At 46.0% G+C, this 72089-nt stretch overlaps 4 protein-coding genes across 5 annotated transcripts; 2 read left to right on the top strand and 2 right to left on the bottom strand.

Annotated features, from left to right (window-relative positions):
- Positions 1-10598: 10598 nt before the first annotated feature.
- LOC123133180 (non-specific lipid-transfer protein 4) lies at positions 10599-11363 on the top strand. The gene is made up of 2 exons (XM_044552715.1): positions 10599-11004; positions 11097-11363. The coding sequence occupies exons 1-2, from the start codon at positions 10668-10670 to the stop codon at positions 11111-11113; spliced, it is 354 nt and encodes a 117-aa protein (XP_044408650.1). The 5' UTR covers positions 10599-10667; the 3' UTR covers positions 11114-11363.
- A 21309-nt stretch (positions 11364-32672) lies between these two features.
- On the top strand, positions 32673-43597 carry LOC123133179 (phosphatidylinositol-3-phosphatase myotubularin-2-like). Of its 2 annotated transcripts, none has more exons than XM_044552714.1 (19): positions 32673-33053; positions 34751-34891; positions 35122-35169; positions 35342-35416; positions 35496-35555; positions 37538-37568; positions 37639-38593; positions 38685-38758; positions 38878-38935; positions 39024-39089; positions 39331-39421; positions 39527-39658; positions 40047-40207; positions 41138-41222; positions 41564-41710; positions 42104-42163; positions 42246-42310; positions 42784-43042; positions 43206-43597. In XM_044552714.1, the coding sequence occupies exons 7-19, from the start codon at positions 38421-38423 to the stop codon at positions 43266-43268; spliced, it is 1434 nt and encodes a 477-aa protein (XP_044408649.1). In that variant the 5' UTR covers positions 32673-33053; positions 34751-34891; positions 35122-35169; positions 35342-35416; positions 35496-35555; positions 37538-37568; positions 37639-38420; the 3' UTR covers positions 43269-43597. The 2 variants fall into 2 exon arrangements, with proteins under 2 accessions (XP_044408649.1, XP_044408648.1); XM_044552713.1 differs by having other exon boundaries at positions 39021-39089.
- Positions 43598-45032: 1435 nt separating this feature from the next.
- LOC123135319 (uncharacterized) lies at positions 45033-45335 on the bottom strand (the record flags this gene model as incomplete). The annotated part of the gene is made up of 1 exon (XM_044554359.1): positions 45033-45335. A coding segment is annotated over one exon (303 nt), but the record flags the coding sequence as incomplete, so codon positions are not given.
- A 5459-nt stretch (positions 45336-50794) lies between these two features.
- On the bottom strand, positions 50795-51439 carry LOC123133463 (agamous-like MADS-box protein AGL80). Its single transcript, XM_044552951.1, has one exon. The coding sequence runs from the start codon at positions 51437-51439 to the stop codon at positions 50804-50806; it is 636 nt and encodes a 211-aa protein (XP_044408886.1). The 3' UTR covers positions 50795-50803.
- Between the last annotated feature and the right edge of the window lie 20650 nt (positions 51440-72089).

Below are 72089 nucleotides of genomic sequence, written 5' to 3'. Positions count from 1 at the left end.
GGACTTTTCAACATATACCGGGCTGAATACAACCCCTGGCAATGGACCCTGGTATCAAGGCACGTGTGGCAATCTGACATGGGGAGAGAACGCAGGTGGTGAGAGAATAAAACTCCAAATATAATGTGAACCAAGTTGCTCCTATAATATCCCTTTCTAGTACGGCAAGCCGTGTACTTACAGATAATGCCGATAGCTTCCTTGGACATGGTACATGCGAGAAAAGTATAAAACAAAAAGAGATAAAAGGTTTACACAGGGTCTTAATCTAAAAAGAAACCTTAGCGCGGGGCCCTGCTGCACGTCTGCGCTGTTTTCTCCTTTGTGATGTGTCCTTGAAGGGGGGGGAGGGTGATGGCCAGCTATAAAAAGAAAAAACCTGTAAAAAGGAATCCCGTGTGGCCGTAAACAGAGCTAGTTCGTTTAATGAACCTTGAAAGATAATTTCTAGAGTCCGAATAGGGTCGAGCCAAACTATGGACTATTTGTATGCAGTGTGCCCCCAGCACCGCCCAAGGAATTTTAAGGGTATACTTGTGTACACGAGGCACACATGCTATCACCTTATAGGGCAGTCGATGGGGGCGTAACTGCTAATCGAGCTCGGGTTTATCTAAATTGCCGCACTGAGGTGTGCGCCGGACACGTTTAGCTGTGTCCGCAGTCTTAACGACCGATGAGCTATTCCACTTGAATAGGACGTTTTGGACTTCGGCTGCTAGGGCCGCAGTGTCCTCCTCCATGCGAAGACAACGCTCCATATTTCCATTGACCGTGATGACGCCACGCGGTCCAGGCATTTTGAGCTTTAAATAAGCATCATGCGGGACTGCATTGAAGCGGGCGAAGGCTGTTCTTCCGAGTAGTGCATGATAGCCACTTCGGAACGGAGCTATGTCAAAGATTAGCTCTTCGCTTTGAAAGTTATCGGGAGAGCCGTATACAACCGTTAAAGAGCCCGTGCAGCGGGCTTCTACGTCCGGTATAACTCCTTTAAAGGTCCTGCTTCTTGGCTTGATTCTTGATGGGTCTATCCCCATCTTGCGGACAGTGTCCTGATATATCAAATTGAGATTGTTGTCACCGTCCATAAGGACTCGAGCGAGGTGGTATCCGTCGATTATTGGATCGAGCACTAGGGCAGCCGAACCCTCGTGATGAATACTAGTCGGATGATCCCTGCGATCAAAGGTGATCGGATTGGCCGACCATGGGTTGAATTTGGGGGCAACGGGCTCAACGGCATAGACATCTCGGAGTGCGCGTTTGCGCTCCCTCCTTGGGATATGAGTGACAGATCATGTTCACTGATTTGATCTCCAGTGGAAATTTCTTTTGTCCCCCCGTGTTCGGCTGGCAAGATTCATCCTCGTGTTTGCTCTCAGGTCCCTTCCCCTTGTGTTCGGCGGTGAGTTTGCCAGCCTGCTTGAAGACCCAACAACTGCGGTTGGTATGGTTTGGGGGTTTAGCAGGGGTGCCATGGATCTCACAGGGCCTATCTCAAATTTTGCCCAGGCTGGATGGACCATCCTTATTGCCTTTAAATGGCTTCTTCCATTGACCGGGTCTGGGGCCACTGAATCCGGCGTTTACGGTTGTATCATTTGGGCTTCCTTCATTGTTTCGACATTTGTTTTTGTTGCGTCGTGGCTTTCCATTGCCATCCCTGACTCCAGATGTGCCAGGATCGCTAGTGCTGCTACGGGCTAACCAGTTGTCCTCTCTCGCGCAAAAACGGGTCATGAGTGTACTTAGGGCTACCATTGTCCTTGGCTTTTCCTGGCCGAGGTGTCTATGCTAGCCATTCGTCCCGCACACTGTGCTTGAAGGCTGCTAAGGCATCGGTGTCCGGACAATCTACGATTTGGTTCTTGTTAGTGAGAAACCGATTCCACAACTTACGGGCTGATTTCCCGGGGTTGTTGGATTATGTGACTTAGATCGTCAGCATCCGGGGCCGGACATAGGTTCCTTGAAAATAGGCCAGAAAAACGTCCTCAAGTTCTTCCCAACTTCCAATGGAGTTTTCTGGGAGGCTTTTCAGCCAGTGCCCCGGATATCCAAAGGGCACCTTACAAACGGGTGGAAATTATCCTCCACTTCAGCTGCACATAGCGGGCACCCGCCATCAACTTCCAGGCCCCGTTTACTTTTGTTTTGCCATGTAGGAAGGGAGTCAACAGCCACTCTCCACACGAAATTCCGGGTCATGGGGGGTACATCACAATCCCTTATGAACTTCCACCTTCTTCGACCATCAGGAGCCGAGCTTGAGCCTGTAGCAGTGTTACGGTAAGCTTGTTCAAAAGCAAAATCGTAGGCGCTTTTAACTGAGAATCGGCCATACTTTCCCGGACCCCACGCAATGACATCCTCCTCCTCCCTAGGAGATGCTCTAATTTTGTTTATTTCCATAACATCAGCCGGCAAAAAGTAGTTCTGTAGCACTTCCTGATTCCACGAGCCATTGATGTTCAGGAAGTCGGCCACAAAACGTATGCGGCAAGTCCCTTGAGTGGTAATAGGTTTGAAAGAGTGTGGTCTTGGGATCCAATTATCTCGCCAAACACGGATACTTCTTCCATTGCCCACTCTCCACAAAATGCCTTGTTTCAAGCGATCAAGACCGTGACTAATGGCCTGCCAAGATGATGATGCATTTCCACTAAAAACTGTATCAATGAGATTGCCTTCCAGGTAGTATCTAGCTTTCAGAATCTGAGCGCATAGGCTGTGCGGCCTGATGATAAGTCGCCAAGCCTATCGAGCAAGCAGCGCTTGGTTGAACAGCCGAAAGTCCCTAAAGCCAACACCCCCTTTACTCTTTGGTTGCATTAAGCTTTCCCAAGAGCGCCAGTGTACTTTCCTTTTTCCTTTAGTTGATCCCCAATAGAAACACCTAACCATCCTCGTGAGCTCATCACAAACCTAGTACGTTAGCTTAAACACCCCCATAATATAAGTAGGGAGTGCTTGTGCAACCGACTTTATTAGAACTTCTCTGCCTGGTTGTGCGAGGTGACCGTCACCCCACTGTATTAACCGCTTTGTTAAGCTCATTTGAAGATTTTGGAAGCGCCCTTTATACATCTGACCGTCGGGCGTTGGGAGCCCCAAATATTTCTTTTCAAAAACAGCACTGGAGACATTGAGCACACTCCGAACTTCCGCTTGCACATTTGCAGGACACGCCTTACCAAATAGGATGGAGCATTTATCATAATTCAAACTCTGTCTCGTGGCACTACCATATTGTTCTATAGCTTCTTTCACCTTCTCAGCTTGAACCTTGGAAGCCTCAAAAAATAGCATGGTGTCATCTACAAATAATAAGTGTGAGATGCCCGGGGCACGCCTGCACACTTTGACAGGAGTTATATCACCTGATGCTACCTTGTGTTTGAGGATAGCAGATAAACCGTCAGCCACAAAAAGAAACAAGAATGGTGACAGAGGGTCGCCTTGCCGAAGACCTCGCAACGGTGCAAATGAATCCAAGAGGGTCCCATTTAATCTGACAGAGTACCTCATAGATGTGACACACGACATTATCCATTCCACCCATCTATGAGCAAAACCCATCTTTTGCATCACCTACTTCAAGAACGACCAATCCACACGATCATAAGCCTTGGAAAGATCAAGTTTATAAGCACAAAAACTCTTTGTTGGATCCTTCTCCTGTTTTATATGATGAATGCACTCAAAAGCAACAAGGGCATTATCTGTAATCAATCTTATATGATGAATGCACTCAAAAGCAACAAGGGCATTATCTGTAATCAATCTACCAGGTATGAATGCGCTTTGCTCTAATGAGATGATATCATCCAGTAACGGTCTCATACGATTAACAAGACATTTAGAGATGACCTTGTAAATAACATTGCAGAGACTAATAGACCGATAATGGTTGAGACAGGTTGGGTTAGGAATCTTTGGTATAAGAACAATAGAGGTGGAGTTTACCCCTTCCGGTAAGATCCCGGTGCTTAAGAAATCCCTCACTGCCGCAACCACACCTTCCTTTAACGTACTCCAATTACGCTGATAGAATCGAGCTGGAAATCCGTCCGGTCCCGGGGTCTTCATCGGCCCTATTTGAAACAATGCATCTGAAATTTCCTTCTCCGTAGAAGGTGCACATAATCTCTCATTGTCCTCTGCTGTAACCTTTGCTTCAAATAAATCCAGCACACTCGCAGCATCCAAATCGTGTTCTGAAGTGAAAATGGCAGCAAAATACTCATTCGCCATGTTTGCCATCTCACTAAATTTTGTGTGGACATTACCAATGCTATCCGTGAGGCTGCGGATTTTATTCTTTCTCGCGCTCCAAACCGCTTTACTTTGGAAGAATTTTGTATTTCGGTCCCCTTCCTTAAGCCAAGAAATCCGTGATCTTTGCAACCAAAGCATCTCCTCCTGGTAAATAAGTTCATTCATTTTGTCCGTTATGTCACGTATTTCCTCCCGGTCAGCATTCATGCTCATGAGTTCCTCAAGCTATGACCGAGATTTAGCCAATTCTCTTGATACATTACCAAACTTCTTCCTATTCCAAGAACTCAAGGTCGTCATTGTTTTCTGGAGAGCATCCTGCAACTTCTCCAAATTATCAACGGAACCCACCGACTCCCAAGCTTCCTTGATCACATCCGGGAGGGCAGCGTCGCGTTCCCAGAAAACCTCATACCTACTGGTTTTTGGCCTTGAAACACCTACTTCCGTCTCCCCCTTCACGACCAAGGCTATGTGGTCCGAACACGGGGTCACCACATGAGTCACCAATGAAAACGGGTACAGATTCCGCCATGAATTAGTGGATGTTTCCCTGTCCAACCAGACTTGGACATTGTTAGAACCACTACGCTTATTATCATATGTAAATGGACTCACAGAGAATCCCAAGTCTACCCGTCCACATATTTCCAAAGTGTCCCTGAAGGCAACCATTTGACAAGTGTTCAAAACTCCACAAGGCCTCGTTGAAATCCCCTACAACCAACCACGGTTTGTTGCAGACACTTTTCAGATGTTTTAACTTTGTCCACATTGCATGTCTGTGTTCCACTCGAGGTTCCCCATAAACACATGTTAGCCTCCATTGTTCTGAACCTGCATTTAACCGAACTAGAGCGTCAATGTACCGCTCGTTCTTGTCCAAAATGTCGACTACACATGCCTGATGCCAATACAGAGCGAGCCCTCCACTTAGACCGCTACTGACCACTCCCTCAAAACCCTTCAGCCCAAGTCTGCTTCGAATCCTCCTCATCTTCTCGGCTTTCTGTCTAGTCTCACAAAGAAACACAAAAGTGGGGGAGTGCGACTGAGAGATCGTCGCGATTTCACAAACTATCTGGGTATTCCCCCGTCCCCGGCAGTTCCAACTTATGATATTCATTGGGACCGGCGGTCCTCCCTCTCGTAGGCCGCCTCAAGTGTCATCACCGTGTCCTGCGTATCCCTTTCTTCCCCTTGCTTCCTTCTCTTCACAATTGGGTCCTCCCCCGGAGTAGAAGAGGATGGTGCAGGTGGTCCACTGCCTGACGCCCCCCCCCCATTTTCCAGCATTAGCACTGAGTTTGAGACTTTGCCCTTTAGGTTCGGGAAAGCTTGCCCTCTGACATTAATAGAGCCATATGGGCTGATTAGCCTCTTCCTAAGATTTATCCCTTCTTCCCCGGTCTCAGTATACTGAGATGTGTGCATTCTTCCAGCCACCCCGGCCCCTCTGCCTCGACCTCCTCCTGCTTCGCTAGTACTACCACCCATCTCAATTATGCCTCCTCTATCTTCCTTCCTACCAACTCCATCTGAACCCCCAGTAGCCCTTCTCTTCCTGCTGCGGACGACCTTCCTCCTCCCCTGCCTCCTCTAGCACCACTCCCAACAAGTTCATTACTCCAGTGAAGCCAGTCCCCCCATTCACAAGTCTCCGTGCTATGTATGCCATCCCCACACTCCTCCACTACGTGTCCCATACAACCACAAAAGAAGCAAAAATCGGGCAGTTTCTCATAGCTAACTGGATACTTCTTCATCTCCTTTAGAGTGATCCGTACAAAACGAACCAGGGGATTGTTCACGTTAACATACACCCTCACCCTCAGATAATTCGAGGGGTTAATCTTCCCCTCATTAACCATAACCGTAAACGGTGGATCACCCACCTTCTTTGCTACCTTTTCAGCAAGTTCTTTCTTCCTGGTGAGGCCATCCGGCAATCCTTTTACTCTAGCCCAAAGTGGATACATGTTCAACGCATAATCAGCAACATTGGTGAATCCATCATACTCAACTAATACCACCGGGTCCCGGCAAAACTGCCATGGTCCTCCCTCCATCACACGCTTCCAATCACCCAAACAGTGACATTGGGCCAAGAAAAGGTTTGGCCCTTTGATGTTGAAAGTAACTCCTTGAGCACAAGACCACGCATTCCTCATAGAGTTCAGCAGCGCAACATGACTAAACTGCCGCATAGTATGAACCCTAAACAAGGCCAGCCATCTCACTTCATTGATCAACTCGTCCACTTCTCCTGATAAGTCTAGATCTTCTTCTTCCTCCCCGTGCAAGTTCATCCCGTCGAACAAGTCCTCGAGATCGGGATCTGGACCAAAGTGATCCCATCTACCTTCTTCCTCCTCCTCCCTGCCTGCAACATCCTCTTGTTCCACCGGGTTATACCCGAGGGCTTCCCCGATCGGCTGCGCCGACTGGCTATTCTGTCCTTCCTTCATCATATCCTCCCCTTCTCTGCGATCGCCCTCCCGCGCTTCCTTCACAAACCCCTCTTCCTCCTCCAGAGTGTTAGAAGGGAGAGAGAGGGATTGGTGGAATAGTTCATTTTATTGCTTGAGCCTCGTGGGCATATATATATAGGAGTACATGATCATCTTGAAGTACAAGGCAAGGTAGAATAATATCCTATGCTATCCTAGCTTTCCTGTACAATCACGTTACTCAACATCCCCCCGCAGTCACAACGGTAGCGATGCAGACGGTGAGACTGGAGAAGAATCCGAAGGGAAGCCGACGGACACCCCCCCCCCCCACAGTCGTAACGGTCGATGCATCGCGGAGTCGTGGCTGGAGTGGCAACCGACGAGGTTGCTCAAGCAGGCGGTAGCCCTTTGTGTCGTTTGTCGATGTAGCCGAGAGCGTGGGTGGTGGAGCCGTGGTCGAGGTAGCCGTGCGAAGAATGCCGTGGCCGATGTCGAGTCAGGGTGCCCGGTGTCGAGGAAGTTGCCGTGGAGCCGCGGGCGCAAGGGGGCGCCGAGTTAGCATGGGCGCAGTGGTGTCGAAGTAGTGGTGTGCCAGGACGGAGATGATGTTGACGACGCGTCGCGGCGGGTTTGCCAAGCCCGGGGACACATCGTAGACGAAGGCATGCACCGGTGTTGCCAGCACCGGGCATGCGTAGACGGACGAAGACAAAGTTGACGAAGCGCCGCACCAGGCTTGCCAGGCCCGGGGACACATCGTGGACGAAGGCCCGCGGCGGTGTTGCCAGCACCGGGCATGCGTAGACTAGGGACCTGCATGAGCTGTACGCCATGTCGAAGAAGTCAGAGGGCCAGCAGAGAAGAACTCGACGATGGTTGTGGCGTCCATCGGCGCGGGGCCAATGTCACCAACGGTGGTCGGAGTAGACGAAGTGGTCGGGGTAGATGACGGCGACGCTGGCGACGGGCTGGATGCTGGACGAAGACGAACGGGTGGACGGGCGGCGGCGGCAGCTACGGAGGTAGCCGCGGCGGCGGCCAATGAAGAGCGGCGGCGGCGGCCTGACGGCGGCGGCGGCGGCTAGGTTAGGAGTGCGGCAGCGGTGCTGAAGTAGGCGAAGAACCCTGACAGCATGACGAAGACCGGCGCGGACGGTGGTGTTCCCGCGCCAAGGAAGACGGCACGGCGCATACCACGGGAAGTCGACGCGCGGTGACGACGAAGTGGACCGCGGGCCGCGGCACTACGGCCCGAAGGGGCGACGCAGCGGCGGCGGGCAGGTTGGGGCGACGGCGGGAAAGACCTCGGGGCGGCGGCGGAGACCGCGGGCCGCGTCGCGACAACCCGAAGGGGCGGCGCGGCGGAGGAGCGCGGGTCGGTGCAACCGCGGGACGGCCTCGGGACGGCGGCGTGGACCGCGTGCCACGCTCGCTACGGCGGCACTGCGGCCCGACGGGGCGACGCAGCGGCAGCCCGATGCTCGATCGGTGGAGAGGCGCGCAGTACTCAGGACGATCTTCACAGGACCTGCAGAGGCGCGCGTCACCAACGGGCCAGGTTGGTCGCTCGGCGTAGATGAGGCGGATCGCGGCGGCAAGCGGGTGATCAAGCCGATCGCGCGCGAGGACGGGGACGCCGCTCGATGAAGGCGTGGTGGCGGCGGAGTCCTGGATGAGGCCGGCGACGGCAGGCGACAGGGCGGCTATGATTGGCCGCCGCATGGCGCGAGGCCGCCGGGTCGGGTGATGCAGGAGTCCCGGTCGGAGCAAGGCGGTGACGGCCGACGCAAGGCGACGGGCGGGCCGGCGCGCGGACGACGGCCTTGAGGGCTAACTGTCACGCGAGGCCGCCGGGTCGGTGAAGTAGCCGGCCGGTCGCGCCGATGTCGGAGTAGAGGCGTCAGGTGTCGACGGTGGCGGTGGGCGACGCAAACCGATCCAGTGAATCGGAAAACCAAAAAGTAAACGCCGATCAAAGCGACCGGCGAGAGTGAGAAAAACCCGGATCAAAGGATCGGGAAAAAGACTCTCTAGGGCAGCCGGCCAACACGGCCGGCGGACGAACCCTAGGTACGGACGGCGCGGCCCCCGGTGGCGGTCATGGAGGCCGACCGCCCCGGGGGCGGCGCGCAAGTGCGGAAGCGGCGGCGGCTAGGGTTTAGGATCGACTTGCGATAGATACCATGTTAGAAGGGAGAGAGAGGGATTGGTGGAATAGTTCATTGTATTGCTTGAGCCTCATGGGCATATATATAGGAGTACATGATCATCTTGAAGTACAAGGCAAGGTAGAATAATATCCTACGCTATCCTAGCTTTCCTATACAATCACGTTACTCAACACAGAGGGCGCGTCGACCCCATGCAGACCTAGCGAGACGCCAGGGCGAACCAAGGACACTAATCGCCGGCGAAATCCGGTCGGACCGTGGTTGGATCACGTGGAATTCGGCGGCGGCGCCGAAGGACAGGTTGGACCCTAGGCGAAACCCTATTTGCCCATATGCTTGCATGCTATTCATTTATAGGCATTTCAAACTTTGAAAGCATTCAAGGTCCAACATGATGGCAAGTCCCTTAACCTCTTCCGTTGTTGGATGGTCATCAAGGGGGGGGGGAGTTCAAGGCGCAATATGCGTGGGGGAAGGCAACTGTGGAGGAGGTAGGCGAGGGCGAAAAGCCACGGCCGTGGGGGAAGACCAACTCGAATAAGGAGAACAAGCGGGATGCCGCGTCGATCGCCTTGCTTGCAACCGTGGAGGGCATGATAGAAGGAGTCAAGGGAGGAGAAGCGCCGGCAAGACAAGGAAGGGCAAATGAACACCTTTGTGGATATCCAAAGGAGGAGGCTTGAGATGGAGGTGGAGAAGCAAGGCAGGATGATTGAGATGGAGGCGTAGAAGCAAGCCAAGATACCTGAGATCAAGGCCACCAATGCCAAGTCCAAGGCGAAAGAAGTGGCGCCCGCTAGCAATGATGACGGGGGTGAAGATCATGAAGGTGGACCTGAACACCGTGTTACCGAGGAAGAGGCCATGTTCGAGAAGATGTAGGACGATATGCTCAAGTTCGACGATTTGAGTGTTCTATGGCGGAGAGCGCCTTTCCTTTGTTTTATGTTGGCAAGTGTGCTGGCATGGCCACGGCCGAGATGGCGTGGTCAAATTCCCGCCCCTTTTGTGTGCTGGCGCATGTGCCGGCCGCTGACAAGTGCACCAGCATGAACTGCGTGGTGGTTATATTGTAGGCTGACATTGTATGCCGGCCGCTGGCATGGCGCGGGCATGAACTTTCGGCGACGGCATGAAGTAGGTCGTCGACCCAAAAGGAAACAGGGCAGACGCCGTGCGGACGGTCGGTCCAAACGGATAAAAAGCGAACAAAATCGCCGTCCGTTTGGGTCGGCGTGTTGGAGTTACTCTAAGAGTTTATTTTTTCTATTTTTTAATGAGGCCAACTAATACTAGCTTGCTTTGGAGAGAAAAAATCAATATAAACGCCCCGAACTACTTTTTGCGCGTATCCGTAAGATGCTCGGTGCTTTGGCTGCTTCACGCATGCCCCCAAAGCAAACGTGCCAGCTGACACCGTGCCATATGCCCGGCCCGCCAAGGCCTTTAACTAACGATTAAGCTGCCGGCGGCCATGTGGAAGCACGTATGCAAAACTTGGCGTAGGGTACAACAACCCACTACGCCATTGGGCGGGGCGCCGCGCGCCGACACAGCCCGCGTCGGTGTGCGTCGGTGCTCGCCCCACTGATGCCCACGTCCACCATGAGCTCGGGTCGGTCGCCACGGCCACACTCGGCGCTACCACTATATAAGCATCAGCTCCGAGGCCATGAAGCAAGCAACAGCTAGCTAGCCTACGAGTAGCACGACACGTACTCTAACGAACACTGTCATCTTACTTAGCGATCGAGGCGAGTCGATGAGGAGTCTGCTGGTGCTTTCTCTGGTGGTCGTGGCCGCGGCGTGCCTCGCGGCTCCGCGGGGCGCGCACGGGGCCGGCGAGTGCGGGAGGACGCCGGCGGACGAGATGGCGCTGAAGCTGGCGCCGTGCGCGTCGGCGGGGCAGGACCCCAACTCGGCGCCGTCAAGCGGGTGCTGCACAGCGGTGCGCACCATCGGCAAGCAGAGCCCCAAGTGCCTCTGCGCCGTCATGCTCTCCGACACCGCCAAGAGCGCCGGCATCAAGCCGGAGGCCGCCATATCCATCCCCAAGCGCTGCAACCTCGTCGACCGCCCTGTCGGCTACAAGTGCGGAGGTACGCAGGCAGAACGGGTCACCTGACAATGCCATGGCATGGCGTAATTATGTGTTGTTTCTCCCTGTCTGAAATTCTTACTCTTTTTGCAGCTTACACTCTGCCGTAAGCCCTGAGGCCACTTGACGCGCGGGTCATGAATGGATGCCGCTGAGTGTTGTTTATCAATCACAAGTAATGCTGTGGAACCTTCTGCTGTTTCAGAGGTGTACTGCCTCTGTGTTATGTTCTTGAGTATCGGTCCCTGTGTTTCTCGAGGGTGTTGCAGCTATCCCAGCTATGCCCCAGAATAATAAAAGAGTTATGTTCGTCAACAAATTGAATGAATATAATCAATACCAAGGTTGGTTATTACGAAATTTGAAAGAGGATAAAAAGGAGCGGGCAAAAGGATACACCTACAGACCAACCCCATATATGGCCAGTTTCTTTGGTGGGTTTTTTTTTTTGGCTTCTAGAATAAACTGCCCCTACCTAGTTTATTCTAGAAGGCTTCTAAAAAATAGTTTTGGTCGGGCTAATGGAATAATTTGGATAAGGAACACCTTATTCCAACTTATTCTAGAAGTCAGTAAAAGAAACCGACTCATAATGTACCATCCACTCTAAACATGAGATTCATGCAAGTACAAAAAAAAAACGTGAAGAGCTTTATGTGAGTGTTTCTGTAAATAATTACCGGTACTCATCTGATTAAGATCTTCACGTTCTCAGATTTTTACGCACGGCAAATCTGACATTTTTCATGGCAATTAATATTGGGGTGATGATTACAAATTTAGTTTCCAAGCATGGCAATTTTCTGACCAAAGAATGAACTGAGAGGGATTTGCCATGCTCCGCTACTAAACATTGTCATCTTCGGCGAACATAATTTGCCATGAAAAATATTCGATTGACCATGCCTATAATTTTGACGTTAGCTGGATATTCGAAGCCATTATTTATAGGTCAACATAGCTATAGTCACTCCATGGAAAAAAAATATGTAATGAGAACAAATGTTGTCATCCGCCAGCAAAAAAAGACACAATGTTGTCATCCTCCATCGCCGGTAGATCACCGGCATCCTCCTCCTCTCTGACTTCGTATGTGGGGTATGACGGGAGGACCCGATCTATTTGTGGGAGTCGTAATTTTTTACACTTGGGGCATTGCGTAGGTCTCTGTTCGACGGTGATGAGACGATGGTGTCGCTGTCGGTGTTCTATAAGGTCTCCTCGTCAGTCCCTCGTTCTGGTGATGGTTGCTCGTATCATTGAGGGCCATGTGTGAGATGGTATGTTCTCAGATCTGGTTCTTTGAGCCTAGCATTTTTTTCAGGTTTCTCTCGGTCATGATGTCATGTGGACAACGTGGCTGTATGCCTTGGTCCTTCGGCTCGAGTTCCGATTTATGAAGTTCGACAATCTTGGCGTTGTCAGAGAGCGTGTGAGGTTTGTGTTCCCCGACTCTATCTAGCCAGGACTAGAGCATTTTATAGGTCCTCTCTATCATTTCCTTCTCTATGGCGGCGAATTGTTATGTATATCGAGCACGCCAATTAAATTACCAGGTACTTTTGTTTCTTGATAACCATTCTAATATTCATGTGAATATGATGCTGCCTAAATTGAATACATTTGTGTTGATTACTAATGAAGGGCTTAGCATGGACAAGAGAGATGAACATTGGAGCAGGATCAAGCATGGAGATGAAGGCGCACGCGAAGGGAACCGGAATGACGTTTCTAGTGCATATTTCAGCACTTTGAAGCCTCCGTGATGACATACAAGGACATGGACGAAATATACAAGATGTCCCTTCATAAATTTCATACATAGCTTATTTTAGGTGCCGCGTCACCTTATTTTTGGGTCAGGCCCATGTAATTTCAAAATACTTGAGTATAGGCTATTTTTAGAGTCCGTATGTGTGGGGAAACAAGAGTTAAGGTTGGTTTCGGGCCCCTCCACCAAGGGTCACAAAATTTCCCCCTCTTCCTACATATATACAGCCCTTAGGGCGTCGTTTAGACTTTGGATTTTGTTTAGATTAAAGGTTCGCCATAGGTGCAATTTCGCGTACTTCGTTTGTGTTCAACGACCAGACCAAGACGTCACAGAACCCCACCTTCATTAATAAAGTTTTCTTCTTATATTCACAATATCCAGATTGCAATTTTAGTTTCTTGCAAGTTCTTCGTTTGCGTGCAGAAAACAGCCCTCTGGTCAGGTTGATCGTGCTCCGGTGTGGTCAATAACCTCTCGGAGTTGGTTTAGTGATCGCTAAAGGCGCAACATCTTCACACGTTCGTAGTCGGATCATCAAAGTCTACTCCACTGAAAATGATAGCCACCATCTCATCGAAAGTCGGGACACCTTTGTCTCTATCAAGTGGTATCAGATTTCCAGGTTGCTCGGTGAGATTTTCTAGTTTTTCATTGTTTAGATAGAGTCTGTTTTTCATACCTACAATCCACCAAAAACCATGAAAAATTAGGGTTAGTTCCTCATATCCGAACCAATCTGAGCTTTTGCATAATCTTTTTAGGGTTTTGATTTGTTGAATTTGCGGCTGCATCGTCGTGTTGAGTTGCTGGTCTTAGCGTCTAGTCCTTTCGAGTTTCGAGTTCTGTCATAGTTTGTCACGCCGCTTTCGTGTTGGAAATATGCCCTAGAGGCAATAATAAAATGGTTATTATTATATTTCTTTGTTCATGATAATTGTCTGTTATTCATGCTATAGCTGTGTTACCCGGAAATCGTAATACACGTGTGAATACATAGACCACAACATGTCCCTAGTGAGCCTCTAGTTGACTAGCTCGTTGATCAACAGATAGTCATGGGTTTCCTGACTATGGGCATTGGATGTCATTGATAACGGGATCACATCATTAGGAGAATGATGTGATGGACAAGACCCAATCCTAACCATAGCTCAAAGATCGTGTAGTTCATTTAGCTAGAGCTTTTCCAAATGTCAAGTATCATTTCCTTAGACCATGAGATTGTGCAACTCCCGGATACCGTAGGAGTGCTTTGGGTGTGCCAAACATCACAACGTAACTGGGTGACTATAAAGGTGCACTACGGGTATCTCCGAAAGTGTCTGTTGGTTTGGCACGAATCGAGACTGGGATTTGTCACTCCGTATGATAGAGAGGTATCTCTGGGCCCACTCGGTAATGCATCATCATAATGAGCTCAATGTGACCAAGTGTCTGGTCACGGGATCATGCATTACGGTACGAGTAAAGTGACTTGCTGGTAACGAGATTAAACGAGGTATTGCGATACCGACGATCGAATCTCGGGCATGTAATGTACCGATTGACAAAGGGAATTGTATACGGGGTTGCTTGAATCCTCGACATCATGGTTCATCCGATGAGATCATCGAGGAGCATGTGGGAGCCCACATGGGTATCCAGATCCCGCTGTTGGTTATTGACTGGAGAGGCGTCTCGGTCATGTCTTCATGTCTCTCGGACCCGTAGGGTCTACACACTTAAGGTTCGGTGACGCTAGGGTTGTAAAGATATGAGTATGCAGTAACCCGAAAGTTGTTCGGAGTCCCGGATGAGATCCCGGACATCACGAGGAGTTCCGGAATGGTCTGGAGGTAAAGAATTATATATAGGAAGTCAAGTTTCGGCCATCGGGAAAGTTTCGGGGGTTACCGGTATTGTACCGGGACCACCGGAAGGGTCCCGGGGGTCCACCGGGTGGGGCCACCTATCCCAGAGGGCCCCATGGGCTGAAGTGGGAGGGGAACCAGCCCCTGGTGGGCTGGTGCGCCCCTCCTTGGCCCCCCCTGGGCCTAGGGTTGGAAACCCTAGGGGTGGGGGGAGCCTCCACTTGCCTTGGGTGGCAAGCCACCCCCTTGGCCGCCGCCCCCCTTGGAGATCCCATCTCCTAGGGCCGGCGCCCCCCCTTAGGAGGCCTATATAAAGAGGAGGGGAGGGAGGGCAGCCGACCCCATGCTCTTGGCACCTCCCTCTCCCCTTGCTACACCTCTCCCTCTCGCAGTAGCTTGGTGAAGCCCTGCCGAGATCGCTGCTGCATCCACCATCACGCCGTCGTGCTGCTGGATCTTCATCAACCTCTCATTCCCCCCTTGCTGGATCAAGAAGGAGGAGACGTCTTCCTCAACCGTACGTGTGTTGAACGCGGAGGTGCCGTCCGTTCGGCGCTAGGATCTCCAGTGATTTCGATCACGACAAGTATGACTCCCTCAACCCCGTTCTCTTGAACGCTTCCGCTCGCGATCTACAAGGGTATGTAGATGCACTCCTCTCTCTCGTTGCTAGATGAACTCATAGATTGATCTTGGTGAAAACGTAGAATTTTTTTAATTTTCTGCAACGTTCCCCAATAGTGGTATCAGAGCCAGGTTTATGCGTAGTTCTCTTTGCACGAGTAGAACACAAATTTGTTGTGGGCGTAGATGTTGTCAACTTTCTTGCCACTATTAGTCTTATTTTGCTTTAGAGGTATTATGGATGAAGTGGCCCGGACCGACCTTACACATACGCTTACGTGAGACAGGTTCCACCGACTGACATGCACTAGTTGCATAAGGTGGCTAGCGGGTGTCTGTCTCTCCCACTTTAGTTGGAGCGGATTCGATGAAAAGGGTCCTTATGAAGGGTAAATAGAAGTTGGCAAATCACGTTGTGGCTTTTACGTAGGTAACAAAACGTTCTTGCTAGAACCCTATTGCAGCCACGTAAAACATGCAACAACAATTAGAGGACGTCTAACTTGTTTTTGCAGCATGTGATTGTGATGTGTATGGCCAAAAGTTGTGATGAATGATGAATGATATATATGTGATGTATGGGATCATGTTCCTGTAATAGGAATCATGACTTGCATGTCGATGAGTATGACAACTGACAGGAGCCATAGGAGTTGTCTTAATTATTGTATGACCTGCGTGCCATTGATTAGACGCCATGTAATTACTTTACTTTATTGCTAAACCGTTAGCCATAGTAGTAGAAGTAATAGTTGGCGAGAAACTTCATGGAGACACGATGATGGAGATCATGATGATGGAGATCATGGTGTCTTGCCCGTGACGAAGATGATCATGGATCCCCGAAGATGGAGATCAAAGGAGCAATATGATATTGGCCATATCATGTCACTATTTGATTGCATGTGATGTTTATCATGTTTTTGCATCTTGTTTACTTAGAACGACGGTAGTAAATAAGATGATCCCGCATAATAATTTCAAGAACGTGTTCCCCCTAACTGTGCGCCGTTGAGAAAGTTCGTTGTTTCGAAGCACCACGTGATGATCGGGTGTGATAGATTCTAACATTCACATACAATGGGTGTAAGACAGATTTACACATGCATAAACACTTAGGTTAACTTGACGAGCCTAGCATGTACAGACATGGCCTCGAAACACAAGAGACCAAAAGGACGAACATGAGTCGTATGGAAGATACGATCAACATGGAGATGTTCACCGATGATGACTAGTCCGTCTCACGTGATGATCGGACACAGCCTAGTCGACTCGGATCATGTATCACTTAGATGACTAGAGGGATGTCTAATCTGAGTGGGAGTTCATTGAATAATTTGATTAGATGAACTTAATTATCATGAACTTAGTCTAAAATCTTTACAATATGTCTTGTAGATCAAATAGCCCATGTTACCGTCAACTTCAACGCGTTCCTAGAGAAAACCAAGCTGAAAGATGATGGCAGCAACTATACGGACTGGGTCCGGAGCCTGAGGATCATCCTCATAGCTGCCAAGAAAGATTATGTCCTAGAAGCACCGCTAGGTGAAGCACCCATCCCAGAGAACCAAGACGTTATGAACGCTTGGCAGTCTCGTGCTGATGATTACTCCCTCGTTCAGTGTGGCATGCTTTACAGCTTAGAACCGGGGCTCCAAAAGCGTTTTGAGCAACATGGAGCATATGAGATGTTCGAAGAGCTGAAAATGGTTTTCCAAGCTCATGCCCGGGTCGAGAGATATGAAGTCTCTGACAAGTTCTTCAGTTGTAAGATGGAGGAAAATAGTTCTGTCAGTGAGCACATACTCAAAATGTCTGGGTTGCACAACTGCTTGACTCAGCTGGGAGTTAATCTCCCGGATGACGCGGTTATTGACAGAATCCTCCAGTCACTTCCACCGAGCTACAAGAGCTTTGTGATGAACTTCAATATGCAGGGGATGAAAAAGACCATTCCTGAGGTATATTCAATGCTGAAATCTGCGGAGGTGGAGATCAAGAAAGAACATCAAGTGTTGATGGTGAATAAAACCACTAAGTTCAAGAAAGGCAAGGGTAAGAAGAACTTAAGGACGGCAAGGGACTTGCCGCTCCCGGTAAGCCAGTTGCCGGGAAGAAGTCAAAGAATGGACTCAAGCCTGAGACTGAGTGCTTTTATTACAAGGGAAGTGGTCACTGGAAGCGAAAATGCCGCAAGTACTTAGCGGACAAGAAGGCCGGCAACACTAAAGGTATATGTGATATACATGTAATTGATGTGTACCTTACCAGTACTCATAGTAGCTCCTGGGTATTTGATACCGGTGCGTTGCTCATATTTGTAACTCAAAGCAGGAACTGCGCAATAAACAGAGACTAGCGAAGGACGAGGTGATGATGCGCGTCTGGAATGGTTCCAAGGTCGATGTGATCGCCGTCGGCACGCTACCTCTACATTTACCTACGGGATTAGTTTTAAACCTCAATAATTGTTATTTAGTGCCAAGTTTGATCATGAACATTGTATCTGGATCTCGTTTAATACGAGATGGCTACTCATTTAAATTTGAGAATAATGGTTGTTCTATTTATATGAGAGATGTGTTTTATGGTCATGCCCCGATGATCAATCGTTTATTCTTAATGAATCTCGAACGTGATGTTACACATATTCATAGTGTGAATACCAAAAGATGTAAAGTTGATAATGATAGTCCCACATACTTGTGGCACTACCACCTTGGTCACATTGGTGTCAAGCGCATGAAGAAGCTCCATGCTGATGGACTTTTAGAGTCTCTCGATTACGAATCATTTGACACATGCGAACCATGCCTCATGGGAAAAATGACCAAGACTCCGTTCTCCGGAACAATGGAGCGAGCAACAAACTTATTGGAAATTATACATACTGATGTGTGCGGTCCAATGAGCATTGAGGCTCGCGGAGGATATCGTTATATTCTCACTCTCACTAACGACTTGAGTAGATATGGGTATGTCTACTTAATGAAACACAAGTCTGAGACCTTTGAAAAGTTCAAGGAATTTCAGAATGAGGTAGAGAATCAACGTGACCGAAAGATAAAGTTCCTACGATCAGATCGTGGAGGAGAATATTAAAGTCACGAATTTGGTATGCACTTAAGGAAATGTGGAATTGTTTCACAACTCACGCCGCCTGGAACACCTCAGCGTAATGGTGTGTCCGAACGTCGTAATCGCACTTTATTGGATATGGTGCGATCTATGATGTCTCTTACTGATTTACTGCTATCTTTTGGGGATACGATCTAGAGACAACTACATTCACTTTAAATAGGGCACCGTCTAAATCCGTTGAGACGACACCGTATGAATTATGGTTTGGGAAGAAACCTAAGCTGTCGTTTCTAAAAGTTCGGGGATGTGATGCTTATGTCAAGAGACTTCAACCTGAAAAGCTCGAATCTAAGTCGGAAAAATGCGTCTTCATAGGATACCCTAAGGAAACCATTGGGTATACCTTCTACCTCAGATCCGAAGGCAAGATATTTGTTGCCGAGAACGGCTCCTTTCTGGAGAAAGACTTTCTCTCGAGAGAAGTAAGTGGGAGGAAAGTGGAACTTGATGAAGTACTACCTCTTGAACCGGTGAGTAGCGCAGCTCAGGAAGATGTTCTTGTGATGCCAGCACCAACTTAAGAGGAAGTTAATGATGATGATCAAGGTACTTCGGATCGAGTTACTACTGAACTTCATAGGTCCACAAGGACACGTTCCACACCAGAGTGGTATGGCAATCCTGTCCTGGAAATCATGTTGTTAGACAATGGTGAACCTTCGAACTATGAAGAAGCGATGGCGGGCCCAGATTCCAACAAATAGCTTGAAGCCATGCAATCCGAGATAGGATCCATGTATGAAAATGAAGTATGGACTTTGACAGACTTGCCCGATGATCGGCGAGCGATGGAAAACAAATGGATCTTTAAGAAGAAGACGGACGCGGATGGAAATGTTACCATCTATAAAGCTCGACTTGTCGCTAAGGGTTATCGACAAGTTCAAGGGGTTGACTACGATGAGACATTCTCTCCCGTAGCGAAGCTAAAGTCCGTCCGAATCATGTTAGCAATTGCCGCATACTATGATTATGAGATATGGCAAATGGACGTCAAAACGGCATTCCTTAACGGTCATCTTAAGGAAGAACTGTATATGATGCAGCCGGAAGGTTTTGTCGACCCTGAGAATGCTAACAAGGTATGCAAGCTCCAGCGATCCATTTATGGGCTGGTTCAAGCATCTCGGAGTTGGAACATTCGCTTTGATGTGATGATCAAAGCGTTTGGGTTTATGCAGACTTATGGAGAAGCCTGCGTTTACAAGAAAGTGAGTGGGAGCTCTGTAGCATTTCTCATATTATATGTAGATGACATATTTTTGATGGGAAATGATATAGAACTTTTGGACAACATTAAGGCCTACTTGAATAAGTGTTTTTCAATGAAGGACCTTGGAGAAGCTGCTTACATACTAGGCATCAAGATCTATAGGGATAGATCGAGACGCCTCATAGGTCTTTCACAAAGCACATACCTTGATAAGATATTGAAGAAGTTCAATATGGATCAGTCTAAGAAGGGGTTCTTGCCTGTGTTGCAAGGTGTGAAATTGAGCTCAGCTCAATGCCCGACCACGAAAGAAGATATAGAAGAGATGAGTGTCATCCCTTATGCCTCATCCATAGGGTCTATTATGTATGCCATGCTGTGTACCAGACCTGATGTAAGCCTTGCCGTAAGTTTTGTAGGAAAGTACCAAAGTAATCCCAACAAGGAACACTGGACATCGGTCAAGAATATCCTGAAGTACCTGAAGAGGACTAAGGATATGTTTCTCATTTTTGGAGGTGACGAAGAGCTCGTCGTAAAGGGTTACGTCGACACTAGCTTCGACACAGATATGGATGACTCTATGTCACAAACCGGATACATGTATATTTTGAATGGTGGGGCAGTAAGCTGGTGCAGTTGCAAGCAAAGCGTCGTGGCGGGATCTACATGTGAAGCAGAATACATGGCAGCCTCGGAGGTAGCGCATGAAGCTATCTGGGTGAAGGAGTTCATCACCGACCTAGCAGTCATACCCAGCGTCGGGGCCGATCAAACTCTTCTGTGACAACACTGGAGCTATTGGACTTGCCAAGGATCCCAGGTTTCATAAGAAGACCAGGCACATCAAGCTTCGCTTCAACTCCATTCATGAAAATGTTCAAGATGGAGACATAGATATTTGTAAAGTACATACAGACCTGAATGTAGCAGATCCGTTGACTAAACCTCACCCTAGAGCAAAACATGATCAACACCAGAATTCCATGGGTGTTCGATTCATCACAATGTAACTAGATTATTGAACTCTAGTGCAAGTGGGAGGCACTTGGAAATATGCCCTAGAGGAAATAATAAAATCGTTATTATTATATCTATTTGTTCATGATAATTGTCTGTTATTCATGCTATAATTGTGTTATCCGGAAATCGTAATACACGTGTGAATACATAGACCACAACATGTCCCTAGTGAGCCTCTTGTTGACTAGCTCGTTGATCAACAAATAGTCATGGGTTTCCTGACTATGGGCATTGGATGTCATTGATAACGGGATCACATCATTAGGAGAATGATGTGATGGACAAGACCCAATCCTAAGCATAGCTCAAAGATCGTGTAGTTCGTTTAGCTAGAGCTTTTCCAAATGTCAAGTATAATTTCCTTAGACCATGAGATTGTGCAACTCCCGGATACCGTAGGAGTTCCTTGGGTGTGCCAAACGTCACAACGTAATTGGGTGACTATAAAGGTGCACTACGGGTATCTCCGAAAGTGTCTGTTGGGTTGGCACGAATCGAGACTGGGATTTGTCACTCCGTATGACGGAGAGGTATCTCTGGGCCCACTCGGTAATGCATCATCATAATGAGCTCAATGTGACCAAGTGTCTGGTCACGGGATCATGCATTACGGTACGAGGAAAGTGACTTGCCGGTAACGAGATTAAACGAGGTATTGGGATACCGACGATCGAATCTCGGGCATGTAACATACCGATTGACAAAGGGAATTGTATACGGGGTTGCTTGAATCCTCGACATCGTGGTTCATCCGATGAGATCATCGAGGAGCATGTGGGAGCGAACATGAGTATCCAGATCCCGCTGTTGGTTATTGACCAGAGAGGCGTCTCAGTCATGTCTGCATGTCTCCCGAACCCATAGGGTCTACACACTTAAGGTTCGGTGACACTAGGGTTGTAAAGATATGAGTATGCAGTAACCCGAAAGTTGTTCGGAGTCCCGGATGAGATCCCGGACGTCACGAGGAGTTCCGGAATGGTCTGGAGGTAAAGAATTATATATAGGAAGTCAAGTTTCGGTCATCGAGAAAGTTTTGTGGGTTACCGGTATTGTACCGTGACCACCGGAAGGGTCCCGGGGGTCCACTGGGTGGGGCCACCTATCCCGGAGGGCCCCATGGGCTGAAGTGGGAGGGGAACCAGCCCCTGGTGGCTGGTGCGCCCCCCCTTGGGCCCCTCCTGCACCTAGGGTTGGAAACCCTAGGGGTGGGGGGCGCCTCCACTTGCCTTGGGGGGCAAGCCACCCACTACTAGGGAAAACACTATACACAGAGGTATAGCAGTAGCATTGGTCAAAACTCGGCGCTAGCGCTACTTAGTAGTAGCGCTTGTTGCAAAACCACGCTACAACCATTATTTTAGCAGTAGCGCGTCTTCCCAGAAGCACGCTACTGCTAAAAACATTGTAGCAGCGCGTTTCTTCTGTAGAGCGCTACTGCTATGCAAAAGAAAATAAATATCAAAATAAGTAGAAAAGTAAATGAAAATGAAAGAAATAGAAAAAGGAGAAATGAAAAAAAGAAAATGTAAAGAAAACAAAAGAAAAAGAAAAAAACAGAAAGGGTTAGCTGCAGTGCGTTTCTTTGAAACACGCTATAGCTATCTTAGCTATAGCGCGTTTCAGCAAAACACGCTACTGCTAGTTTGACTCAAATCCCGGCGGCCCTGGCTCAAAATTTTGCTAAGTCCTTTCCCCCCCTCTGTCCTCCCTCCTGTCCCCCAACTGCTCCATCGTTGCCGTTGCCCTGCTGCGCGCCTTCGACCACACCGCCACCGCCCGAAGCCGCCTTCGACCACACCGCCGCCGCCCGAGGACGTCGTCGACCTCACTGTCGCCTCCCTCGAGCTCGCCGCCACCGCCCTCGACCTCACCGCCGTTGCCCGAGCGAGAGCATGCCCTCGCCGCCGACCGTAAGGCTATGCCTCTCCTGTCCCTACCCTCCTATTTCTTCTGCTAGGGCAATTATATATATGTGTTGATACTGTGTTGATGTTCATATGAACCCTAGGTGTTCATATGAACCCTAGATTTTTTTAGGGCAGTAGGCATTTTATAGCATTTAGGAAAAATGATTTGCAATTTTTTTAGGAAATTAGCTAGGGCAATTTTTATGAAAATTCCTAAACAGTAATTCCATTTAGCTTTAAACTAATAGAGGGTATATAAATAATAGTAGCATTTAGATTTAAATTAACAGAGGGTATAAACAAAAAACACTTAGCTATAAAAAATATTTTGACTATGGACCTGAATTTGTTCCAAATTTCATTCAAACGAAATTTGAATTATTTGGACTATGGACCTGAATATTTTTGAAGAAATTGGGTGTAGGTACTAAGGTCTTGCTGTGGAAATTCTGGTGAGGTCAAAAGGGTTAGAGAAAATGTAGTTCCTAGACTTTTAGCTTTAGTCAAAAAACAAAAGTATTTAGCTATAAATAAAAAACAGTAGCTATGTCATTTAGCTATAAACAAAAAACAGAATTGTTTTTCTTTTCAAAAACTTGGTCAAACAACACAGTAGCTATATGTCATTGATGTTCATTTGCATATTCCATTATTGTTGATTATATCTTTTCATTGAAGTGGCCATGTTATATGCAAATTCGTCAATAGTGTTTGCTCATGTTATATCTTTTCATTGAAGTTGTTCGATTGTGCCCAAGTGGCTTTGTTGTTTCCAGGGAATGATGCTGAGTGGCCTATGTTTTGCCGGAATGTTGATTCATTTCTGTTCCGGCAAATTTCAGGTTCTCGATTTGTCCACTTTTTAGCAAAGGTCATGCCGAAATTTTTAATGAATTTTGGCATGACTTGTGCTACAAACTAGGACATATCGAGTGCCCGGGATTTGCCGCACAGGGAAGGAGTCAACATTCCTGCAAAACAATAGTCCTTTTTATGTCATTATTCATTTTATTAGGTCTAGAATTAATTGACTAGATTTAATCATAGGAAACATGGCTAGCAATGATGAAGGACAGGGTTTTGGTGATTGCGACGACGTCTACTGGGCGGCAGACAAATATTTTAGCCTTACCGATGATCAACCGATGTTGTTGCTGGGCCCACCGGTGGCATCGGGGACTGAGACCGACACGTAGACCGGTGCTGAGACTGAGACCGGCGCTGAGATTCAGACCGGCATCGAGACCGGCGCTGAGATCGGTGCTGCCTCGGGGAGCGGAGCCGGTGTAGAACCGAAAGCAAAGAGGCAACGGGTTCCTAACAAACTCAGGATTACTAGACTGGTGGTCACGGAGGTGGACGACGGCAATTTTGAGCCAAAGGCGCCCAAGGAAGTGCGCGCGTGCTACGGCAATCAAATAGGCTGCATCGTACGGACAACCGCCACCATCAATGATGAGAAACTACAGAAGATAGAAAATATGAGGAGCTCCCTCTTGAAGAAGTTTCACCAGATATTCTTGTTCCCGGGCCGGAATGAGAAGGATCATGAAGATCCAGACGAGGACTTGACAATGAAGAAGATAAACAAACACGCCATGACCAAGTTTAGCGATGCGTTGGCCGCCTGGAAAAATTGAGTGAAAGCAAAGATCAACGACGGGGAACCCTACTCCGAGATTGTAAAGGATAATCCGACAATCACAGAAGAGCAGTTTCAAATATTCAAGGAGGCTCGCGAGGCCGAAGCTGCCAAAAAAAAGTCTAAGTACATGAAGGGGCTTCAAAAGAGGAACATTGGGAGCCACCACCTCGGAAGCCGTGGTTACGGCGGAAAGAGGTCCAAATGGGCCAAGGAGGACGCGGAAGCCGCGAGTCTGGGCATCCCAGACCCCTTGGTGGATTTCACCGTCCCGCAGGAGCGTGATATCCTGAGGGCCCGGCACCATTGGGACCCAGTGAAGAATGTTTACGAGACAACACCGGTCATTACGGAGTTCATGAGACTACTGGTAATTTTAGTTTCTGATCAATTCGACTGCACATGTTAGTCATATTTGTAAACGATCCTTGTGCCTTTTGCAGAGAGAGCAGCACCGGATTGCAGCCGAAAGCGACTCGCCGTCTGAGGCATTGGCGAGGCCCAAGTGGGACACTCCATTCAACCGGGCGTTGAACATATTGAAACGACAACCGGTGGATACTCGACCGTCGTATGGACGCGTGCATGGTGTCGGAGACGGCGCCACGTGGAAGAAGTACTACCATGAGACCACGGAGGAGAGAAAGGAAAGACGGAGGTTAACTGAAGAAAACATCGACAAGAAGGTTGAGATTGCGGTTGAGAAGAAATCATCTCAGACAGTCGCAATAGCAGTAGCTACCGCAAAACAGGTGGTTGCAGATTTGTCTACTTCCTTGGTGACGGGCGTTATCACTTGGACAAGGAAAAATCCAGAAAAAATGCAGAGGACTTTCCCCTTGCTGACTTCTTGGAAGCACCTGCTCCCGCACCGGCTCCACGCACCGGCTCCCGCACCGGACGTGCTCGGCGGTGCTTCGTCTTTGGCTGAGCTCGACACCCTCACGGTATCTGTCACACCGGCCCCCTTCAATATAAATGTATAATCTCCCGTTTTCAGTGCCTTTTGGATGTCTCACGTCGCAGACTTTACTTTGCAGGCCGACGAAACCCCGTGCACCATATTGTACACCATCGGCGACCAGAAGGTGGACGTGGGGAAGGCGACGATAATGAAGCCGAAGGAACCATTGTTCCACAGCCGGCCGATCCCCCCGAACGTCTTCAAGGTTTCCATGGCCAGTGTCAAACCAGGCCATGAGAATTTGCCTCCTCCAACACTACTGGTGGATGACGAGGAGACACCACGGCGGCTTGGTGATTGTTGCAATGGGTGGGTCCTGTTGTGGCCAAAGAGTCTGCTTCATCTGGAGGCGGCCGGGAGCACACCCACGAGCACGCAGCCTCAGCAAGGTATGAACATCAACACCCCACCTACCCAATTAGCGTCGGGTGTCGGGTTGGGTGATAGCAGACGGGGTAAGGAGGAGGCTCCATTAGTCGCTGATGACATCGCCATGGATGAGGATGAGGATGATGATGGCGCTGAACAGTATGTCTATACTGGCGCCTCCTCAGGGTTTGAGCATCATGAGTCGGTGCCTGAATTACCGTCTCAACGTATTATTGACGACCTTCCGGTAGTAAAGAAGTCTAGGAAGAGAGCGAGGAAAGGCAAAAAAGCTGAATCTATGATCCAGCCGCCTCAGTAGCCTTGGCTTCAGGACCGTATAGATATCCCCTATGCGGATAAATGGCATATCCCCGGTAAATCAATCCTACCTGCAACAGCGCTACGGGCCAGATTCACCAATCTAAGGAGAATTCATGACGATGTGCTGCGGGTAGAGAAAGGCCTCATCGCCTCGAAAGATCCAGGATACCCACTCTATGTGGTTAACGTTCCGCGGCAAATGTCGTACGTCGACAGCTTCCCTGCGGATAAGTTCTTCCTCCGATTCGATTTCATATTCGACATGTTTCACATGAAGAAGCTGGATTTTACGTTTGTCCGCCTTTATGCCTTGCACATGAACTACATCATTGGGGTTGAGCAGATATGTCATATCTGTGTCGCTGACCCGTACTACATGCACGAGAGCTTCTTGGGAGTCTGTGCAGAGCAGCGTGAATACGCGAGGGATTACATCGTCAGTTTCATGCTCGTCAATAAGGACAAGGAGGCGATTCTCGTGCCTTATCATCCCGTGTAAGTCATCCGCGCTGCTATCCTTCCTTTGATTTCAATAATTCATTTGCACGGTGGAGGCTAATTAATTTGAGGTGTACTTATTTTGCGTAGCGGCGGGCGCGCCGTCCTCATCATCCTCTACCCCGATTCTCCCACGCTCTTTACTTGGACTCGTCGAAGAACATTCACAAAAAGGATTACACCCACATCAAAGATGTTCTCGACAGTGCTATGATTTACTACCAAGCAAGGGGTGGAGAGGTTAGGGACAAGAAGAGAAGGGGCGGCAGGGCCGCCTTCAGCCATAAGACCGACTTCTGCTGCATCCAGCAACCGAACGATTCTCTTAATGATGGATTCTATGTCCTACACCACATGCTGGAGTACAGACGGGATCACCAGAACCTTCACATGTCACCTAGATCTGGCAATGCCCATATTCTGCAATGGGCAAAGGACATAGGAGATATCGAGGATCATCGACTTCGAGCTGAGTTCTATAACATCCAACGCGAACTTGCCCAAATCATCATGAAAGAGGTCGTCGGAAAAACAGGGATGTTCTACGGAGAAGGACAAATGTCGCGGGAAGACGTCCGAACATGGATAGCCTCTCAGCGTCTCGACATGAAGCATTTCACTAAGCTCGGGGACTATCTCCCTGACCCCGATGGATGGCACGACATGTTGGAGTGATTGTCGATATATGACAATGTGTCTATTTAGTCCATACTTTTTGTATGACAAAACTTTGAGTTATGCGCAGTGAAACTTTATTTGTGATGTAATTAAACCGTCCTCCTCCTCGACTAGCGAAGATCACTCTAGTTAGGGCATTTTGGGTACGATGAACTTTGTTATTTATGCTTATGATATGTTGTTTCTATTTTTGTGAAGTCTATCTCTTTCTGTTGCTCAACTATACATGTTGCATATCATCGACTCATGTGACGATCCAGGTGCATAGATCATCAATGGCGAAGAAGTGCTACGCCAGGAGTATATATACGATGAGTGGCCGGAGTGTCAGGCCCAGGTGTTGCCGGTTTCCGGTTTCCGAGCGACAGGCAGTAGTTAGTTTAGGTTCACGCTAATGCGAGAGAGGGATACGAACTCATGTACTCAAAGTGATAGCTCTTCTCGTGTATACCATTATTTAGATGGATGACGATGTATTTGCAAGTAATCAAGGACTTGTATCGCTATTTTCGAGATGACGACGAGAGACCACTTTGTGTTAGATGATGATTATGATGAGACTATTTGTAAGAATATGATATGATTACATTCGTGGTCTCGCAGGCATTTGTATGTTTATCATGATGACATTTCTATGTGCTAAAGATTCTTCTATAAAGCCTATTCAAATACAAAACAAATATGCCCAAAAAACAAAAAACCTGTTAAATTAGCAGTAGCGAGTGTATAGAAGTTAGCAGCAGCGCCGCTATAGCAGTAGCGCGTTGCTGCAAAGGGCGCTAGAGCTACTAGCAGTAGCGTGCTCCCAGTAACCGCGCTGCTGCTACACTTGTGTAGCACTAGCGCCGGTGACCACACGCTACTGCTATATGTTAGCTATAGCGCCTTATTAGTAGCTCCCCACCCCGCGCTACTGATACACCTAAAACCCGCGCTGCTGCTAGCCTTTTCCCTAGTAGTGACCCCCTTGGCCGCCGCCCCCCCTTGGAGATCCCATCTCCTAGGGCCGGCGCCCCCCCTTTAGGAGGCCTATATAAAGAGGGGGGAGGGAGGGCAGCCGACCCCATGCTCTTGGTGCCTCCCTCTCCCCTTGCTACACCTCTCCCTCTCGCAGAAGCTTGGCGAAGCCCTGCCGAGATCGCTGCTGCATCCACCACCACGCCGTCGTGCTGCTAGATCTTCATCAACCTCTCCTTCCCCCTTGCTGGATCCAGAAGGAGGAGACGTCTTCCTCAACCGTACATGTGTTGAACGCGGAGGTGCCGTCCGTTCGGCGCTAGGATCTCCGGTGATTTAGATCACGACGAGTACGACTCCCTCAACCCCGTTCTCTTGAACGCTTCCGCTCGCGATCTACAAGGGTATGTAGATGCACTCCTCTCTCTCGTTGCTAGATGAACTCATAGATTGATCTTGGTGAAAACGTAGAATTTTTTTACTTTCTGCAACATTCCCCAACACGTCGCACCATCTTCATCACTGTTGCCATATACCACCACCGCTGCCATATCCTACCACCATTGCCATATATCACCACCGCTGCCATATCCTATCACCACTGCCGTATACCACCACCACTGTCATATCCTACCACCGCATATCCACCACCAATCTGAGTCTATATATACCAGGGCACCAATCCGAGTCCACATATACCACCGCCTGTCCATCACCAATCCGAGTTCTTTTCATATTAGGTTTGTTTTCGAGATCCATCTATTTTTAGATCCCTGTTTCCTTGCCTGAGTAGGTTTCGGAAAGAAAAAAATGTTTGGAGACCCCCGGGCTGTTTTTAGGCATCATGTACCATACCCACTCTTTATATATGTAGTCCTTTAGGGCATCTCTAAGGTGGACCCGTAAACCTCCCGCAACTGTCTGGACCGTGAAGTCCGGACCGTGGAAGCCAACCAACGCCGACCTGTATCGATCCGCAGAGCGGTCCAGACGCGATTTTCCCCACAGCGCGGAGACAAATGTGGGGGAGGTTTGCGAGAGTCCGGACCGCTCCCAAGCCTGCTTCTGACTACCTTGACCAATCAAAAAGCCATCTCCCGCCCCTCCCGCGCTTTGCTTCCGATGCACGCGGTGCTTACCGCGCCGCATTCATGCCGGCTCCGAGCACGCGAAGGCCGGCATTTATGCCGCGGTGTGACCGAAGGGAGGGAGGCGATGACCGACGCGACCTATCGGCAGCCGCTGCTTCAATGCGGACGCAAGTTCCGGAGGAACCAATTCTCGCCGCTATGCCGCATTGAAGAAGTTGATCGGCCCTTCGGATGGCCTAGCCACGGCTATTTAAGCCGCGCTCCAGCGCCGTCCACATCGCATCCTCCTCATCCTCCTCGCCGCAACCCCTCCATATCTCCGGCAATGGGCTAGTCCCGAGCGTCGACACCGGCAGGCGGTTCTGTGGCGAGATCTAGCGGCTCATGAAGACGCCACCCTCGCTCTCCGGGGTCGTCGTCCTCATCGATTGGCAGCTATTCTATGCAGGAGGAGATCGTCATCTCCATCTGCGACGAGGAGGACCAGCAGACGCCACCACAGTCCGCGCCACTGGTGCTGGGCCAGGTCTATGCCGGAACCCACATGGAGTTCGAGGAGCAGATGGAGCAGATCCTTCGTCGCTCTGTTGTCCACACTAACGACCCGACTCCACTATCAGGGGCGCTCCTCCCCGTGAAGCCGAAGCCGGCATCCCATCCACGCTCTTCGACGCCACGCAGTAGCGCGTCCAAATCAGATGTCGCATCAAGGAAGAGCGGCTCACACCGCCGCCCTGGTGCGTTGTGAAGGTGTAGCACCGCTCACCGCCGCCTCACTGTGTCGTCAAGGAGGAGCGCCGCTTGCCACCCCCGCCCCTGCACAAGGCGCACGGGGGCATTCTGCACTACCTCAACGGCGGCTCCTCTCCATTGTCGTCTCGGAGCACCATGATAGCGCAAGAGTATACTGAGCGGGAAGAGCGCCGGTGGGACAGGCACAATGTTGTGCGTCGATCCCAATTTGCGGATTTCGACGTCCTACTGCTGCACATCGTGGCATACTCAAACCCGGCGTAAGCCTAGGTCTTGGACCGCTTCATGATGACGTCGGAGACGGCCACGCCGTCTCCACCGCCTTGATAGGGAGATGGCTAGGTAGAACGAGGAATGGTTCCTCGTCGAGATCGCTGCCGGCGCTAATGATGATGCCTCCAACGACCGCCGCCCTCTCCCCCAGGCCACGTCCTCGGTGCCCCCGGCCACACTGCGCATGGCACATGAGGAGGCGGAGAGGATCATCCGCGAGCGTTAGGCGGCCGCCGAAAAGCCCTGCCGCAGCGCCACCACCTTCCACAGCCCCAAGCCCAACGACTCCGACTCCGATTCCGATGGCTGGTTGGGCCACAATGACGAAGGAGAAGCAGCCGGCCAGCCGACATTGGCTACGAGGTCAATGTGAAGTATAAGATAGTTCAGGGTTTTAGTTTTAGGTTTTTTATTTCACCAGACGAAATATCGTCCGGTTTTATGTACAAATTACCCTACTTCGATGAAACCCGTCATTTTTATTTCAAAATTCGTTGTGTTTGCATAAATTTTGTCCGGTTGATTTGAGTTGCTGTGAAAATGTATGCGTCTAGAGTTGGATGGCTGCCTTCCTCATTGATGACCGACAAGTATATGAGGTCAACTGTAGCCTTTTCGATAAGTAAGAGTGTCGAACCCAACAAGGAGCAGAAGGAAATGACAAGTGGTTTTCATCAAGGTAATGTATGCAAGTGCTAAAATTGTAAGTAGCGGAGTAGTTTGATAGCAAGATAATTTGTAGGGAGCAAGTAACGAAAGTAGTAACAAAAGTGCATCAAGGTAGCCCAATCCTTTTGAGGTAAAGGACATGCGAAAACGGTCTTTTATGATAAGCAAAGTATTCTTGAGGGTACACGGGAATTTCATCTAGTCACTTTCATCATGTTGGCTGATACATCCATTTCGCATCATGCTTTTACATCAATATTTTTTTATTATGGCTGTTACTACACATTATATCACAATACTTATGTCTTTTTCTTTCTTATTTTATAAGGTTTACATGAAGAGGAGAATGCAGGCAGCTGGAATTTTGGACTGGAAAATGAGCAAATATTAGAGACCTTCTGGACAACTCCAAATGTCCTAAAATTTCATGGAGATCATTTCTGGAATAGATTGAAAATATTGGGCGAAGAAAGCACCAGAGGGGGGCCACCAGTCATTCACGAGGGTGGAGGGCGCGCCCTACCCCCATGGGCGCGCCCCTGCCTCGTGGGCCACCTGGCAGCCCCCGACATCCATCTTCTGTTATATGGTGTCTTTTGCCCTGAAAAAAATCATAGAGAAGCTTTCGGGACGAAGCGCCGCCGTCTCGAGGCGGAACCTGGGTAGGACCAATCTAGAGCTCCGGCGGAGCTGTTCTGCCGGGGAAACATCCCTCCGAGAGGGGAAAATCACCGCCATCGTCATCACCATCGATCCTCTCATCAAGAGAGGGTTAATCTCCATCAACATCTTCACCAGCACCTTCTCTTCTCAAACCCTAGTTCATCTCTTGTATCCGATCTTTATCTCAAAATCTCAAATTGGTACCTGTGGGTTGCTAGTAGTGTTGATTACTCCTTGTAGTTGATGCTAGTTGGTTTATTCGATGGAAGATCATATGTTCAGATCCTTAATGTTATTCAATACCCCTCCGATTATGAACATGAATATTCTTTGTGAGTAGTTACGTTTGTTCCTGAGGACATGGGAGAAGTCTTGTTATAAGTAATCATGTGAATTTGGTATTCGTTCGATATTTTGATGAGATGTATGTTGTCTCTCCTCTAGTGGTGTTATGTGAATGTCGACTACATGACACTTCACCAAGATTTGGGCCTATGGGAAGGCATTGGGGAGTAATAAGTAGATGATGGATTGCTAAAGTGACAGAAGCTTAAACCCTAATTTATGCGTTGCTTCGCAAGGGGCTAATTTGGATCCATATGTTTCATGTTATGGTTAGGTTTACCTTAATTCTTCTTTCGTAGTTGCGGATGCTTGCGAGAAAGATTAGTCATAAGTGGGAGGCTTGTCCACGCAAGGATAACACCCAAGCGCCGGTCCACCCACATATCAAATTATTAAAGTAATGAATGTGAATTATATGGGCATGATGAAAACTAGCTTGACAATAATTTCGATGTGTCCTCGGAAGCACCTTGGTTTATATAAGAGTTTGTCCAGGCTTGTCCTTTCCTACAAAAAAATTAGGCCACCTTGCTGCACCTTAGTTACTTTTGTTACTTGTTACCCGTTAAGAATTACCTTAGTTCATGTGCGCCTCCCGCCGCCGCCTGACACGGCGCGCGAGCGAGTGCTAGGCCGCCTGCCCACCATGGCCGCCACTCCCCTCAAGCCACCTAAAAAAGGATCGCGGATTGAATACTTCAAAACGCATGGTCCTTTTTATAAGAAAACAGTAACACAAATTAACCACTTAAAAAATACCGCGGGTTGACTAAAAAGATAAGGAATTTTCTGCAAAATTAGCAACAGACGGGCCCAAACACTAATTATTTTATTTGCAGGGATATATAGGTATAGCTATAGATATACGAGATCATCTTAGTATAGGTCTACATGATTTGATCAACACGAAAGGTGCACGAGCCGCCAAACGAGCTCGATAGGAGGGTTCCTTGAGGTCCAAAAAAGAAAAAAAGAAAAAACCTCGATAGGGTTCCTTCTCGCGCGCACCTCGCCGCCGCCGCCTCCCGGAATCGTCGCTCGTCCTGTCATCCAGCCGCATACAAGGGCAGCGCATCCAAGGGCAGCGCCTCCGGCCACCGCTCGAAGCTCTGCCTCCGGCCTCCAAGATCCGACGGAAGCCTCCGCTCCAAGCTCCCCGACGCCGGCCCTGCTCCAACTCCAACCTCCGCCTACCCTCCGCTTCTCTGCTCCGTCACCGATCGCTGCTGCTCGGCCGCTTTTCGCCGGACATCCCCGGCTGCTGTCGACAGTCACGCGAGGCCGACGTAAGCACTCCTCCGCTCCATTGTTCCCTCTGTTCTCTACAGTCGTACACTAGTGGCTGGATAAGAAATTTCGGTGATACTTAATTGGTGTTGCTGAAACACCTGTATTTTGTTTGGTTAAAAACCTTCAGGGTCATAGTATATATTTTGTTTACCATTGGAAAGATATTTTTTTTTTCGGGAACACGCAAGAGCTTTGCGTGTTGATTCATTAAGGTTGGAAGAAATACACCAAAGGCTCAGGTTACATATAGGTAGTTACAGTACAGCCGGCCCTCAGAACCTCTGTATTGAGCATGATTGTTTGCTTGTTCGGATTGATCAATAGTCTTTACATGATGCTGGAAATAAAAGTTTCTAATCTGATTGGCAGTTTGTGTGTCCCATGAAGCACCACATTTCAACCTCGAACTAACCACTCGGTTTGATTTACAACCCTTATCTATGAAACCAGGCATATTGCACCCTCAACTTACCACAAAGTTCAAACGACAATCTGGTCTCGGTTTTGACCGAACTTAAGGCTGACTAGGCATGCCAACTCACGCAGGCAGCATCTAAACCTACCCTTCTCTTGATTCAGTCCACGAGAAGCCCGACCTAGTACACGCTGCCGCCGCCTTTGATGCCTCACCACCAAGGTCTGCCGCTGGCGACCGGAGGGCATGCTAGCGCTGCTGCTGGAGGGCCTCTCCCGCGCGCGCTCGCGCAGGTGCTGGCGACGACTTCGGCGGCATGAGGTTCTTCCCATGCTCCGCCAGCGGCAAGGTCCTGGCGGGTTGTCGGCGCTGTAGTGCAAGGTTGTGGAGGAAGAGGCGTGGCAGTCTGATGCGGCCAGTGCAACAAGAACACCTCTTGCTCTTCCCCATATGCTTCTTATGTGTTCGATCTCGCCTCCCTCCATCGCTCAATAGTTTCAATTCGACCTCCCCTCTTCACATCGATGCTACTACTTGTAAGTTGTAACTGAGACTTTGGTGGATCAATTCAGTAGTAGTCCTTAGATTTCATGTCTGAATTTCAATTGCTCGACATGCTTTCAGAAAACAGAGCTTGTATTGATGGCAACTGGCATGAGAGGGAACAGTAATTGTGCATCTGAATGGTGCAGACGGGCAGCTTACGTTTTTGGAGAGGCAGGTCTCGGTCCTCTCCACGCGCGGCCCCATTTCGATGGGGACGAGCTCGTAGCCTGCAATGCCGGCCTCCACCAGGCACAACAACACTGCCCACCTATTTCTCTCCCATTAGAGCTCATGCCCAGTCAGCGCTCAGTCAGCTTTGACTTTGGTCAAAACCGGTTGACCAGCCCAAAACCAAGAGTAGGGTTGTCTTTTGACCTTTGTACTAAGTTGAGGGTGCAATACGACCGGTTTCAAAGATGAGCGTTTGTAAATCAAACTGAGTGGTTAGTTTTGGGTTGAAATGTGGACTTTTCTCAAGTGTGACTTGATTGATCTTATGTGCATGGTAGTTGATTGAGCTATTGTGTATCCGTATATGGTACTCATGTGTAGAAGTTGCAGCACTAACACTTCCATTGCTTATTTCATGTTAATGACTTTCAGAAACTTGTATATGCTCCTTTGTTCTGTTGTCTATGTTATTCTGTATCAATCGGTTGTCTAGCTGGTTGGCGAGTTTCTTATGTGCTTATATCTTGATGAATAAGATATTGATATTCTCTGTCTTAACAGAAAACAGAGACCAAGCAGCTAATTGAGGTAATCGCAAGCACCAAGCAGCAAGATCACGAGGAGAAAGCAAGTTTTGGTTGATTTCAACCTCTTTGACCAAGTTTTTCGGTTTGTCAAGTCTTCATAGAGATGGATATTGCGGTACGTTATCTCGCACTCGTAGCGTGTCACTACCTTGTCCTTTGATGCCTGTGCCATGTGCGTGAGAGGCGGTGTTAGGGTCTGGCTTTTGGTACAATGCTTCGCTGCCACTCCTTACCACTGATAATTGTGCGCATGACCATGGCTGTGTAGGTTTTTGGGCGATAGGGTTAGGGTGTGGTCATGGTCATTGTCTCTGATCTTGTTTGTTGTTTCCTTTTGTCTCCAAGGATCAATGGTCGCATTTTTTGTTAGAGGGCGAGAAGATTATTACCAAGGTTAGCCTCCACCTCGACTTACAAAAAAAGCTTATGCAAAAGGAGAATTTTTTTGGGGTGTTTCAAGAACAAATTGACTTTGTTATTTGCTTACACAATGATCTGCATAATCAACTATATTTTAAATTTGAATTTTTTTCTTCTCATATTTAATTTCCCCACCTCTTCGTAGTTTGATGGTATTCGTTTACGAAACACAAATGATGATGGCATTCTCCTAGTGACGAATTTCCAGTTTCTTTTCGTGGTAAGTCTATATTATGTGGGTCTCTTCACACATCATCATACTACTATTGCTCTAATGAGTATGGTGTTTTCTTTTGCAGAGTAAAGAAACAAAAAGCAAGTTGGGTACCATCCCTCTTACTACAGTTGAGCAAATAAAGGTAAGTTGTCTTAGGTTACCTTTATCGCAATTTGATATCTAATTGTTGCGATTTGCGACCCGTGATTAAGAAAAATAAAATCAATGTGTTGCTGGGGTGGGGGGTGTTGTATGGCTGTGCTTAGTGGGGGAAAGGAGAGACACGGAAATTAGGGCAACTTCAGATTGGATTTAGTGTGGGGACCACCTGCCATGTAGAAGGGGAGAGCGATGGGGGAGCAACAGGAGGTGGCCCATCATATGTCTTGAGGCCAACTTGGAAGACATCATGAATGTGTATGGAGGCTGGTAGCTCAAGGTGATAGGCCGGGTTGTTGATCTTGGTAGCGATGCGATAAAACCCATAGTAGGGAGGCCCCCGCTTGCCCTTTGCTCTCCAGGAGAGAGCTGGCTGCACTGTGATGAAGGGCAACCAAATTTAGTCACCGACATTGAAGTGAAGCTTGTGGTGGTGACCATCGTAGTGCACCTTGGTGTACTCCTGAGCTTGCAGTAGACGAGTCCAAACATCAGCCAGGAAGAGGTCGCAATCTTGAAGCTTAGGATCAATGACTAAAGTGTGGGCTTCACTTGGTCTGTAGTGGCGAACAGCGGTAGGATCCTGACCATATACTACTCGTAAAGATGATTTCTTGAGCGTGGAATGGAAGGATAAATCATAGCAAAATTCACCCCAGAGGAGCCAGAACAACCATTGGCGTCGACGATCTGCGGTCATGCAGCAGAGGTGCATGGCAGTTGTCTTGTTGATTGCCTCAGTCTGGGGTGAAATAAAATGCTCATCCGAAGAGAGCTACTACACGTGGCAAAGAGATCAATCTAGAAGTTAGAGGTGAAAACGGGATTGCAGTCAAAGACATTTGATACCGGAATGGTGTGGAGACTGGAGACAGCGCCATGCATGGTGCTATGTATGGGTGCGCTAGTGTAATGAAGTAAGCTTGCCTGCAGAAGCAGTCCGCTACTGTCAAGATGACAGATTTGCCATCGAGCCTGATCATGCTTGCACACTTTGTGGCAATGCAATAGGTTAGCCAAGCTTGTGAGGTTCTAGGATGCCAACCACATTTTTTTTATTCACCAATTTGCACTGACTTGCAAATAAATTCTCGCATTGATTAAGCCACGACAGTAGGTCACCCTTGCCATGGTTGGTAGGGAACTCCAGCTTGTGAAAGTGTGGAGGCCTTCTACAATGTGGTCATAAGTGGGTGGGCAACGTTGGCTGTAGCGGCATGATCTCTTGTTTGTCCAACCAGGTCATCAGCAGTGCGGTGGACGTCGCTGGAGGAGGTGTCCACCGAGGGATCTTGGTGGTGTCCATGGCGACAGACACAGGCGCGAGCCTGTGTTGAGAACCCCTTATTCATAGGATCGTAACAAGATAGTTTCTATATTATTTACAAAAAAGCAAATCCAAAATAGGAAGAGAAAAATCTAGAAGCCCCTTATATGACCAACATAAGGGAGAGGAAGAAAGACAGATGAGCCAGCTCGAGCAGCCACCCTTTAAGAAGTGCGTAATAGCTTACTGATCGAGCGCACTAGCACTGAAGATGAACAGGGCTAAGTAATCCAACGAAGCTGGCATGTCCCAATGCATTTGTAGGGGAGCGTTTCGCCTTAGAGGGAAATAGCTGCGAAAGGAGGGTTTTGACTACCGGCAGTAGTGTCAGCACCAAGAGGGGCAATGGCAAGATGTTGCTGCTTTGGTTCGTGAAGATAAAGGATGGCCATCATACTGCCCTGCATGAAGGATACCCCATCTGGTGCAGCTGAAGTGGGCGCACCTTGGGGTGGTCCCTCTTGTACGACTGTCCTCACATGATATTAGTGTTTCCTACGACTTTTGATGATATAGATTAATGTGGTGGACTAAAGAGAAATGTAAATTAGTACATGTAAAAATTGGTCCATGACCATCTTAAATAACTCATTGCACTGATTTTGTCAAATGATTTAAAGCCATGCTCTTTTCTACAGGAACAGGATGTAAGGTCTTTTGAAATAATTGGTACGTATTTAATGTTTGGAGTTCTCTTTGAATACAAATATATGTCTATTTTAATGGTTTTTCGGTTCAGGTCACGATATGAGAGTGCTGGTGTTTGATTTGAAATCTGAACAAAAGCAAGAGGTACTTATATGCAAGGCAACATTGCATTTTGTTTTCTCATGCATCCGCACTTCCTTATATCATATAGCTAGTTATTTGATCCCAATTCAACTTTATTTGACTTGCTAGGTCAGCTTTGATATATGGCATCTAAAATATGCTAACATTGTATCAAAAAATACCTTCTAGAGTACATAATACTTTGGTAGAAATATTTATATTAACTTTCTAACTTGTTTAAAAACCTTTGGTCTGTAATAAATAAAAACATGGCATCAATGTCCCCTGTCACGTAATCTAAAATCATCTGTGTTCATGATTATCTACACCAGTTTTTCTAAAGTTTTTCTTCCCTTGGTATCCATCATGAAAACCTAGATTTGCTTCTCAATCTTGTATTGGTTGTACGAATTCATTTCCAAAAGCAAGGTTGGTCAGCTGTCATAGTTTATCATTACAGCCTTTCCTTTAGAGTTTGGAATAAGCAAAATCATGTGCTGAAACCACAAGGTTGGCTTGCTTCTACTATCTGCTTAGTTGATTTGCCTAAAATGAATTCTTTCTAGACATATTGTAATTTTGTACTTGCAATAAAATTTACTCATGAGATAATTATGCTGTTTTGTTTGGCGGCTGAGTAAGATAGTGGAATATTTGACAAGATGTGCCAAACCTTCATGTTTGGTTGATCTTTTTGCATTTGCACTTAATTCCACTCCACCCGCGGTTGCTAATCGAACCAGTCCCAATATGCGGCTTTTGAAAGAATATCAACGCCTTTTTTGTAAATGGTTGCCTCCGGGCACCGGTTTCGAAATTCAAAAGAGTTTAGAGGATAAATGGTGGAGGGTAACTGAAGTCAATTCCGATTATTCCTTATGTTCAACCTATCCATCTCACCTGATAGTCCCACGCACCATAAGGTACTTCTACACCATTTGCAATATCATGTGTAATATTTTTATGTTTAAACATATGCTCGACTAATCTTACCATTTTTGTATCACCCATCAGTGATGAAGAGCTAGAAGAAATGTCTACCAGCCGAGCTCTTAGTCGCTTGCCTGTTATTTCCTGGTGTGATTTTGGTGCGTGTGCTCTCGTTTTATTTAGTTGTCACCAATTTTTTATGTTGAATTTGCTAGAAATACTATTCAGAGATTCTTTCATTTAGTTGTAACCAGCATGACACTTTTTTATATAACAGTATGTGGAGCTGTCCTGGCAAGGTCTTCTCAGCCCATGGGAATCAAGAATCTTAAGAAGTGAGTTGTTATCCATCTAAATTGATTTGGCACATACACTGACTTTGGAATGCGGTTGATCTGATTGTAAGTTTTCTTGCATCAGTAGGTATGAGGATGAAAAACTTGTATCTGCCCTTCGCACTCCAGGAATTCACCGCACAGGCCCTATAAGGTATTCTGGGTATGCTTTTCATTCTTTTTGGTTGGGCTTGATGATGGCATATTTGATGTTTATATTTTTGTTTAAAAAATGGGGAATCAACACAGTAAACTGAACAAATGCTAACCTAGTTATCATTGACTCCTACGCCACCCGCTTAAACTTCTTCACATTTTTTACTATTCTGATACCTATGTTATAAACAGTTCCAGTAATATTCATGTCACAGTTATTTTGATTGCATTGTAAACAGGAAATTATACATAGTTGATGCTCGGCCAGCGGTCAGCACTGTAGGAAATGGTGGTGGCTCAGAGTCAGCTTGTTCCTATCCAGAATCTGAGGTAAGTAGTATATGTATGTATTGGCTAGTGCTTGTTGTCTAGTGCTTATGTTCCATAGCGTTGCTTTGTCCTTTGTTTCATCTTGTTTTTTATTGGCGGGACCAGGTTGTCTACCTAGGAATTGAAGACATATATGAAATGAGAGTTAGTTTTTCATCTCTCCGAAAGTATGTTGATTCTCATGGATCAATTTCATCAAATGGACTACCTTTAGCTGGATCTGTCACTGCAGACCTGGTAAGTCTATGGTTTCCTTAAAAGTTGAGGACTACATCTCTTTTTTAGGTCTGTTAGATAGATACCTCATAACCCAGCATGCACTCTTTTCATGTGTAAATTTTGTAACGACATATGTGGTTCTACACCAAACAAGACTGCAACTTCCCATATTTGCATGTATTTTCTATAATGCAGCCAACGAAAAGCTTCTGCTGCGAAAATTATTTACAGATTTTATTAGTTATAGGGCCATATGGTCGTTTGTAGATACTCCTAGTGGTTCAGGATTCTAGTTTAAGCCTAGTGGCTAGTAGAAGTATTTGACTTCATCATATTGAAATGTCTACAAGTTGTCAAGAATCATTGTGTAGAAGAGGAGATTGACAATTTATTGTTATTTTTTAAGGTAAATCATGGATCAGCCTGGGTTGGCGGAACTATAAATAGCATGACAAAATTTTCTATTCGGGGGGAATGGCTAAATCATATTCAAATTATCCTAATTGGTGGTTCCTGGATTGCTGAAAAAATTGCCCATGAATCAGCTTCAGTTCTAGTGCATTGCAGGTCTGTTTTGACAATTTACGTATCTCATTGTCTGCAATATTTGTTAACTGAATCAATTCATGTAATGTGGTAAATGGTGAACATAAGTGATCACATTTTCTGATTTCTGTATTTGCATGTATCAACATTGAATTTGGTACTGGGTTCAGTTTGATTTATGTCATGTATCAACATTGATTTCTGATTTCTGTTTTTTACAAATTTCTGTAATGTGCTTCTCATTTCAATTTGGTACTGGGAAAGTAGTGGCTGCACCCCAACTCGGTGCACCCCCGGTGCACCCACGCAAGAAAACACACCAAAACATCTCGAAAAATTCTGAAACTTTGTGGGAATGATCATCAACAAATGTTATGGATGCTTGCAAAGTTTGGTGGTAAAATAACATCCGAGGAGCTCTATACCAAAAAGAAAAAAATTACAGAATCTGCTCAAATAGTGCATGTACATATTGACTAATTTTCAGTAATTTTGTCTTTTTTGTACAGAGCTCCATGAATGTCATTTGATCACCAAACTCTGCAAGTCTCTCTAATATTTGTTGATGATCATTCCTACAAAGTTTCATATTTTTTTTTGAAATGTTTTGGTGTTTTTTTTTTGAGTGGTGCACCGAGGGTGCACCGAGGTAGGGTGCAGAAAAACCACTCTCTATTTGTAAAAACAAATTTGAGCTGAGAAGCAATTTATGTCCGGTCACCTTTTGGAGGTTGCTATGGAATTTGAACTTAAAATTCATATTTTCCAAATTCTGGTCTGTACTAGCAACCAGTAGGACTTCAAATTTTAGTTGTCTTGTTCACATCTCATGCAAAGCAATCCTTTGGATACCATCTTAGGTTCTCATATCTCTATATCTTGTCGCTTAGTGTCTTTAATCAGCTTAGGAAGGCATTTTGTTTATTTGATCTGATTTTTTATCTTTTGCAGTGATGGCTGGGACAGAACAACACAGTTAGTTGGACTTGCTTCCCTCCTGCTTGATCCGTATTATCGAACGTTCACTGGATTTCAGGTACAGATGGCAAATAGTAGAAACTTCGCAATGCAGTTGGCAGCAGAATAGTTTTCATTACTGAAAATCTTTTAGTTCGAGTTCAACATTATAATTTGTTTATTTGCTTGAAATAGAAAAGCATATCGGTGATGTTTGAGATTAGAACTACAATTTATTTTGACACCATGCAGCTCCGTGTCGAAATTAATTGCACGCATCAAAATTAATTGTAACATTCATGCTGTCTAGTACTTTCTATTTGCATTTTTATTTTAACTATTCTTGCAATAGTGCCATTGTCATTGTCATCATTTTTCACATTTTGTAATATAATGGATGACTCACTTTTGAATATATAGGCGCTTGTGGAAAAAGATTGGCTAGCTTTTGGCCATCAATTTGCGGAGAGGATGGGTCTTCCAACAATAGCTAAAGGATGCCGGCCTGCAAATCCTTCGGTTAAATCTCAGGCATCAGATAATAAAACTTCACCAGTACTGTTGCAGGTAGTCTACTTGCTATTTTTCTCATCTTTCCCGATACAGTTTGTACTAATATAAGAATTTTGCTTGCATCGAGTTTGATTGCACAAATTGAGCTATGGTTGAAGGCTGACATTTAAGATTAGGTTGCAACATGCCCCTCACAAATTATACATGTCAGGAAATAAATATTTTTATAATAAAATAATGTTCGTTGACGGTTGGATATGCTGATTATTTTACCAATGGAATTGAGCATTTCAAAACAACAATGTGTGTTGTCATGCTGTCCTTTTAAACTCTATGTACAGATATATAGTTGACTGTGTTGTTATATTATCTATACATTTTATGTTTGTCTGTGCAGATACATGCTTTTAATGTGCCTTGTAATTAATATGATTTCTTATTTTTCAGTGGCTAGAATGTATTGCTCAGTTGTTGCGCATGTACCCATCTGCATTTGAGTTCTCAACTGTAAGACTTCTTGTTTTCTTCCACTGTTTGAATATGCTCAAACTACAAATCTCTTCATGGATATTGATAACCTGAAGTACAGGTATTCCTGGTTGACTTTATTGATGCTGTGTTATCGTGCCGTTTTGGGAACTTCCTATGCAATAGGTAAGTATACTAGCTTGGTGTTTTCATGATTGCATGTGTGCCTTAAATTCAGTTCTGTATAAAGTAACCGATTAGAAAAAGGTGATGGCTGAATGTTATGCATCATGATTCATGAAGGGCCATGTGCGAACGGACAAAAATCGTGCTAAGCTGACAAATCGTTCTATAAGTTGCCTCGTGCTCAAATCACTCCAAATTATTTTGGAGCCTACTTGTGAACACTACGTATTAGTTTAGCATGTAATCAATTGCCAATTTGACATCCTATTTGTAGATCAATTGTTTGCTCATGCTTGAACTGTGTAACCTAACCGCCATGGGAACTGAAATTCTACGATTGTCTGTCTCCAAGATTGGCCTTCCCGGATCATGCACGATATCTCTTGATTGAAAATAAATAGAATCCGATCCATTCATCTGTTGTACCTGATTTCCTCTTGATGTTAAAAATAACTTCTTACTTAAAATGCAAGTGACTGGGAAAGGGAGCAAGCTGAAGTCGCGAGCTCTTGTCCTTGCATTTGGGAGTACTTGGCTGACCTCCGGGCTTCCGGCGGCATCTTTCATGAGCACAGAAATCCCTTTTATAAACCAAGCAAGTGGAATGGGCCGATTGTCCCGCCAGCTCCAACGCTTGCACCCACCCTTTGGCCTGAATTCTATTTGAGATGGGCTTGTCCACTTGAATCGCAAGGCAGTGATCGAGAATGCAAATATGTGGAAGCAGTGAAGGTATTTATTTTTCTAATAAATATTTCTGTTCTATCTTTCCATAGTCTTCTTTTTGAAATATATAGGATCATGACAAAACGTTTGGTTTGATAAGAGACCAAATAAAGAGTGTGGCTGTTTCTAATCATCCCGTGCCTGTTCTGTTTTCTGATGTAACAAACAGGCAATCAAGGATGCTGAATCTAGACTTGGTGACCACAAAAGGGAACATGAGCCGTACTGTTAATTCAGACGCGGAGAAGCCAAGTGGAGGAAGAAAATAGTACGGACCATGGGCTCCAGTGTTATGACTAGGTGTATAGTACGTAGCTGCACGAAATGGGGAAGCCGAGAACCTGTTTCGATTGACCAACAACAGTTGTGTAATTTTGGTTAGCTGATGTTTTTGCGAGCTGTAGGGAAACTATTGTCATTGCTTTCCCCTTTGGATGCCCACTGACTTGCACTGTCTTGGCTACATTGCTGGGAGCTGGTGCTCCGTGAGCTGTTTTAGCACGGAGTGTCATGTGTTATGCCTTCCTTTTGTTTCAGAAATTCAGGTGGGTGTGGATGTTCCATCTTGTTTGCGCTACTAAAATCAGGTAAACGGAATTGAGGACGAGACGCAAAATTAGAGCAGACTTCCGGGGCACCAAATCCAAGCCTACCATCACTGAAACAATAGCCGACAGGCATGTTGCCGTTCATCACACTCCTCGCCAACTTGCGCTACTTGGCTCTCCCTGCTTGTCACTCTTTACTGTCCCCGGGCTCTCCCTGCTTGTCGCTCTTTACTGTCCCCGGGCTTCCTACTCGCTGTCTTTGTTTGGTAGTAGGATATTAGTCAGACGCCCACATCAAGGTCTGGTCTGGTCCTTCTTTGCCCCCTCGATTCTTCTACTGCTCTATCTTCTCTGCCCCTCAACCTAAATGTTAAGGAACGCAGATGCAATGAATTTGTTATAGGTGTCATGACAAATGCGTGTCCCAATGAATTTGTTATATGTGTGATGACAAATGCGTGTTCCAGTTCTTTAGCTTCCATCATGCATACCAGATCGTATACCCACCATACAAAATAAACATATCGGAATATACTCCACCTCACAGACATGCTGCCTCATCACAAAAATACCGTTTCCACATTAGTTTCCGGACACCCGGATTGCGTTGCTGCTAAAGAAATGTATGTAAACCAGTACTCCGACAGATCGTTTGGAAGAAACTCTTATCTCATCAGCAGCTGTGTAAAATGACTTCTTTCCAACTGCTTAGACCAGTCCAGCTACAGGTTCAGAAACAAAGTATCAGTACCATGACCACCAAAGTGAAACAGCAGCAACGAAGCCACTAGGATGCACCTGACCCTTTGGATCCGCAATCACAATTAGATTAATATCAGATAAAGAAAATATTAAGGAATACCTAAAGCACAATTACTTCAATATCCCAGTTTTGTCTACAAAAGGCATCACATATGTTGCATCTTTTCCTAGAATCCCATGAAGGGCTTTGCCGTATCATCGGGAAACAACAGAAAGAACTTTTCTCTCAAAATTTAGCAATCACTGATCTATTTTAAGATAAGAAAGTGATATGTGAAAAAACACCTGTAGGCACATGAGTAGTTGCTGCTCACTGGCATATAAGTGCAAACAAAGCAAAGCTGCTGCTGAGAGGCTACCGATATTTGCGACACCGACGAAGGAATCTCACACATGTCTAGACTTGCCATTACGTATACTTTGTTTATCATTATAAAAAAGAGAGGTTTTCCCTCCGATTAATTACGCAATACACTGTAGTACCACAAAATACAGTAGTAGTTAAACTGCAAATCCGATAGTATACGACTGACGATGGTACAACCTCGTCGGAACACACGATAGGTACCCACTGACGATTGAGCTTAGCCGCAACATTAAACAATAGCTAGTAAGTGCAGCAAGCCGGGGAAACCCTTTTTTGTCAGTGCAGCAAGCAGGTAGGTAGGCGGCCGATCGACATGGACCTATGGGTTGTAGTAGACGATCTTGATCTCGGTGACGCCGTGGCAGTTGCCGCCGGGGACGGAGTGCTCGAAGCAGTGGTTTCCGGTGTTGCACCTAGCGGTGGGGCAGTGTCCCTGCAGCGGGCTGCCGTGCGGGGTGACGGAGACTCGTACGGGCATGCTCGCCTGGTCGGTGCTCACCTCGTAGTAGGCCCGGACCTTGTGGTCCATGTGGAACTCGGCCAAGGCGGCGCCCTGCGCCGACACGCTCCCCGTCCACGCGCAGATGTCGAACGACTCGTGCTTCCCGCTGGGGAGCAGATACCCGTTATTGATTTGGTAAAATAGTTAGATAGTTTGCTTGAACTTAATGGCTGGAAAACCAACAAGGGCCTCGGTTGGCCATGATGGGCTGGAAATCAACAAGTGCTAAGATCAACTATGTGTGTAGCTAGGTTAACTCGAGAAACAACTATATGCCTGGGCTCAGCTCAATAGCCATAAAATCAACATATATTGGTGATACTTTATACTTCCACGGCGATAACTACGGCTTCAGGGTGTTGGCCTTTAGGGCACGTGCACGAATACTTCCTGGCTGTCATCGATAAGGTCTGGCCGGCTCCGGTATGAGAGCAGCTATAGTGGCGCGTCAGCAGCTCAATCTGGCGGCGGTAATAGTAGTTCGGTTGTCTAGGAATGTTGATTTAATTTTTATTGTGTCGGGGATACTTTATACTTTCAGTGAACTTTCTTAATAGATCTATATGCCTCTCGCAAAAAAATAAAAATTAAAGACATCAATAAGCAAGTTTGTGATTTGCCACATCCAAAAGCTAAGATAGGGTAGACCTCTGGCGTGTGCATGGTGGAGACTACGGCGGACGGAATAATTTCTACCTCAACTCGTTCTCCATCACGGTGATTCAGTCGTCGGCGAGTTGGAGGTTTGTTCTTGCCGCCAGCTAGCAGTGTGATTGTGTATTTGGTCATCGTTTGTTTGCAGTTGTGCTGTATGGCGGCGGTGCCGAATTTTTCTTCCTCTATATCCCTCTCGATGGGGGGCTTTCCTTTGTCAGGCTTCGATATGGGAGGATGGTTGCTGTACATGTGCAACTCCAGTTCTGTTGCCTTCTTCATTGATGGCGAGGAAGGTGTGGTGGTGCTTACTTCTAGCCTCTACAGCGACGCGCTGGCCCGATGGGGGCGTAGTTTGAAGACTTCCCATCACAAAGTCCGACTGTGGATTTCAAAGTCACGCCGACTTGGGTTGGAAGCGGCCGCAGCGTCAGTGGCGGCGTCCCGTCAACTCGTGGTGGGGCGGATGGTGGTGGGTTCCTAAAGGACTCAGATGTAATTTCCTTATTTGTGTGGGTCCTTTGTATCATGGAGCATCTTTAATAGATCTTGGGTCTTTTCGCAAAAAATTACATCACTTGTATCTACAGATGTAAGCGCATCTCCAGCCGTTGGAGGCCCCGGACAATCGCTGGGCCAAAAATAGCACTTCCTAGGGGGCAAAACGTTTTCGCCGGATGAAACGCGAGTACATTTTCCCAGCCAGCCGTTGGTGCCCCCAGAACAATCATCAGGCAAAAAGTGATTGGGTGGGCCAAGAAAAAGGACGCGTGGGGGAATATGATTGGTTGTTGCTTTCGCCGGTGCCCCCAGCGCGCCGAGTTTCGCCTGGGTTTGCCGGCGCTATTTTGAGGTCTTTGGGGCGCTTGGGGGACATGACTGGGCCGTTTTTTTGCCCTTTTTACATTGCTGGCACACAAAAAGTGGCCATGGGGGGCTCTGGGGGCGCGGCTGGAGATGCTCTAAACGCAGCAGACGTGAAGCCCTGACCACTGCATGAAAGTTCCAGACCGGCTGATCCCCTTTCTCTTGCAGCATCATGCTGCCACGCTGCCCAGTCACCGGACGCCTCCACACCCCACCAACACCAGGTCCGACCTCCCCTACCCATTCCCCTCCAACATTGGCCGATTCTGGCCATCCCCGCCGCCCCCGGCGAGCATTTGCGGGAGTACGACATTGCGCCAAGAGCTGCAATGGTTGCGGCGTCTTCCCTGGACCTCTGACGCTCGGTGGCCTGCAGTGCGAGTAGGGCCCAACCTGCAGCGGGTGTCCCGTGCAGGAGCGGTTACCTCCATCCGGCACGCGTGAGCATCGGTGACACCTGGTGATGTAAAAACCACCTTTTGGTGATGTATTTTACATCATCTATTGGAGATGCTATAACAGAAAGCCCATCCTCGTCTTTTGCATCTTGTCCGCGACGGCATGGCAAGATGGCACAACGACAGCTGGGGCGACAACCACAATTGTAAGAGCTTCAGCTACGGCATCGGTGACATTTCCCCCCACCACAGTGGCAAGAGATGCCGCCGCAGCCGCTGTCTCAAGATCATCCTCTCCTTCCTCTTCGTGGCCGCCGCTATGGCCGCCCGTGTCCTCGTCTTTGCCTTCGCCATCGTCTGCCCTGCCCGCGTCACTGTCGAGCACGCCTCCCTCGCCCGCCTCTCCCTCGCCGGGCCCAACGGTAGTGCGCTCGCCTACGACGTGTCCCTCGTCGTCGCCGTGTGCAACCCCAACTGGGCCATGCGTGCCAGGCTCAGCACGCTGCTCAACGCCGAGCTTCTCTTCGCCGGTGAGCGGCTCGCCACCATCACGATGATGCAAGGGGGCTCGCGTGGGAACATCCAACCAGGGAAGACGGAGGTGTACAATGTCTCGGCGGCGGGTGAGAGCGCCACGCCGCCGGGGAGCACCGGGGTGGCCGAGTTCATGAAGGAGAGCGCAGCCAGCTGGGGCGTGTTCCGGCTGGAGCTGAATCTTGCCGGCGAGGTCATGTTCCAGACCCACAATGGCGCGCACAAGCTGGAGGCCACCTGCCCGCTAGAGCTGCCTTTGCCATCATCCACGGTGCGAGGTTCAAGAAGATCAAGTGCGTCATGTAACTAATTTGCCAAGAAGTGCTTCACTAATTTTGAGAAAAGTGCTTCACTCTCTCCATTCTTGTAGTTGACCGAGGCCTGCAACATGTTGCACAAGGTTTGTGAGAAGATATCGGCCATCTTCGCTTTGTTGAGCTGCCGGCGTCGGCATTTGTTTCTCTTTCTTTCTCTCATTTTTTTCTTCTTTTGAGCTTGTTTGTGCTGCGGCCCCACTGAGCTGATTGTATTGGTTGGTTGATGTTTTATAATATAAAGTGGGGGAAACCCTTTTCGTTTGTGAGAAGATATACATTTTTTCATGTTTGAAGGAGAGCTAGAGAGAGCTTCATGCAATCTTGCCACCCTTTCCACTCCTGCTCTTAACCATGTTCTCGAAAAGTTAGTGTTGTCAGTGATTTGAGACACAAGCAAAGGACAACATCTCAAAACAAAACTGCTCGTAATTGGATTATGAATTTCCTACTGCAACAAGTGTTGTGGAGTTCAAGACGTAGGTGAACAAAGCCTGAACACATATACACTACAAAATGCGTGCTTATTAGAATTAAAGCATAAATAAGAAAATGGACACCTAGTCAAATGAATATTTAGTTGTCATAGCATGTGCAGATCCCATAAATAACATAGATTCGAAGGATATATACCTCGGGAGGATGGTCTTCTAAGAACACCAGTGACCTGCGACAGTGAATGTAAATGACATTTCAACTATCTCGCCCACAACACGTTTCTTAAAGTATGACTCCCACCTGAAGTCTCGATAGCCCAATAATATACGCGACCACCTGTTGAATTTGAATTCATAAAACAGTACTTAAAGCTCTAGAGCATTATAGTGGGTATAGTTTTGAAGTTGTCTCGTAATTTTGAGTTCTAAAGTCTACCCCAAAGGAAGCAAAAGATATTGTGCATAATAATTGTTAAATATACAGATGGATTTTGAAAGAATATGCAGGCGAAGGCGTTATCCTTTGGTCTTGGGTCATCGTATATTAATAAAATCCAGACAGCCTCGCTAGGGTGTTTGCTGATCAATCTCTAGGATCACTAGGATTACAGAATAATTGTGGCGTACAAGTTAGATTGGGTTTATATCATACCAAAGAGATTACAACAAACCATCTATTCTAGAACCTGCAAGACTTATCTCTTAACACCCTCCCTCAATTTCACTGTTGCGAGTGGCATTTTGTCCTTCCCTCCCCCTTGGGTGGATTCATGGTAGAGATGACCTATCCTCGACCTACACTGTCATTGCCAGTTGTTAGATCTGTGGGCAATGGGCAATGGAGATCACGATAGTGGGAGCGTCAAGCTTACCAATCAGAACTCACAAACGACCTGCCCGAGTATTACACTCGGCCAACTCCTTTTATAGGGCATAAAAAAAATATAACTCAACTTGTACATCCAATACATTTTTTTAATCTTATATACCTCAATACAATTTCAAATGTAATATACTACATATAAGCTGTTTTTTAGGAGTTTTCATAATGTTTGAATTGATTTGATTAAAAGTTTAAAAGCATACAAATGCACTAAATGGCTTAAAAATAGCAAACATGCCCAAAAAAAGCAAATTGCGACATGTTACATGTAATGGTTTGTATTGAGTGTAGAAAAACCTTCAAGGCCATTACGCTACTACTTACTGATGTTTCGAGGTAATGTTTCTATTTGCAACCACATTATATGCATTTCAGCCTCCATAATGTACTTGACACATGCCAGCGCATTTTATTTCATGTGCTTTGAAAATGGAAATCCTTTGAGCTGGATTTGTTCTATAAAGGACTACATATATAAAGGGTGACTATGGTACACGATGTTGTAATTTTTGCATATTATATACACTTCTCCTCTTGTCTGCTAGTCCTCCGAGGGTCCTGCAAATAGCAATAGGTCGGACAGGCTGAGTGGGGATTGTTTTGGGGAAAAAACTCATAATACCCATTCAGTCAGTCTAAAGTTCAGTAGGTGCCCAACGCCTTCCACGTTTGTTATTGCTGATTTTGACCACCTCCCTAGAAATTATCGCAGTGAAATGAACGAATTTGGGTGCACCATCGGCCTAATTATGTGTGAACAAATGATACCATTCATTTTCAAAGTAGTGGCAACTGCATTCATATACCAGATCTTCCATGACAGGATGCACCCAATAGAGTTTGGGGTTCTCATAGTAGCTTGAGTATAGCTCAAACACAATGCTCTCTCCGGAGTGGCATGGGACTTGATTAATGATGAAACTGATCGAAACAGTCACCTGCTTGTGAAACTTTCCCAAGAAGTTGCGGGTGTAGAGGCCTAGCACTCAATGTTATAATCACACGTTTCGAAAATGAAATGTAGTAGTGCAAATGTTTTAGTACACAAGAGGTTTGCGTCAAACAATACATGTGCTCTCGTTTTCCTACAACTCTAAAGGATTTGCATAGGCAGTGTGCATCTTGCGATGCAGAAGCCGAGAAGTAACTCTTCATAGTTGGATCGCTTGATGCAGTGCTAAGAGTCAACAAAAAAAATATATACTTGATGAAACAAGTTGACATAAAGAGTAGGTAAAACCTCAACGTTGCAACTAACTGATAAAACAAATAGAGCATGGAAGAGATCCATAATAACAATAACAACGACTAAAATTGACTCTACTAAAAGAGCAACACTGAGACCAAATGTCTCATCTTATTGACGATTGTCATCTATCCATCTTAAAAAAAATGCAGGTAAGCAATCCATCTTATTAGCCATTCCAAATCTAAATAAAAAGAGATGACACATGTAGCTGGTCATGCGCTACCTGTGGAATTCCTCTCCCTTCTTACATATTCATAGACCACTATTGTGGCCATTGTAGATCTGGGTGTCGGGGTCCCCTTTGGACCTCGCCATGTCAAGCCATCCCTTCTGCTGCTGCCGCAACGCCTGATACATCGGAGACCCCATGTCCATGCCGCCGGTGACATATGGTGCTTGGGCTTGGTAAACTGGCGGCTGCCCACTTATGTTCATGGTGCGCTCCCCCAGGCTCTTGAGGATTAACTCCATCTTCCAGGCCATGGTTGTGAGCTCCGCAATGTTTCCTGGGAGGTCTCCGCTGAGCATGGCCTTGTGCAAGAGAATCCTGGCCTCACGGTCCTCGCGCTCGCGCCTAATCTTCTCTACCTGATGTCGGAGTTGTACGAGGCGCTGGCTAAGAATGGTCTCCTGGTCCATCGTCTTCTTTAGTTGTGGCACCTCCGTCATGCTCTTGAATCGATTCAGGATAGCCACCGCCTCGGCTTGGGATGGGAACACCTCTGGCACCGTTGTGCCCTCGCCATACACCAGCACACAGGCCTTAGCGTTGCACAAGGTGGCCACATCACCGGCCTTCTTCATCAGGTTCTTGGTACGCTTCTTCAAGGTATTGAGCCGCGTCGAGTCATTGCGGATGTACCGGAGGGCCACCTTCTTGCGAGCCATTGTCAGCTAAGGGGAAAATCTGCAAAGGAAGGAAAATTGCTAGTTTGGGTGAGTCGAAAGCACGGAAGGTAGGGTGGATTTATAGTGGCGGACCTACTAGGATGAGGAGGATAGAACCATGTCGATGGAGGATATGACATATTTGGAGGCCAAACTTAATTGTGCCCACCTGTAACTTTGGTATATATCAAAAACTTTAATATTTACTTCCTAAGACCGTAGATTTCGTCAATCAATATGAAATTTCTCGTCAATCGCGGGAGAAAATAAATGGAAGGTTTCTCTGAAGAGGCACATGCATCTTATTACTAGGATATGCCTCTTTTAGCAAAATGTATTGCCAAACTATTTTTTCAGTTTAATTCTATCCAAAGTTGGATGTTTATTCAAAATATAGATCACCCCATCAGCCACTAATTCATTTGCATCTAAATTAAGAAAATACTTTTAGTGTAGATTCTGGCCGTCCTTGACTTGCATACCGATGGATTTTAATCATTGGTGGCATGCATAGAGGATCGAATTAGGTGCATGATACGTCCATTTTGCATCATATTTTCATACTATTATTTATGATATTTTTACCAATATAATAGTTTGTGGTGCAATTCTAATGTCTTTTCTCTCTTAATTTGCAAGATCTACATGAAGAGGGAGGTTGCTGGCAGCTGTAATTCTGGACCTGAAAAAGCTACATCAGAGATACCTATTCTGCACAACTCAACATGAGCTGAAATTTTACAGATAATTATTTTGGAATATATAAAAAATACTAAAGAAAAAATACCAGAGGGGGCCCACCTGGTGCCCACGAGGCGTGCCCTAGTGGTGAGTGGGGCCCCTGGCCTCCTCTATGGCCCATCTTCTGCTATATGAAGCCATTTGCCCTAGAAAAGGTGAGGAGAGGACTTTTGGGATGAAGCGCCCGTCTCGAGTCGGAACCTGGGTAGGAGCACTTTTGCTCTCCGGTGGAGTGATTCCGCCGGGGATACTTCCCTCTGGGAGGGGGAAATCGAAGCCATCGACATCACCACCAACCCTCTCATCGATGAGAGGGTTTTTTCCCTAAAAAATCCTCTCATTGTGGGAGGACCAACTTCATCAACATCTTCATCAGCACCATCTCATATCAAACCCTAGTTCATCTCTTGTATTCAATCTTTGTCTCAAAATCTCAGATTGGTACCTGTGGTTTGCTAGTAGTGTTGATTACATCTTGTAGTTGATGCTAGTTGATTTATTTGGTGGAGGGTTATATGTTCAGATCCTTGATGATATTCAATGCCCCTCTGATCTTGAAGACGAATATGATTTTTGAGTAGTTACTTTTGTTCTTGAGGACATGAGAGCAATCTTGCCATAAGTAATCATGTGAATTTGGTATTCGTTCGATATTTTGATAATATGTATGTTGTTGTTTCACTTAGTGATGTCATGTGAATGTTGACTACATGACACTTCACCATACTTGGGCCTAAGTGAAGGCATTGTGGAGTAGTAATTACATGATGGGTTGCTAGAGTGACAGAAGCTTAAACCCTAGTTTATGCGTTATTTCGTAAGGGACTGATTTGGATCCATATGTTTCATGATATGGTTAGCTGTATTTTAATTCCTCTTTCGTAGTTGCGGATGCTTGCGAGAGGGGTTAATCATAAGTGGGAGGCTTGTTCACATAAGAACATCACCCAAGCATCGGTCCACCCATATATCAAATTATCAAAGTAGCTAACACGAATCAAACAAACATGATGAAAGTGACTAGATGAAATTCCAGTGTGTCCTCAAGAATGATTTGCTTATTATAAGAGACTATTACGGCCTGTCCTTTGCTGCAAAAAGGATTGGACTACCTTTCTGCACCTTTGTTACCATTACTATTTGTTGCTCGTTACAAATTATCTTGTTATCAAACCATCTTTTACCGATAATTTTAGTGCTTGCAAACAATACCATGTTGAAAACCGCTTGGCATTTCCTTCGGCTCCTCATTGGGTTAGACACTCTTACTTACCGAAAGGACTACGATTGATCCCCTATACTTGTGTGTCATCAGTGCACATGAGAAGAATGGTTTACCCAAGTTCAGGCCCTCATGGTGAAATAATACCCTTCATCCTGTTGGAAATATGCCCTAGAGGCAATAATAAAAGCATTATTATTATATTTCCTTGTTCATGATAATTGTCTTTATTCATGCTATAATTGTGTTATCCGGAAATCGTAATACATGTATGAATAACAGACACCGACATGTCCCTAGTGAGCCTCTAGTTGACTAGCTCGTTGATCAACAGATAGTCATGGTTTCCTGACTATGGACACTGGATGTCATTGATAACGAGATCACATCATTGGGAGAATGATGTGATGGACAAGACCCAATCCTAAACATAGCACAAGATCATATAGTTCGTTTGCTAGAGTTTTCCAATGTCAAGTATCTTTTCCTTAGACCATGAGATCGTGTAACTCCCGGATACCGTAGGAGTGCTTTGGGTATGCCAAACGTCACAACGTAACTGGGTGACTATAAAGGTAGACTACGGGTATCTCCGAAAGTGTCTGTTGGGTGACATGGATCAAGACTGGGATTTGTCACTCCGTATGACGGAGAGGTATCACTGGGCCCACTCGGTAATGCATCATCATAATGAGCTCAGAGTGACCAAGTGTCTGGTCACGGGATCATGCATTACGGTACGAGTAAGGTGACTTGCCGGTAACGAGATTGAACGAGGTATTGGGATACCGACGATCGAATCTCGGGCAAGTAACATATCGATAGACAAAGGGAATAGCGTACGGCATTGATTAAATCCTCGACATCGTGGTTCATCCGATGAGATCATCGTGGAGCATGTGGGAGCCAACATGGGTATCCAGATCCCGCTGTTGGTTATTGACCGGAGAGTCGTCTCGGTCATGTCTGCTTGTCTCCCGAACCCGTAGGGTCTACACACTTAAGGTTCGGTGACGCTAGGGTTATGAAGATATGTATATGCATAAACCCGAATGTTGTTCGGAGTCCCGGATGAGATCCCGGACGTCACGATGAGTTCCGGAATGGTCCGGAGGTAAAGAATTATATATAGGTGCCTTGGGGGGGAGGGAAACCTCCCCTTGGCCGCCGCCCCCCCTAGTAGATGCCATCTACTAGGGCCGGCGCCCCCCTGGCACCCCTATATATAGTGGGGGGAGAGGAGGGATTTTACACCAGCCCCTGGCGCCTCCACCTCCCCCCGTTACGTCTCTCCCTCGTAGTCTCGGCGAAGCCCTGCTGCTGTGACGCCCTGCATCCACCACCACGCCGTCGTGCTGCTGGATCTTCATCAACCTCTCCTTCCCCCTTGCTGGATCAAGAAGGACGAGACGTCTCCCGTCCCGTACGTGTGTTGAACGCGGAGGTGCCGTCCGTTCGGCGCTGGTCATCGGTGATTTGGATCACGTCGAGTACGACTACATCATCACCGTTCTTTTGAACGCTTCCGCTCGCGATCTACAAAGGTATGTAGATGCATCCAATGACTCGTTGCTAGATGAACTCCTAGATGATCTTGGTGAAACGAGTAGGAAAATTTTTGTTTTCTGCAACGTTCCCCAACAGTGGCATCATGAGGTAGGTCTTTGCGTAGTTCTTCTTGCGCGAGTAGAACACAATTTGTTGTGGGCGTAGATTTGTCAACTTTCTTGCCGTTACTAGTCCTTTCTTGCTTCAGCGGTATTGTGGGATGAAGCGGCCCGGACCAACCTTACACGTACGCTTACGTGAGACCGGTTCCACCGACTAACATGCACTAGTTGCATAAGGTGGCTGGCGGGTGTCTGTCTCTCCTACTTTAGTTGGAGCGGAATCGAAGAACAGGGTCCTTATGAAGGGTAAATAGAAGTTGACAAATCACGTTGTGGCTTTAACGTAGGTAAGAAAACGTTCTTGAACCCTAATTCAGCCACGTAAAACTTGCAACAACAATTAGAGGACGTCTAACTTGTTTTTGCAGCAAGTGGTTTGTGATATGATATGGCCAAAGTTGTGATGAATGATGAATGATCTATATGTGATGTATGAGATGTTCATGCTATTGTAATAGGAATCACGACTTGCATGTCGATGAGTATGACAACCGGCAGGAGCCATAGGAGTTGTCTTTATTCTTTTATATGACCTGCGTGTCATCAAGAAACGCCATGTAAATTACTTTACTTTATTGCTAAACGCGTTAGCCATAGTAGTAGAAGTAATAGTTGGCGAGCAACTTCATGGAGACACGATGATGGAGATCATGATGATGGAGATCATGGTGTCAAGCCGGTGACAAGATGATCATGGAGCCCCAAGATGGAGATCAAAGGAGCTATGTGATATTGGCCATATCATGTCACGTTTATTATTTGATTGCATGTGATGTTTATCATGTTTTGCATCTTGTTTACTTAGAACGACGGTAGTAAATAAGGTGATCCCTCATACTAATTTCAAGAAGTGTTCCCCCTAACTGTGCACCGTTGCGACAGTTCGCTGTTTCAAAACACCACGTGATGATCGGGTGTTTTATTCAGACGTTCACATACAACGGGTGTAAGACAGATTTACACATGCAAACACTTAGGTTGACTTGACGAGCCTAGCATGTACAGACATGGCCTCGGAACACGGAAGACCGAAAGGTCGAGCATGAGTCGTATAGAAGATACGATCAACATGAAGATGTTCACCGATGTTGACTAGTCCGTCTCACGTGATGATCGGACACGGTCTAGTTTAACTCGGATCATGTAATACTTAGATGACTAGAGGGATGTCTAATCTAAGTGGGAGTTCATTAATAATTTGATTAGTTGAACTTAATTATCATGAACTTAGTCTAAATATTTTACAATATGTCTTGTAGATTAAATGGCCAACGTAGTCCTCAACTTCAACGCGTTCCTAGAGAAAACCAAGCTGAAAGACGATGGCAGCAACTATACGGACTGGGTCCGGAACCTGAGGATCATCCTCATAGCTGCCAAGAAAGATTATGTCCTACAAGCACCGCTTGGTGACGCACCCGTTCTCCCTGCAGAACAAGATGTTATGAACGCTTGGCAGGCACGTTTCGATGACTACTCCCTCGTTCAGTGCGGCATGCTTTACAGCCTAGAGCCGGGGCTCCAAAAGCGTTTTGAGAGACATGGAGCATATGAGATGTTCGAAGAGCTGAAAATGGTTTTCCAAGCTCATGCCCGGGTCGAGAGATATGAAGTCTCCGACAAATTCTTCAGCTGTAAGATGGAGGAAAACAGTTCTGTCAGTGAGCACATACTCACTATGTCTGGGTTGCATAACCGCTTGACTCAGCTGGGAGTTAATCTCCCGGATGATGCGGTCATTGACAGAATCCTCCAGTCGCTTCCACCAAGCTACAAGAGCTTTGTGATGAACTTCAATATGCAGGGGATGGAAAAGACCATTCCTGAAGTATTTGCTATGCTGAAATCAGCAGAGGTAGAAGTCAGGAAGGAACATCAAGTGTTGATGGTCAATAAAACCACTAAGTTCAAGAAAGGCAAGGGTAAAAAGAACTTCAAGAAGGACGGCAAGGAGGTTGCCGCGCCCGGCAAGCAAGCTGCCGGGAAGAAGCCAAAGAATGGACCCAAGCCCGAGACTGAGTGCTTTTATTGCAAGGGAAGCGGTCACTGGAAGCGGAACTGCCCTAAGTACTTAGCGGATAAGAAGGCCGGCAAAACAAAAGGTATATGTGATATACATGTAATTGATGTGTACCTTACTAGTGCCCGTAGTAGCTCCTGGGTATTTGATACCGGTGCAGTTGCTCACATTTGTAACTCAAAGCAGGGGCTGCGGAATAAGCGGAAACTGGCAAAGGACGAGGTGACGATGCGCGTCGGGAATGGTTCCAAGGTCAATGTGATCGCCGTCGGCACGCTACCTCTGCATCTCCCTTCGGGATTAGTTTTAAACCTTAATAATTGTTATTTAGTGCCAGCTTTGAGCATGAACATTGTATCAGGATCTCGTTTAATTCGAGATGGCTACTCTTTTAAATCTGAGAATAATGGTTGTTCCATTTTTATGAGAGATATGTTTTATGGTCATGCTCCTATGGTGAATGGTTTATTCTTTATGAATCTCGAACGTGATGCTACACATGTTCATAATGTGAGTACCAAAAGAAGTAAGGTTGATAATGATAGTCCCACATACCTGTGGCACTGCCGCCTTGGTCACATAGGTGTCAAACGCATGAAGAAGCTCCATGCTGATGGACTTTTAGAGTCTCTTGATTATGAATCATTTGACACATGCGAACCATGCCTTATGGGTAAAATGACCAAGACTCCGTTCTCAGGAACAATGGAGCGAGCAACCGACTTATTGGAAATCATACATACTGATGTGTGCGGTCCAATGAGTGTTGAGGCTCGCGGTGGCTATCGTTATGTTCTCACCCTCACTGATGATTTAAGTAGGTATGGGTATATCTACTTAATGAAACACAAGTCTGAAACCTTTGAAAAGTTCAAGGAATTTCAGAGTGAGGTTGAAAATCAACGTGACAGGAAAATCAAGTTTCTACGATCAGATCGTGGAGGAGAATACTTGAGTCACGAGTTTGGGGCACACTTAAGAAAATGTGGAATAGTTTCACAACTCACGCCGCCTGGAACACCTCAGCGTAATGGTGTGTCCGAACGTCGTAATCGCACTCTGTTAGATATGGTGCGATCTATGATGTCTCTTACCGATTTACCGCTTTCTTTTTGGGGCTATGCTTTAGAGACTGCCGCATTCACTTTAAATAGGGCTCCGTCGAAATCCGTTGAGACGACACCGTATGAATTGTGGTTTGGGAAGAAACCTAAGCTGTCGTTTCTAAAAGTTTGGGGATGCGATGCTTATGTCAAGAAACTTCAACCTGAAAAGCTCGAACCCAAGTCGGAAAAATGCGTCTTCATAGGATACCCAAAAGAAACTATTGGGTACACCTTCTACCTCAGATCCGAAGGCAAGATCTTTGTTGCCAAGAATGGGTCCTTTCTGGAGAAAGAGTTTCTCTCGAAAGAAGTAAGTGGGAGGAAAGTAGAGCTTGATGAAGTATTACCTCTTGAACCGGAAAATGGCGCAACTCAAGAAAATGTTCCTGAGGTGCCTGCACCGACTAGAGAGGAAGTTAATGACAATGATCAAGATACTTCTGATCAAGCCCCTACTGAAATTCGAAGGTCCACAAGGACACGTTCCGCACCAGAGTGGTACGGCAACCCTGTCTTGGAAATCATGCTGTTAGACAACGGTGAACCTTCGAACTATGAAGAAGCGATGGCGGGCCCGGATTCCGACAAATGGCTGGAAGCCATGAAATCCGAGATAGGATCCATGTATGAAAACAAAGTATGGACTTTGACTGACTTGCCCGTTGAGCGGCGAGCCATAGAAAATAAATGGATCTTTAAGAAGAAGACAGACGCGGATGGTAATGTGACCATCTATAAAGCTCGGCTTGTCGCTAAGGGTTATCGACAAGTTCAAGGGGTTGACTACGATGAGACTTTCTCGCCGGTAGCGAAGCTGAAGTCCGTCCGAATCATGTTAGCAATTGCCGCATTCTATGATTACGAAATATGGCAAATGGACGTCAAAACGGCATTCCTTAATGGTTTCCTTAAGGAAGAATTGTATATGATACAGCCGGAAGGTTTTGTCGATCCTAAGAATGCTGACAAAGTGTGCAAGCTCCAACGCTCGATTTATGGGCTGGTGCAAGCATCTCGGAGTTGGAACATTCGCTTTGATGAGATGATCAAAGCGTTTGGGTTTACACAGACTTATGGAGAAGCCTGCGTTTACAAGAAAGTGAGTGGGAGCTCTGTAGCATTTCTCATATTATATGTAGATGACATACTTTTGATGGGAAATGATATAGAACTCTTGGACAGCATCAAGGCCTACTTGAATAAAAGTTTTTCAATGAAGGACCTTGGAGAAGCTGCTTATATATTAGGCATCAAAATCTATAGAGATAGATCAAGACGCCTCATAGGTCTTTCACAAAGCACATACCTTGATAAGATATTGAAGAAGTTCAATATGGATCAATCCAAGAAGGGGTTCTTGCCTGTGTTACAAGGTGTGAAATTGAGCTCAGCTCAATGTCCGACCACGGCAGAAGATATAGAAGAGATGAGCGTCATCCCCTATGCCTCAGCCATAGGTTCTATTATGTATGCCATGCTGTGTACCAGACCTGATGTTAACCTTGCCGTCAGTTTGGTAGGAAGGTACCAAAGTAATCCCGGCAAGGAACACTGGACAGCGGTCAAGAATATCCTGAAGTACCTGAAAAGGACTAAGGAAATGTTTCTCGTTTATGGAGGTGACGAAGAGCTCGTCGTAAAGGGTTACGTCGACGCTAGCTTCGACACAGATCTGGATGACTCTAAGTCACAAACCGGATACGTGTATATTTTGAATGGTGGGGCAGTAAGCTGGTGCAGTTGCAAGCAAAGCGTCGTGGCGGGATCTACATGTGAAGCGGAGTACATGGCAGCCTCGGAGGCAGCACATGAAGCAATATGGGTGAAGGAGTTCATCACCGACCTAGGAGTCATACCCAATGCGTCGGGGCCGATCAAGCTCTTCTGTGACAACACTGGAGCTATTGCACTTGCCAAGGAGCCCAGGTTTCACAAGAAGACAAGGCACATCAAGCGTCGCTTCAACTCCATTCGTGAAAATGTTCAAGATGGAGACATAGAGATTTGTAAAGTACATACGGACCTGAATATAGCAGATCCGTTGACTAAACCTCTCCCTAGAGCAAAACATGATCAACACCAGAATTCTATGGGTGTTCGATTCATCACAATGTAACTAGATTATTGACTCTAGTGCAAGTGGGAGACTGTTGGAAATATGCCCTAGAGGCAATAATAAAAGCATTATTATTATATTTCCTTGTTCATGATAATTGTCTTTATTCATGCTATAATTGTGTTATCCGGAAATCGTAATACATGTGTGAATAACAGACACCGACATGTCCCTAGTGAGCCTCTAGTTGACTAGCTCGTTGATCAACAGATAGTCATGGTTTCCTGACTATGGACACTGGATGTCATTGATAACGAGATCACATCATTGGGAGAATGATGTGATGGACAAGACCCAATCCTAAACATAGCACAAGATCGTATAGTTCGTTTGCTAGAGTTTTCCAATGTCAAGTATCTTTTCCTTAGACCATGAGATCGTGTAACTCCCGGATACCGTAGGAGTGCTTTGGGTATGCCAAACGTCACAACGTAACTGGGTGACTATAAAGGTAGACTACGGGTATCTCCGAAAGTGTCTGTTGGGTGACATGGATCAAGACTGGGATTTGTCACTCCGTATGACGGAGAGGTATCACTGGGCCCACTCGGTAATGCATCATCATAATGAGCTCAGAGTGACCAAGTGTCTGGTCACGGGATCATGCATTACGGTACGAGTAAAGTGACTTGCCGGTAACGAGATTGAACGAGGTATTGGGATACCGACGATCGAATCTCGGGCAAGTAACATATCGATAGACAAAGGGAATAGCGTACGGGATTGATTAAATCCTCGACATCGTGGTTCATCCGATGAGATCATCGTGGAGCATGTGGGAGCCAACATGGGTATCCAGATCCCGCTGTTGGTTATTGACCGGAGAGTCGTCTCGGTCATGTCTGCTTGTCTCCCGAACCCGTAGGGTCTACACACTTAAGGTTCGGTGACGCTAGGGTTATGAAGATATGTATATGCAGAAACCCGAATGTTGTTCGGAGTCCCGGATGAGATCCCGGACGTCACGAGGAGTTCCGGAATGGTCCGGAGGTAAAGAATTATATATAGGAAGTGCTATTTCGGGCATCGGGACAAGTTTCGGGGTTATCGGTATTGTACCGGGACCACCGGAAGGGTCCCGGGGGTCCACCGGGTGGGGCCACCTGTCCCGGGGGGCCACATGGGCTGTAGGGGGTGCGCCTTGGCCTAGATGGGCCAAGGGCACCAGCCCCTATAGGCCCATGCGCCTAGGGTTTCCACCATGGAAGAGTCCATGTGGTGGAAGGCACCCCTAGGTGCCTTGGGGGGGAGGGAAACCTCCCCTTGGCCGCCGCCCCCCCTAGTAGATGCCATCTACTAGGGCCGGCGCCCCCCCTGGCACCCCTATATATAGTGGGGGGGAGAGGAGGGATTTTACACCAGCCCCTGGCGCCTCCACCTCCCCCCGTTACGTCTCTCCCACGTAGTCTCGGCGAAGCCCTGCTGCTGTGACGCCCTGCATCCACCACCACGCCGTTGTGCTGCTGGATCTTCATCAACCTCTCCTTCCCCCTTGTTGGATCAAGAAGGAGGAGACGTCTCCCGTCCCGTACGTGTGTTGAAAGCGGAGGTGCCGTCCGTTCGGCGCTGGTCATCGGTGATTTGGATCACGTCGAGTACGACTACATCATCACCGTTCTTTTTAACGCTTCCGCTCGCGATCTACAAAGGTATGTAGATGCATCCAATGACTCGTTGCTAGATGAACTCCTAGATGATCTTGGTGAAACGAGTAGGAAATTTTTTGTTTTCTGCAACGTTCCCCAACACATCCTGCATGTCTGCTATGTATTATACCGGTGTCTCATATGAGAGATGTTGATAGGTAGGTTGGATGCCTAGGCTCCTACCTCCCCTTATATATGTGGAGCCGTAGAGGACGGGTAGTATGGTTAACTAGAGGTGGGGTGAATAGGTGACTACAAATTTTTAGCTCTTTTAATCAAATTAGGCTTGACAATAAAATAGGTTATCTAGATATGCAACTAGGTGGACAACATATATGGTAAGCACGACAACAAGCACACAAGCAAGCACAAGATACAAACACAATATAGCTTACACAAAGTAAAGGTTAGAAATAGCACAAGTGGAGTCGGTGAAGACGAGGATGTGTTATCGAAGTTCCCTCCCTTTAGGGGGGAGGTACGTCTTCGTTGGTGCGGTGTGGAGGCACCTCCCCAAGAAGCCACTAGGGCCACCGTATTCTCCTCACGCCCTCGCATAATGCAAGATGCCATGATGCCACTAGTGGTGCCCTTGAAGGCGGCGACCGAACCTTTACAAACACCATCACTTAGTTGGAGGCTCCCAACACCACCACGAAACTTCACCGCAATGGATTGTATATCTGAGGTAACCTCTTCCGTCTCGGGTGCCCAAACACATAAGAGTAATAAGATCCACAAGGGATTAATGGGGAATCGATATCTCTTGGTGGAAGTGTAGACGAAGGCCCTCTCCTCCAAACCCTAGAAGGTCAACAAGTTTTGATGGCTAGGGAGAGAGATCGGGCGAAAATGAGCTTTAGGGCAACAATGGAGCTTGGGGGATAAGAGGTAGTGCTTCCGGCGGCATCTTTCATGAGCAGAGAAATCCCTTTTATAAACCAAGCAAGTATAATGGGCCCATTGTCCCGCCATCTCCGGCGCTTGCTCGCACCCTTCGGCCTGAATTCTATTTGAGACGGGCTTGTCCACTTGAATCTGAAGTTGGTGTTCAGGAATGCAAATATATTGAAGCGGCGAAGGTATTTATTTGTCTAATAACTATTTCTATTTTATCTTTCCACAGTTTTCTTTTTGAAATACAGAATCATGACAAAACGTTTGGTTTGATAAGAGACCAAATAGAGTGGCTCATTCTAATGTTCCCTTACCTGTATTGTTTTCTCATGTGACAAACTGGCAAAGAAGGATGCTAAATCTAGAATCGTTGAGTTCCAAAGAATGTTAGCAGAAGAGAACATGGCGCGGCCAAGCCAAGTGGCAGAAGAAAATAGTACATACCATGGGCTCCGGTGTTCTGACTAGGTGTAGTACGTAGCTGCATGGAATGGGAAAGCCGACTGTTTCGATTGACCGACGACAGTTGTGTAATTTTGGTTAGCTGATGTCGGCATTAGAAGGATATATCTCAACATGACAGATGTTTCGCGGGCTGTAGGGAGACTATTGTCATTTCTTTCCTCTTTGGATGCCCACTTACTTGCACCGTCTTGGCTACATTGCTGGGAACTGGTGCTAATTGAGCTGTTCTAGCATAACAAGGAATGAGAGGTCTGACAAACTTTCCACACATTGCTAATGTAGGACTGAATATCAACAAAAGAAAGAGCAAGAAAGAACAAATAACATCTACCTCTTGGCTCAACTTGTTCCAGCTAATTAGTAGGCTGAATGAACTCAACATGTCTCCAAGCAAAAGAAAATGTATTCAGCTACAATATATGTAATATACTACTTTAGAAAGTACATTTATGAACAACGCCGTCTAGATGTCCAGCTACGCCAGTAAAAATAATCATGTTAGAGTAATTACTTACATGCATGGCAAGGAATTTCGCCACACAGCAGAACAACCAATATTAAGCATGCACTCAGTTTTTTCAAACATAGTGAATAAAGAATTACTAATCAATGTCAATGAAGCAACAAAAGGTGTTAGCTTTGTACTTGACATGCAACCAGCAGAAGCTGATTCTTCAGGAAGTAAAAGAAAAAAGTAGTAACCTCATAGCATGAGTAAGAAACTTGTACAACTATTATTCCGGTAACCAGCACATAGACATGAAAAGTACTATCACATCCGCACAACCAAGAAAAAAAATCAAATTGCAGCAATGCATGTATTTTTTTTAACTCTCCCTCAAGATAATATGCATTTCGACTTACCTACACATGTGTTCATTGTAGCTAACTTTTAATCAGATTGTTTACGAGATTGTTATTCAATTTATTAAAATGAATAATAATGGGAAGAAGTATCACAAAACATTTGAGATGGTATATAAATGAAGATACATGTCAGCATGTTTAGCAAGAATATAGAAACAAAGGCAGGTAGGACACTTTTGTATCATTCCGTGTAAGCTGGAAGAGCACTTTGTATAACATTTAGTGATCTGGATAGGTAGTAGCCCCAACATAAAGGAATATTCCAAGATAAAGGACAATTTGGGCAGCATCATACTGCATAATAGTTGTGTTCATAAAGATATCATAGATATAAATCGAATTGCTAGTGCATAATCAACTGAGTTTCAGTCATTGATCTCAAACTTCACATTTGCCTTATGAGATTATATAAATAGTCATACCAAGGGATTCTAAGGGTGGTGGAAATCGACTGGAACATATGAAGATTTCAGTCAGGACCGGGCCGGCAAAATTGGGGGCCCTATGCCAAACTAAAAAATGGGCCCTATCTCACTAAAATGAACTAATGAGTAACTATAATGTATATGATATAATGTCTTGCATAATAATTGGATATATAAATATACCTATTCATACGGCAGCAGATATAAATTGGAGATTGTGGGTGAATGTATGGAAATAGGAATTAGGAGAATAGGAGTAGAATTAGGAGTACAATGAGGGCTGTCCAATCGTATATGCCGTATATAAGAAGCATTTTTTCTCCATGAGAACCCGAATCACAATAACTAGGTATATACCGTATTGATAACACAATAGCTAGCTAGCAGATAGCTAGAATCACAATTGGTATATCATCGGATCACAAAAACTAGAATGATAGAATCACAACAGCTAGCTAGCAGATAACACTAGATACCCTCATGACATGGGTGCCATGGGTATATCATTGAAAATTCCTCTCTGAGAACCTGAGATCATGAGACTACGAGAGGAATAAACGATGGATCATGGATGCGAACCAATGAGGGCTGTAATTCATGTACCTCTTGTTGTGTCGCCCATCAAAGCTTCGCCGGATCTAGAACCGAACCAAGATCCCGCGTTGTTCAGTTTCCTCTAGATGAGATCGATCCCTGCCTTCCAGGTTCGCCATTCAGTTTCCTTTCCTATCGAGTCGAACCTGCGTCCTGCCATCGAGGCATCGATCAAAAACCGATTGAGCAGGCGGCCTGGGACGGGATTTTTTTTTTGAGAACAACCTAGGACGGGAGATGGTCGAGGCTTACTCATGCGCCAGCGCCAGCGCGAGCGGCCCAGCCATGCGTGGCCCTGTGCCCATCCCAGGAAAAATAAATACACAAGCCTATAAAACATTTTGGGCCCCCAAAATTTATGGGCCCTGTGCAGGCCGCACAGTTTGTACATCTATGGGCCCGGCCCTGATTTCAGTTGCATGTGCAATATATGCTTCCAAGAAATAATCTAGAAACCACATTACATGACAATTCTAAAATAGAAGGCACCTCATGAAGCTTGTAGTCAAATTGTAAATAAGGTACCATTAGTTTTCCCATTAAAAATAGGTATGACATATTAGATTTCTGAAATCCTTTACTCGAAACCGCTATATTCAGGAGACATGTGCTGTTAAATAAACAACTTGGTAGTAGCAGAGGCAACAAGGATTACATTAGAATGTGCTTCTAAAAACAACTTAGCAGTAGCAGCAGCAAGGATTACATTAGAAGATGCCTCCAAAAGCAACTTAGTAGTAGCAACAGCAGGGCTAATATACATGCTCTGTCCTTTGACTAAAAGCACCACTAACCTAATCCAAGCGAATCATGCATGCATGTAAACCCTAACCTAATCCAACTGAATCCTTTGAGTCTGCCTTGGTGATGGCACAAGGAGTCCGTCCAATCTAAGCTAAACAGTGCCAAGGCAGACAAACCTATCTGACTGGATCCAATTCACCAGGAGAAGGAAGGGGAACAGCAGCAGGGCAAACTAGTAGATGTAGAACTAGGGGAAAATCGATGGATTTCATACCAGGATGAGGTCGGCCTTGAAAAACTCGGCATCCCAGTTCTCCCCTCGGCGGGGAGTGATTCCATACATCGGCGTCGGACATGCCGGCCCCTCCAGCGGCTGAGGGACTGGATAGTCGCCTCCACGAACGAATCCAGAAGGAAGGATCCTCTTCTCTTATCTTGTTGGAACAAAAAAAACAGGGCATGCATTAATCAATAGAGATGGATTCAAAGCCCAAATCATGGGTTAAGGTGTCAGCAGTCGGTGCAACATAACTGGATAAAATAATACAAGTATAACAAAACAGAGTCAGCAGATACTAGTACATTCTTGCAGAAAAGTTGATAATGCATGCATGGCTAGTACACAGAAGATTAATTAACAGTCAAGCAATTCTCCGTAGAAGACGTTCATAGTGAGCATGGATCAACAGTGGCATAAGAAGAGGTGATATTAAATACATGGATACAAACTTGAAACAATTGTTATCTATGTTATGTGGCATAATCATATAGCTGTCACTGTGTATACCCCACAATTAACAGTACAGGAGTAATTACTCTGTGTACCCTATTCTAACTTAATAAAAAAAGGCAGTAGGAGTATCTCATGCTGCCCTCACAGCTCAAAAAAAATAACAGTAGGGGAATGCTAAGTTGAAGGATCAACAATGCAAAATTAGTCATCATAATTGAAAGTCAAGCAATGCTAGATTATAAATATTGTTTTGTGTGGATTGATGTTTCACAAAGTTAATCAAGGAGAAACCTACAAGGCTACCACTCACTCTGCCTCACATTGATATTGTAAAATTTACTGGCACGCACAATGATAGTGAATCTATCTAATAAGGAAGCATATTAGAGCACAAGAAGATATATAATGAAGCATATCAGACCACAAGAATATGTCCTGCCGCTGTGTACATCACACAATACAGGCTCAGTCCTCTGACTTAAACACAGGCTGATTAAGCCAATCATCTAACCCTAATCCAAACAAATCCAATTGAATCTGCCTTGCTGGCGGCACAAGGAGTCCGTCCAATCTATCTAAAACTAAACAGTGGCAGGAGGAGCCCATCCAATCTTATAATCTAAATAAGCAGCAGCAATACAGAACACTAGATCCGAGCCCCAGATGGGGAGCAGCAGAAGCAGCAGGATGAAACATTATCTAGAACGAGGAAGGGAAAAAACGGTGAATTCCATACCAGGATGACGGAAGACTTTGATCTACACGGATCCGGTGACGGCGACCTTGATCTACACGGATCCGGTGACGGCGACCTCGATCTACATGGATCCGGGGTAGAGAGTGTTGGGGAAGGAGCGAGAGAAACAAGTCAGCCAATTCTTCTTCTTTTATATACAATATATAGAAGCTCATAATATGGCGAGGGGAAACAAATGGGGAAATATTGTATATAACTACATATTTAGGAGTTGGCATTTTGGAGACGAGCTCCATGGAACCCTTTATTTTGAAAAAAGTCAAAATTCAAAATTTTCAGTTTCAAAAAATTCGGACAAAAAATACACATGTATGCAAGGATGTAAAGTATATGTGTGAAAAATTTCAGGATGGAACACCTTGAATTGCGAGCTGCACAAAAAAAATAATGGACTTTGAAGATGAACAACACCTATGCTAAAAAGCGCCAGAATTGTCTTTTTGTGTAGCTCAAATTTCAATGTATTTCTACCTGAAAATTTGCACACATGTACATTATGTATCTAGGTATATGTATTTATTTCACAATTTTTGAAACTGAAAAGTTAGAATTTTGATGTTTTCAATTGAAGGCCTCCATGGAGCTCGGTCTCCGTTTGGCATTTTCGCATATTCAGTTGTAAAGTTGGTTAGCTTGACATTAATGGTGTGTAGCAAGGACGTCAATTATATTCATTCAACCACATAAAACAGTACACTATTGTCAAATTTCTAAACCATATACCAAAAAAATGAGTATGCCTTTCTCCTTTTGGACAAACTAACCTTGGAATCACTTGTCCGTCCAGCTTTGAAGAGTAGCATGTACACTGTCGTCTGTTCCTCAATCCATTCAACAATTCCATTTTATTCACCTCCAAGTTTAGTCGCAGAGAAGGTTCAATGAATAATAATGCACTTAGAAAAGTACATAAATAAGAGCGTAATAGAGCTGAAAAAAGGTTTATATTAGTGCAAAGAGGAGTACATAGGTGGCAGTCAAGTGCACAACCAAAGTAGAGGGATCCGAAACATTACTACAGGAGAAAACAAGACACAATGGACAACAACACATGTTATCTAAACAGATCAGATGGACGTGTACTAGTAACAAAATATAGAGTTCTGGTCCAAACATTACCATCCCAATATGGCATGAGTGAACTCACACTAGTAGAAAAAAGGTCAAACGTGAAGCACATTAGTGCCGGTTTGTATTAGAGCCGGCACAAATGTATACATTAGTGCCGGTTCCAACGGCTAGCCGGGCCGCTCTCATTAGTACCGGTTCGTGGCTAACCTTTAGCACCGGTTCGTGCCACGAACCGGTACTAATGAGGGTGATGGCAGGATGTTGTCAGTCTGGGCCCCCTCCAGCACCTTTAGTACCGGTTCGCGCCACGAACCGGTACTATAGGTCCTCCTGCATATAAACCCTTAGTCCAGCTCGCTCTGTTCTTCCCCCTTTCCCCTCTCCTCTCCTCTCTGTTCTTCCTCTTCTCCCCTCGAGCTCATCACACATTTTGCCCAAAATTTGTTAAGATTTGAAGGCCCCCATCCATTCAAGCTTAAGTGATCACAAAGGTTAGCAACTTTGTCCTTTCATCTCTCATTGCTAGATTAGCTCTTGCAATGCTTTATATAGTTATTAATTTGTGAGTTTAGTAATTTGTGAGTTTAGTAGTTTAGTAATTTGTGAGTTTAGTAATTTGGGAGGAAACCCTTAGTCCGGTACTAATGAGGTTGTGTCAGGTAAGGCTGGGGCCCCACGAGCACCTTTAGTACCGGTTCATGGATAAACCAGACGTAAGCTGTTTTTTAGTCCCACCTCGCGAAGTGAGAGGGACTAGGACGGTTTATAAGCCCTGAGTGCAGAGACAATGAAGAAGAGGCTCAATGCTCACGTTGCTTAGCTTCAAGCCTTCAGGAATACGGTAGACTGCACGGAGCTATGCGCAGTGCAGTTTACACTATTCCGAAAGGCTTGAAGCAAATTAACGAGCATTGCACCTCTTTTTTATTTTTAATAACTTATTATAACTCCGGACTTCTTCTGTTATGGCAAAAACTAATTGCACGTCGACATTTCTTTTTTTTAAGTTTTAACTCCAGACTTTGACCATCAAGTTTTGCAGAAAAGAAAAAATAGCAGAAAAGAAGAAAAACCATAGCTGAAAAGAAAAAAACTATATAAAAAAACTACTCAAAAATAAATAGAAGAAAATAAATATAGCAGAAAAGAAAAAACTACTCAGAAATAAATAGAAGAAAAAATAAAGCAGAAAAGAAAAAAAATTATATTTGCTATTTTTCAATCGTTTACAAAATGATCGTGAAATTAAAAATCATTACAAAATGAACTCTGAAAATGTTGAATTTTGGCAAACTAGATGAAAAACTACTCACAAATAAATAGAAGAAAATAAATATAACAGAAAAGAAAAAACTATACAAAAAACTACGCAAAAATAAATAGAAGAAAATAAAGCAGAAAAGAAAAAAACTATAAAAAAATTGGGGCGCTGCCCTGTGGGCCTGATAGGCCACAAGTGTGTAATTACAGGCCTTAAAGGCCCAGCAGACTCACAGGGTAGCGCGCAGAGTTTAGGCCCACCAGCCTGCTATATAGAGGAGTTCGAAGTGGTAGCCGCGGCTGGGTTTATAAACCAGTGCGGCTGCCCTTCGCCCGGCGAGGTGGGACTAAACTTTGGGGTGACAGCGCGTGGCCTTTAGTACCGGGTCGTGGAACAAACCGGCACTAAAGGGGGGGCCTTTAGTACCGGTTTGTTCCACCACCCGGTACTAAAGGGGGTCGCCTCCTGCCGCTTGGCCTGGCCAAAACAGGCCTTTAGTACCGGTTGGTGGCTCCAACCGGTACTAAAGGGGGGGGGTCTATATATACAACACGTCTGAAAATTTCGTTTTCCCTCTTTGTTTGTTCCTCTGTTTCCGTCTCTGTCGCCGTCGCCGCCGCCCTCGATCGTCTCCGTCGCCGCCCCGTCCCCGTCGCCGCCGTCGTCTCCGTCGCCCCCCGGGCCCGCCCCCGTCCCCATCGCCGCCCCCGTCCCCGTCGCCGCCCTCGTCTCCGTCGCCGCCCCCGTCCCCGTCGCCGCCGTCGTCGCCGTCGCCTTGTCGTCGCCTCGCCGTCGACGTCGCCCCGCTGTGAGCTCTCCCCCTCTAACCCCTCTCCCTCGCCCCCGGCGGCCACCATGGGCGCCGCCCCTCCCCGAGCACACACACACACACAAGAGCATGATGAACACACACACACACACATATGTATGAATTAGTTTAGATTATTTAGATTATTATTGTTTTAGTTATCAAAATATAATGCTTAGCTGAACTAGTTGAATTAATATATGGAACTAGTTTATTTTTAGTAAATGCTTAGTTGAACTTGTTGAATTAATATATAGAACTAGTTTAATTTTAGTAAATGCTTAGTTGAACTAGTTGAATTGATATATAGAACTAGTTTATTTTTAGTAAATGCTTAGTTTGAACTAGTTGAATTAATATATAGAACTAGTTTATTTTTAGTAAATGCTTAGTTCAACTAGTTGAATTAATATAATAATTAACTAGTTTATTTTTAGTAAATATAATGCTTAGTTGAACTAGCTAGTTGAATTAATATATAAAACTAGTTTATTTTTAGTAAATGCTTAGTTGAACTTGTTGAATTAATATATAGAACTAGTTTATTTTTAGTAAATGCTTAGTTGAACTAGTTGAATTAATATATAGAACTAATTTATTTTTAGTAAATGCTTACTTTGAACTAGTTGAATTAATATAACTAGTTTATTTTTTTAAATGTTTAGTTGAACTAATTGAATTAATATATAGAACTAGTTTATTTTTAGTAAATGCTTAGTTGAACTAATTGAATTAATATAACTAGTTTATTTTTAGTAAATGCTTAGTTGAATTAATAGAAGTAGTTGAATTAATTGAATTAGTAAGTGTTTAATGTTTCGCCTAATATGAACATAGGAAATGTTGTCTGACGACGGAAAAAATTTCTGTATGTGCCAATACTGTGAAGACCAGCGCGGCCAGTGCGACAGAAATTTCCTTGTTGATGGTAGGCGATTCAGCATCAAGCTGGATGAGACTTTCGAATTCGATACAGTAAGTCACAACGACAAGTCTGTTTTCGTAATTAAGCACGACTTATATATGCTTCATTTGCCTGACTTATAATTTTTAATTTTCACTATTCTACTAGCGCATCCCCTGCCATGCAAGAATTTTTGTCTTGGATAAGATAGGTTTCAAAGATATGGAAACTATGAAGGTAAAGAGAGCTTACCTGAAAACTGAGCATGATGGTTATACTTTCAACGTCAAAGTTTACAATGCACACACGTACACCTATTTTGAATGCAAAACTTGGCAAGCACTATGCAAGGCTTATGCATTTGAGCCTGGTATGGTTATCACCTTCGATATTCGTCTGGAAGATGATATTGAAGGTAATAGAGACATATGGGTCGATGCGCAGACGCCTCCAGTTCTACCATTATGTGAGTTCTTCTCAAATATATTTTTGTCTTTGATATTGCTTATTTCAAAAATAACTGACAACTAATTTCTATTGACAGCTTATCTCCATTCAACCAAACATGTCCGGCGCTTGATAGACAGGACCTTCTACTGTCCT

The sequence above is a fragment of the Triticum aestivum genome, chromosome 6B (assembly GCF_018294505.1).
Source record: "Triticum aestivum cultivar Chinese Spring chromosome 6B, IWGSC CS RefSeq v2.1, whole genome shotgun sequence".
Lineage (NCBI taxonomy): Eukaryota > Viridiplantae > Streptophyta > Magnoliopsida > Poales > Poaceae > Triticum > Triticum aestivum.
The sequence above is the reverse complement of the archived record's forward strand: the minus strand, read 5'-3'. Positions and strand labels throughout refer to the sequence as shown.

Excerpts from the sequence above, each read along its gene's own strand:
- LOC123133463 (XM_044552951.1), bottom strand. The coding sequence starts at position 51,439 with ATGGCTCGCAAGAAGGTGGCCCTCCGGTACATCCGCAATGACTCGACG.
- LOC123133180 (XM_044552715.1), top strand. The coding sequence starts at position 10,668 with ATGAGGAGTCTGCTGGTGCTTTCTCTGGTGGTCGTGGCCGCGGCGTGC.
- LOC123133179 (XM_044552713.1), top strand. The coding sequence starts at position 38,421 with ATGCGGCTTTTGAAAGAATATCAACGCCTTTTTTGTAAATGGTTGCCT. Across the intron at positions 39,090-39,330 it reads CACCGCACAGGCCCTATAAG|GAAATTATACATAGTTGATG; the intron begins GTATTCTGGGTA and ends CATTGTAAACAG. Across the intron at positions 41,223-41,563 it reads GAACGTTCACTGGATTTCAG|GCGCTTGTGGAAAAAGATTG; the intron begins GTACAGATGGCA and ends TTGAATATATAG.